The 60,948-nt window shown below is 35.5% G+C and overlaps 6 protein-coding genes across 13 annotated transcripts in view; 5 read left to right on the plus strand and 1 right to left on the minus strand.

Annotated features, from left to right (window-relative positions):
- Positions 1–1,397, plus strand: part of LOC132286841 (CASP-like protein 5C1) — a 5,267-nt gene extending 3,870 nt beyond the window's left edge. Inside the window, exons 2-3 of the mRNA XM_059789240.1 lie at positions 69–201; positions 289–1,397. Of these exons, the coding sequence (XP_059645223.1) occupies positions 69–201; positions 289–483 (328 nt within the window). The 3' untranslated portion in view covers positions 484–1,397. The remainder of the gene's footprint in view (positions 1–68; positions 202–288) is intronic.
- Positions 1,398–12,008: 10,611 nt separating this feature from the next.
- LOC132286185 (pentatricopeptide repeat-containing protein At2g22410, mitochondrial-like) lies at positions 12,009–14,853 on the plus strand. The gene has a single exon (XM_059788466.1). The coding sequence runs from the start codon at positions 12,167–12,169 to the stop codon at positions 14,192–14,194; it is 2,028 nt and encodes a 675-aa protein (XP_059644449.1). The 5' UTR covers positions 12,009–12,166; the 3' UTR covers positions 14,195–14,853.
- Positions 14,854–16,621: 1,768 nt separating this feature from the next.
- LOC132284059 (STS14 protein) lies at positions 16,622–18,759 on the plus strand. The gene is made up of 2 exons (XM_059786117.1): positions 16,622–17,226; positions 18,486–18,759. The coding sequence occupies exon 1, from the start codon at positions 16,662–16,664 to the stop codon at positions 17,190–17,192; it is 531 nt and encodes a 176-aa protein (XP_059642100.1). The 5' UTR covers positions 16,622–16,661; the 3' UTR covers positions 17,193–17,226; positions 18,486–18,759.
- On the minus strand, positions 17,539–23,924 carry LOC132284057 (uncharacterized). Of its 3 annotated transcripts, none has more exons than XM_059786116.1 (12): positions 23,366–23,924; positions 23,138–23,204; positions 22,404–22,482; positions 21,932–22,015; positions 21,371–21,487; positions 20,565–20,987; positions 19,821–20,224; positions 19,594–19,693; positions 19,416–19,475; positions 19,250–19,336; positions 18,785–18,913; positions 17,539–18,107 (listed from the first exon to the last, which is right to left on the minus strand). In XM_059786116.1, the coding sequence occupies exons 2-12, from the start codon at positions 23,200–23,202 to the stop codon at positions 17,805–17,807; spliced, it is 1,851 nt and encodes a 616-aa protein (XP_059642099.1). In that variant the 5' UTR covers positions 23,203–23,204; positions 23,366–23,924; the 3' UTR covers positions 17,539–17,804. The 3 variants fall into 3 exon arrangements, with proteins under 3 accessions (XP_059642099.1, XP_059642098.1, XP_059642097.1); XM_059786115.1 differs by having other exon boundaries at positions 23,308–23,924; XM_059786114.1 differs by having other exon boundaries at positions 23,138–23,924.
- Positions 23,925–30,987: 7,063 nt separating this feature from the next.
- LOC132286801 (histone-lysine N-methyltransferase SUVR5) lies at positions 30,988–51,873 on the plus strand. 6 transcript variants are annotated; one of them, XM_059789188.1, is made up of 14 exons: positions 30,988–31,375; positions 33,061–33,152; positions 34,433–34,985; positions 35,447–35,749; positions 35,851–35,961; positions 40,181–40,291; positions 42,851–45,658; positions 46,498–46,659; positions 47,545–47,661; positions 47,728–47,831; positions 47,916–48,053; positions 50,709–50,796; positions 51,195–51,328; positions 51,471–51,873. In XM_059789188.1, exons 3-13 carry the CDS (start codon positions 34,500–34,502, stop codon positions 51,300–51,302), a joined length of 4,536 nt encoding a protein of 1,511 aa, XP_059645171.1. In that variant the 5' UTR covers positions 30,988–31,375; positions 33,061–33,152; positions 34,433–34,499; the 3' UTR covers positions 51,303–51,328; positions 51,471–51,873. The 6 variants fall into 6 exon arrangements, with proteins under 6 accessions (XP_059645171.1, XP_059645172.1, XP_059645176.1 ...); XM_059789189.1 differs by having other exon boundaries at positions 51,474–51,873; XM_059789193.1 differs by having other exon boundaries at positions 46,507–46,659.
- A 2,488-nt stretch (positions 51,874–54,361) lies between these two features.
- Positions 54,362–60,703, plus strand: LOC132286855 (BTB/POZ domain-containing protein At3g50780). The gene is made up of 2 exons (XM_059789261.1): positions 54,362–56,062; positions 59,405–60,703. Exons 1-2 carry the CDS (start codon positions 55,427–55,429, stop codon positions 60,365–60,367), a joined length of 1,599 nt encoding a protein of 532 aa, XP_059645244.1. The 5' UTR covers positions 54,362–55,426; the 3' UTR covers positions 60,368–60,703.
- The last annotated feature ends 245 nt before the right edge of the window (positions 60,704–60,948 follow it).

Here is a 60,948-nt window from a genome sequence, read left to right on the forward strand (position 1 = left end):
ACTGAGTTACAGGGAGATGATTTTGTTTCTTATTTCTGAAGCTTTTTATTGTTCAATTATTTTTGCAGCTTTTTGGTAACAATCATGGGTTTAGTGATTCCATGGAGCTTGACCTTGGCACTGGTGGATGCCTACTCTATCTTTGTCAGACGTCCAGCTCGTCAACCAGGAATAATATCAATAATCGTTATAGGAGATTGGGTACCTACCTCATTTGATTCACTAACAACCTTCAAGTTTCGAATATCTTCTTTCGTACTAAATAAAAAACGTTGTTGTATATCACAGGTTCTGTCGTTTTTGTCACTTGCCGCAGGCTGCTCAACAGCTAGCGTGACTGAGGTCCTGATTGCTTCTGGCAGGTCCTTCTGTGGTGGAAAGTTATGCAACAGATATCAACTTTCAGCTGCTATGACCTTCTTGTCTTGGTTTCTATCACTTGCATCCTCTCTCTTCAATCTCTGGCTTCTCCCTTCTTTGTAGTTAGTATGAATCTGTCTAGCTAATGCCATCTATATAGAAAAGAAATCAAATCAAATGGGTTACACAGAAAAAATCTTGGTTGCTTGGGCTTCAATATTGTAGGGTGAGTGTTCAATATACAGCTAATTCTTCTGACAAGGATGGTGGATTTTGAGTATAAACGAGGGAAATAAAGTCAGGGTCAGTTGAAGAACTCAACTTATTCCTAAATAGAGATTAAAAATGATACCATGACCTGGGGGGTTGCTTCCTAATTCAAAACCCAAAAATTAGGGTTAGAAAGATAATGTACTAGTTAAACACTTCGATTATTTAGGTGAGGTCTTAAAACACTGATTTACCTTCATCTATAACAGAGACTATATTTCCCTATAACTGCCTCTATTGCTACCAATTTGCTACTAACTCTTCCTTTGTTGCTCAGTAGTACTTCACCACACCCCTATTTGATATGAGCACAGTACTGTGGATCTGCACTTTCTTCTTCTTCTTCTTCTTAGCTGTTGTTAGCAACTAGTGCGACGGTTTACTAGCACGATATGAGATTGTTGAACTTGTTTAACAAGTAAGCAAGATCTGAAGTTTCATTGGGAAGAAAGCAGCCTTTTTTTGTGGCAACCAGGTTGTGTTTAACCAGAAATTATTCCATTCAAGTCGAGTCACTTGGGCATCACAAGCAAGAAAAAGTTGTGACTCACCCTATTTTGGTTCAATTTTCAGACAAAGGATGAAAATCAGTAGGGTGGTTTTTGTCTTCCCATGTAAAATAGATCCTTTGGATAGTGAAGAATTCCTGAAGAACTATGCAGAATGCCAGATTCTAAACCTGAATCTTAGGGTTTGTCCAAGTAAATTTGAACCGGCTCATTCATAATTTCTATTTTTAATTTTATTTTCTGAAAATATTTGGCTCATTCATATTCTTTACAACTTTTTATGCAGAATATCGTGTCACCTTGAATGCAATCTTTTTGAAAATAAAGGCCACCATATCTTGAAGTTTGACAAACGTCAAGATTTTAGGCATCATTTTAATGGCTGCGTTTTCAGGTGATAGACAAAATGGCAAATCAGACCCTTTGATTCTTAAACCAAACGGAATAAATAAAATAAACTCCAAACAAACCATGATGTGATTGGTCACAATCCTTTTTTGATAATCAAACGAAGAAATGGAAAGTGAACAGGAATTTACAGTTCAATGCGACATAGAATTTGACCTCCATTGTTGTCACCTGTGAATGTTACGTTTTGGGCAGAGGCAGCCATGTAAAATTACTTTTTGAATAGAAATTGATGTAGTCTCGAGACAGAGGTCCCTCTCAACTCTTGGGATAAAGGCATTCACTGTTACACACGCAAAAATAAATAAATAAAATAATAATTAAATAAATAAAAAATTTAAGAGATGATAAATTTTCCATACTTTTCCATGATAATTTTCCAAGGCTCTTCCAAATATGATCAACATAAACTCAAATTAGTGTAATTGTTGTGACAATATTTTATAGGTCTAATAGGATATCTGGATGAGATTACATATTAACGCTCTGTAAAATAATTATTTTTAGATAATTTTTTCAAGTGAGGGATGATTCGATTCAAGTTGACCAATAGGCAGGGGCGGAACCAATATATTCCCGGGGGCACGTGCCCCTCCTAGCTTGACCCCGCTTACTATAACATGTATATTAAATTTATATATTTTTATACACACACATATATATATGAAAAAATTCATATAATGCTTCCCTTAAAATTTTTATTTTCTAAAAGTATCTCTTAAATTTTGTATTTCTTCTCTTTTTTACTCTTTAAATTCGTTTAATTTTCTTTAAAAAAACTCAAATTTTCCTTTTTGAATCAAATTCCAATTTTTTTTCCTTTTAAAATTCTCTAATTTTTCTTTCCTTTTTAAATTTTATGTTAATTATTTATGTTTCTTAAATTAATCATTGATTGACATATTATTTTGAGTAATTTTTCTTCTTTGTCATTTAAATTATGAACTGCTTTTCTATTTTTTTTTTTTTCTTTTTTTTTTTTTTACGTTGTGCCCCTGAATTAATTTCTGGTGTCCAAATCGACCCCGCAAATGTTGAATCGGAATCGAGAAGGGCTTCGAGGAGAGATCTCTTGCCATCAAACTGCCTGCCGAGAGTGACAATCACGGGGATCAGTAACTTCTCACCAAAGGCCACATCGACTACTTGTAGGCAATTGCTTGAATCGGTTCTTGAATTTTGAAGCTGATCAGATGGAAAGGTGATGGGTATGTTGATCAGTGATGTTCCCGAAATACTGAGGAAGTCGTGGATTTTTCAAGGTAAAATATTTTATTTTTATTTTTTGATATTTAACAAAAATTAGGTGGAGTTCGCCAAGCGAAGATATAAAATAAATTGTCGAAAATTGGTGAATAAATTATTTTAATTAAGTTTTAATATATTTTTTTCTTTGCCAAAATTTTATTTTTCAGTCCTCTCTGGTGCGGTACTTAATTTTTATTTTTCAGTCCTCTCTGGTGCGGTACTTAATTAGAGTTGAAACAAACGGTTTAAAAGACAGTCTCCTACTCCTGTTAAAACTAGAATTTAAGGAAGTTTCCAAATCCATTATCCCAAAGTTACCAATTTGATTCCTATTGGGATTTTATTACACTAACCCATACTATAAAAAGCTTACAGAAACAAGCCCATTATTGTAGTGCAAGAAAGAGCCTGAGTACTAAAATCGATCGTTCTCTACTCATCTTTTACTCTCAAATCAATTGGTTTTCTAATTTCGCAAGATGGTAAATAATTATCCACCTTGGTTTTTAACCTTCTTGGGAAGCCCTTTTTACCAACAATGTCAGAAACACAACGATTACTTCACCAACTTTTGCTTCAACTGTATGTGCCAAGTTTTTTGCGACAATTGTATGAAGACTGGACACAAAGGTCATCGTCATCTCCGAGTAAGTCTTATCTTTATATTGCAATTGTTTTTAAAATTTGTTTATTTATTATTAGTATTATTATTATTATTATTATTTTATTAAATAAATCACACACATGCACCTATTTTTGTTTTATTGAAAACTCAACCCTCAATTATTAATTTTTTTTTTTTCCCTTTCTTGGCAGGTTCGCAGAGCATCTTACCAAGCTTGTATTCAAGTTAATGAAATTTCTAAGTATTTCGATGTTTCTGACATACACAAGTTCAGTGTAAATGGAAAAGATATTGTATTTCTCAACCCAAGAAATCAAAGTGGGCAAAAAAGATATTATAACAAGTGTTTGACATGCGGTTACTATCTCGAATCATCATCCATATTCTGTTCAATCTCTTGTAAAGTAAGATTCATTATCACTCAGTAATTTTGAAAATATGATTGGCATGGTTGATTTCTAACATGTTAATTGACAATAAATTTTGGTGGCAGATTAAAGGTACCGAAGATAATCAAGATCCTAACTTCTTCAGGAAAAAATCCGAAAGAAGAATAAAGCATCAAGATGTCAAATCATTCAGAAAAAAACTCAGAAAAGGCGTACACCGCCGACCCGAAAGAGCTCCGATGTTTTGATCAATAAATATGTTCAAATTAATTTAGTTTTATGATATTATGTATGGCAAAGCCAATGTGCTTATCAATATGTTCATTGATTTACGATGTTTATATATATATATATATATATATATATTTACAAATGATGATGTTTATATTGATTTACTTTTTATGTGAATGTGTTTGACCAAACACCCGAACCCAATTCCTACTTTAAATAGTTCCATGTGACATTAAAATCTGACTTCCCTTCTTGTCACCTGTGAAAGTAACTTTTGGGCTGAGGCAGTAAAGTACAATTATTTTTTGAATAGAAATTGATGTAGTCTTGACACATTTTAGAGGCCCCTATTCAACTCTTTGGATGAAGACATTCAATGGGCCTCAAAAAATTACGGAGTAATAAATTTGTACATAATTTTTTTATATATATACATAAAAAAAAAAATAACATATTATGCTTTGAGAGAAGCTGCCTTGGTGAAAATTCAGTAGATACTCTTTCAAGCGCAAGCTTCAATTATGTGATTTTTATGTGTGACCATTATGGGATAATTCTTTCTAATGGGTAAGATGGACCAAGTAAATAATGACACCTGTTTAAATTTAATATATAATTAAGGGTAAAGTGCAAATAACCCTCCTGTACTATTGACAAATTGCAACTAACCCCCCTAAATTAAAAAAAAACCCCTAAACTATGAATTTGTTGCATTTCAGTCCATTCAGGTGACCGACTTAACCGGAAAAATAAAAAGTCTGAATTGCCCTTATGATTATTCACTACTGTATAAGGTATATAAAAATATATGCGTTTATATATATATATATATATATATATATATATATATATATTTCTGGTTTTAAACTGAATTTATATATATGTGTTTATATATATATATAACATTGGAGATTGAAGAGAGAGAGAAGCATCAGGCTGGAGATTGAATCATGAAGAAAATGAAGGAAAAAGATGGTGGCGGCGGCGGCGATTATGGTGACGGAAGAGGAGGTAAGTCGGCGATTATGGTGACGATGCGGAGTCGACGCGTCAAAACCCAAATCATCCTCGTCGCCGCTGGGATCTCGCTGCCGTCATCTCCTGCGCTTGCCCCGCCACCGTCTCTTGCGGTGACAGCTGGAACGAGCTCGGATGGTGGAGAGGACCGGCGAGCAAGGTGGGCTGAACGGCAATGGGCTGGTTCGGCCATGGTTAACTCGCGGCGATGGGCTGGTTACGGCTTAGCTGCACAGCGGCCGAGCTTCGCCTCATCCGCGAACCTCCCTGTTCCGATCGGGACGGTCACCCACTTCTCGTTTTCATCGACCCCAAATTACTCCGCAATCATTCTCCACAAGTGCTTCCACTTGAACAGATCGCCGTTGCTGCAATTGAAAGCTTCGTTGCTCGCATACGGATCCATCGCCGCCCATACTAGTGCTCCGCTATCAGACCGGAATCCGACGCCACCGAGTAGCAGTTCCATGCCGCCTTCGTTCCCGAGGGAGAACCAGAGATTGTGATTGAAGGGGGTGATGGCAGTGGGTTAGTGGGGGTTTGGTTTCACAGTGTGTGATGGGTTTGATGGAGAGAAGGTTGGGCTGTGGTTGGTGATGACGGGTGATGGTGGTGGCGGGATTGGGGTGGTGGCTGTGGGTTTGTGTACTAGTTCGATTGGGTTTGGTGGTGTGCTGTTGAGATGCCGATGGAGGTGGTAGTGATGGTGGTGGGTTTGATTTCGTTTAACGGTGTGTTTTGGCATGAGTTCAGGAGGGTTTCGTGGTGGTTATGTTGGTGGTTGCGGACGGTGGTGGTGGTGGTTATGTTGGTGGTTGCAGAAGGTGGTGGTGGTCGTAGACGACGGTGGTGGTGGTTATAGGATAATTTAGTATTTTCATATATAGAAGGGCATTATTGTCCAAAAAACTTAGTTTGTCTGTCGCGTGTGAATCACGCGCTCATTTTTGGACGGCCGGTCACCGGATGGGGTGATCTGTAACTTTTTTGTATAGTTTGAGGGGTTTTTTGCATTTTTAGTAGTTCAGGGGGTTAGTTGCAAATTTTCCCATAGTTCCGGGGGTTATTTGCACTTTACCCTATAATTAAAGATAGATTAGCGGTAAATTCAACAGGTTTAACCCATTTGAAAAATCCCCTCTTCTCTCTCTCCCTGGTTTGTTAAATCTATGTGTTTCTATATATATATATATATATATTTCTATACATATAGGTTAATTAAATCTCTGTGTTTATATGTATTTCTATACATTAATTAAATCTCTGTGTTTCAACATATACATATATATGTATATATTTTTTCTATACATGCAATTTTTATCACAGAGATTGATTTTCTAGGGATTTAGAGTTCCAATAATTTGTTGAAATATCACTGATAGTTGATGAGTTCACTTCACCCAAAACACCAATACACATATCTCTGAAACACTCAGAACACAAATACAACTGATTAGGGTGGGGGAGAAAGAATGATAGAGAAAGAGTGGGAAGCGGTGATGGAGAGAGGGAGAGAGACGGAGGAGTGGAGGAGTGGAGTGGCGGTGCTGGTGGCGGAGGGTGGGGAGGGGCATGGGGCAATGGAGAGAGAGAAAGGCGGAGTGGTGGTGTAGAGTGGTGTTGCTGGTGGCGGAAGGTGGGAAGGAGCAGGGGCATTAGGGTTTTTGGGAAGGGAGGTTGTGAGAGGATTTTTTTCAGATGGGTTTTAACCCGTTAAAAATGGATTTAATCTGTTTATTAATTTTTTTATTAGATAATTTTGTAAGACACATGTCAGTCTTTTATTGGGTCCATCACTTTTTACGGGATAGGATCATAGGAGGCAAGTATTGTCCAGCATTATGGGGGGTTAGCTTGGGGCAGTTTATTCTTTGTAGTTAATTATTACCTCGTATTATCGTGCATATACAACATAAAATTATTAGAAGTACAGAGAATGTGAAATTCTGAATGTGTTGATGTTAGAATGAAAAAATATATATATATATATATATATTCTTTGGAGTTAATTATTACCTCGTATTATCGTGCATATACAACATAAAATTATTAGAAGTACAGAGAATGTGAAAATCTGAATGTGTTGATGTTAGAATGAAAATATTATATATATATATATATATAATATTTTAAATCAATAAAATTGTTATAAAATTATTATTAATAAAAATATATATTAGATATTTGGTGATAAATTATGTAAAATATTTTACTTTTTGATTTGTTTGGTAATAATATTATTTAAAGTGCTTGTATTACTAATTTTACAATAATGTCCTTGAGTGTTGCTGACTTTATAAATGTAGCTCAGTTTCATTTAAAAGCTCAACTTAACTAAATTTGTTAAGTAGTACAAGTATATTTAATGGTCACTAAATACATCTAAATTTACTTTTAAAAAATAAGAACTCATTTAAGCGATTGATAAGCAATTCCAAAGTGCTACACACGCAAAAAAAAAAAAAAAAAGATAATAATAAAATAAAATTTTATTAGGTCATTTGGATGAGATTATGTAATTTGTGTCACATAAGTCATAAGCAGGGATGGACCACGAAATTTTAAGTTTGGGTCCAAATTTGAATTATATCTAAAGTTTAATTTTTTTAAAATAAATTATATTATAATTTTGTTTAAATATTAGTCATAATACATATGCCTTGAGAAATTCAAAAATGAGCAAAACATAACTTAATAAAAGCGGAAAACTAATATGAGAAAGAAATGATATACAATAAAATAAAATAAAATAAAACAATCAATTTTTTTTATCATTAATTGTTTCTTGAAAATCTAATTTTTAGAAGAAAAAAAAAAATTGGATACTTTTACTTAGGAAAGATATACCCTAAAAAAAAAAAAAAAAAAAAAAAAAAAGGATCTTTAACGAGCCCAAACCTCTCAAATTTAGATTAAACAAGATTATTATTTTAGTATGTTATACAAATAATTATAAATTTTATCATTTACCAAGTGACAATTAAAAGTAGAGTAATGATACTCACACTGAACACTTGTAGTGAATTGTCTAACTAAATACTTTTTTAATTGATTATTTATACCAAATACAATTAAGTGGAGTGCTCTATTTTCTTATTTGTTACATAATTGACCAATTAAAATAGTAGGTCTAGAAATTCATTATAATTAATCGGTGCAAGAATCATTTTCCTTAAAAGTATTAACATATATGATATTATTGTTGGTATTGACAATCTCATAATACTTTAGTTTATCTTCCTTCCCAATATTCCTAGAACTCACCAATAAAAATTGTTATATAATTGTAGATAATTTTATTATAAACACCATGTTATACATAAATATTTTGACAAAAAAAATACTTCATGCATTTTTATTAAACATGAAAGAATATTAGTGGTCTTTCTCCTTTTTTTTTTCTCTCTTGAATTAATATTATAGATATTATACATGTGTATATGTAAATAAAAATAATAATGTGTTGCGATAATGAATATAATAATACTGAACTTAATTTTTTGTTTCACAATATTTAAGCTTTTAAAAATATATTTTAAAGGGTTCAAGTTGAAATTTTCTTAAATATTAAAAAAATACAAACTAAATCTATTTTCAAACTCCTGATTTTAAAGCCAATTTTCAAACTCTGTATTTTAGATTAATATATAAGTATTTTTTTTTAAAAAAAAGAATTTATCTCAAAATAAAATTAGTGGGGGATGGGCCCACCCCCGCTCATAAATGGTCTTGTGTTTTTCTCTCTCTACTTTTAACCTAGATGTCCAAAGTCCAATGTCGGTCAATGTCAAGATTTCCTGTGTCAGCAGTCCCCTTGTGATTGATTCTCTTACAGCGATGCCCAATTAGAGTTGCAACAATGGTATACTCCTGTTAAAACTTGAAATTTTAAGGAGTTTCCAAATCCATTGTCCCTAAATTACCAATTTGATTCCTATTTTACTTTGGATTTTATTACCACTAACCATACTATAAAATACTATTGAAGCAAGCAATTTTGGCGCAAAACAAGAGGCAGAACATTGAAATCCTTCTATACCCCATCTTCACTCTCATTGATTATTCTACCTCTGCAAGATGGTAAACAATACACCTTGGTTGTTGCCCTTCTTAGGAAGCCCCTTCTACCAGAACTGTAAGGAACACAACAAATACTTGACCCACTTTTGCTTCGATTGTATGTACCAAACTATGTGCAAAGCTTGTTCGAATGGACACAAAGATCATCAACTTCTCGAAGTAAGTCATCTTCATATTGCATTTTTCTTTTTATTTATTATTATTTTTATTATTTTGTTAAGTAAATCACACACATATATATATAAACCCATTTTTTTTTTTTTTATAATTGAACATTCAACCCTAAGATTATGTTTTTTTTCTTTTTTTTTTTTTTGTAGGTTCGCAGAGCATCTCGCGAGGCTTGTATTGAAACTACTAAAATTGAAAAGCTGTTAGATATTTCTAATATCCACCGATTCACAGTAAACAATGGTCCAATTTTGTTTCTCAACCCAAGAAAAGAAAGAGGGCAACAAAAAAGGCCTGGTAACATGTGTATGACATGTGGTTATCACTTTAATTCAACATCAAGGTTTTGTTCAATCTTATGCAAAGTAAGATTCCTTCTTGCCTAGTCATTTTTAGAATATACTTGAAAGGGTTTCAATGTATTAATTGATACTATACTTTCGTTGCAGGTTAAAGGTGCCGTGAATAATCAAGATCCTAACTCATTCAGACAAAAACGTAGAAAAGTTATAAACCAAAATCCTAACTCATTCAGAAAATATCTCAGAAAAGGCGTAGACTGCATACCCCATAGAGCTGCTTTATTTTGATTTATAATAAGTTTATATGGATTTAGTTTATGTTTAGCATGTACAAGCAAACAAATTTTTTTTTTTGGGTTTTCCTTTGGTTTGACCAAACACTCCAAATCTTGATTTATGGATGTTTATTTGATAAGTAATGATAGTTTGTCCGATTATTTTGACCGAATAGACAAATTTCGTTTACCATGGCAAAAACCTTCACCCACTCTCTCTCTCTCCAAGATTGTATTCCTCTCCCATAAAAACAGCTCCTTAAAATCTAGGGGTTTTATTCGTATCAATGACCCACAATGGAAACAATCACAGAAGAGTATGGATCTCCAATCTCGAATTTGATTTACTCCCGAGAATGAAATTAACAAATTAAACCTCTTCCAATCTATTTTAATCTTTGCCACGCACCGTTGATTGATCTTTTACGGTGGCATTGATGCAGTTGACGGCGAAAAGCATCCGTGGATGGCGGCACTCTGCCGCCTTGGCTTCCGGCTTTAGTTGATTTTTATTTAGTTCTTCCCCAATTTCCTCTTTCTTCCTCTTCGTTTCTCTCGCTTTTTCAATGTTATCTCCTCCTCTTCACTGAAGTGTAGCAGAGTAGGTAATTATCTACAGCTTCACTATCTTTTCCAAATACAATGAAAGAAAAGCAATTTCCTTTCTTTTTCTCTTATCAAAACAAGATGAAAAGAAGTTAATACTATTTTCCTTCTACTTATTTATAATAGAAACCAATCGTGGGAATGATCATGAGAAACATTTTGACGGCGAATGGGGGATTGATCAATGGATGATAAACTCCATCATTTGGCCCCAAACAGATAAAACCTTTAGTTTCAACCAAACCTTATTAATTTAATTTATTAAACCTTATTATTAGTTTCAACCAAACCAAACGAAAATTGTTCAATTAATGGAAGGCTAATTTAATAAGGATTAAGTACTGCGATGAGAATCATATAGACGAAAATTCACATATGACAGCCCACAAATTGTAGACTTCTACTAATTTCCTCCATCTCTGTGGCAAGTGGCAACATGTGTGAAGAAAAGTCTCGAAAAAAAAAGAGAGCATATTTTTCATCTCAAATCTGGAAGTTCTCTTTCTGGTCACACAGAACAGAAAAATAAAAATCATCAATGTAGGGAATTTTGGAGTTTGATGATTTGCCTCCATGTTCTATGCACACTTTTCTATTCACTGTTCTACAAGAATTAATGGCCAATTCTGCAACAATCCTTTTAGAGAGGGTTGCTGTTTTGCAAGAGAGACGAGCTAGAATTGAATAGAGAGAAAAAGATGATGAAATTGATCAAAAGAGGAGGATATAAATGAACCCTCCAGAGAAGGAATTTTAATGTTTTTTTTTTTCCTTTGATTTTGTGAATGGAAGAGAGAGCCCGAATTTCAGAGAGAGGAGAAGAAAAAATCGATGAACAAAGGAGATATAAATGAGAGAGAAGAGAGGCAGAAACGAAGAGGGAGAGAGAAGAATTCGAAGATAGAAGTATTGAATAATGTGGGAATGACGTGGCTTTGCTGCGTAGGAGTCGGACTACTATTTCGCCAAAATGTTCGGAGAGAGTCTCGTTACCTCTTGGGGGGCGCAAATCCTCTGTCGTGAGAATTCTATGCGATCTCTTGTAGTGACTTTTAAGTGACCTATATTTTTTCAAATCATTTTTCATTTTATAGCTCTTGAGGCAGCATTTGAGTGTACCAATTACAAAAAATTAAAAACTTTCATCACCACCATTTATAAGTATTTTTATCTTCAAAATAAGGTATGCACATAATACAGATGAAGTAATTACATACAAACATAACTTAATTTAATATACTGTGTTTGACAACTACATTACTATTTATAAGTATATTTCACTACCATTTATAAATATTTTTACCCTCAAATTAAGATATGTACATAAATGATGATGTTACTTTTAAACTTCTGTGATGTTATTTTTAAGAATATGTGATGTTGCTTATAAATAGTAATAAAATATTACTTATAAATGTAATGTAATTGCCTAATAGAGTCTCAATTGTCAAATGATGATGAATAACGTGGCCAAACATAAACCACACGCGAGCTTACTGCATGGGACAGGGAATCCACGGCCGAGGATTTGCGCCCCTTTGTGTTATTTGATTTACTAGTTTATCGCAGTGTGTTTGACCAAAAACCCGAACCCAAAACATGTGTGACTTGTTACTAATTGACATCGGAACATGTTGGGTTTGGTGGTTGGTGTCCGGCCAAATGAAAAACGAACATGTTGGGTTCTCTTAGATGTTTGACAGTTGGTTCCCGCCATAAACAGACCCTCCTGTCCTTCATTTCTCTACACACCTCCACCTCCACCTCCACCTCCACTACCACCAGCTTTAGTCCCAAATTCAAGTCCCCTATTCACGAATCAATCCATCTCCTCCTAGAAAAATGCACACACATGAGAGAACTAAAGCAACTTCATGCCCAAATCATCCTCCAAGGACTCACCCAACAAACCCTCACGCTTGGCAAACTCGTTTCTTTCTGTGCTGTTGCCGAGTCCGGTGATCTTCAATACGCACAGGTTGTGTTTGACGAAATACCCGAACCCAATAGGTACATGTATAACAGTTTGATAAGGGGCTACTCAAATAGTGATGACCCATTAAAGGCTATTCGCCTTTACCATCAAATGATTAGTTCAGGCCTTTCACCGAATGAATTTACATTCCCATTTGTTCTCAAGGTATGTGCATTCAAATCGGCGTATTTGGATGCGGTGCTTGTTCATGGACATGCCATTAAACTGGGATTTGTGTCCCAAGTTTGTGTCCAAAATGCGCTCATTAATGTTTTTGTTGTTTGTGGGTTGATTCATTGTGCTCGGAAAGTGTTTGCTGATATTGGTGATAGGACTTTGGTTTCTTGGAATTCGATGATTGGTGGGTATTCTAAAATGGGCTGTTGCAAGGAAGCATTTTTACTCTTTCGGGAGATGAGAGAACTAGGTGTGGTGCCTGATGAGTTTACCTTTGTTAATCTCCTTTCTGTTTGTTCACAAACTTGTGATTTGGAATCAGGAAGATATGTGCATTCATATATAGAGGTCACAGGGTCTAAAACTGATATATATGTCCAGAATGCTCTTGTCGATATGTATGCAAAGTGTGGTCATCTGCATACAGCCCAAGCATTTTTTGACCGAATGCTTGATAAAAACGTGGTCTCATGGACATCCATGGTTAGTGCATATGCTAAACATGGGCTTATTGATTTTGCTCAGAAATTTTTTGAACAAATGCCTGTGAAAAATGTGGTTTCTTGGAATTCTATGATTTCGTGTTATGTCCAAGAAGGTCGCTGCAGGGAAGCTTTGGATCTTTTTGGCGAAATGTGTAATTCAAGAGTGGTTCCTGATGAAACTACTCTAGTTAGTGTTCTTTCATCCTGTTCTCAACTTGGCGATTTGGTTATGGGGAAGAGAACTCACAATTACATATGCAGTAACAATATAACACCTAGCATTACTTTAAGTAATGCCCTTGTAGACATGTATGCAAAATGTGGTCCTGTACAGATTGCGTTGGATATCTTTCTTGAGATGCCGGAGAAGAATGTGGTGTCATGGAATGTGATGATTAGGGCGCTTGCACTACATGGGTGTGGATTTAAAGCGATCCAACTCTTTGAAAAGATGCAAGGTAGTGGGATATGGCCTGATGAGATCACCTTCATGGGGATGCTTTGTGCTTGTAGTCACAGTGGTCTTGTGGACATTGGGCGATATTACTTCGATAGAATGGGTCTTATTTACGGAATACCTTATGAAATTGAGCACTATGCTTGCATGGTTGATCTTCTTGGGCGTGGTGGGCACTTGGAAGAAGCGATTAAGTTGATAGGAGGAATGCCAATGAAGCCCGATGTTGTAGTTTGGGGTGCTTTGTTGGGTGCCTGTAGGACTCATGGCAATTTCATGGTTGGGAAGCAAATTTTGAAACAGCTACTAGAGTTAGAGCCCCATAGTGGAGGACTTTATGTCCTCCTCTCAAACATATATTGTGAAGCTCGAAGATGGGATGATGTGAAGAAGATAAGAAAACTAATGAAGGACCACAGGATCAAAAAAGGCAATGCAATCAGCTCTATTGAAATTGATGGCTCATTTCATGAATTCATGGTTGACGACAAGAGACGTGATGCTACAAGTGGTATCTACAGTATGCTTGATCAGTTAACAGACCATTTAAAGTCTGAAGGGTATTTATGCAAACTTTCAAGTGCGTTTTTGGATGCAGAAGAAATGTAGTGCTGTGCTAGGAATGGCACTGCATTTGAAGCGGTGGGGTGTAGCAATGCATTCCTTGAAACGCATGTATGCAGAATGCAGTTTTACCACTGCAATACCTTGGATATCTTTCTGGAATGCCAGCTGAGAATGTGACATCGTAGAATGTGATGATTGGGTCCCTTGCATACCGTGAGTCGATTTTAGTTGATCTTTGACTTGCAAAGAAGCAAGCCAGAGGGATCTGATCTGACAAAATTACCTTCAAGTAATGGCAATGTAGAGACGGCGAAGCACATTATAAGACAGCTATTGCAGTTGCTAGAGATGGTGGAGGCCTTTGTGTGTTTATCCGAAATGTATATTGTGAAGCTGAAAGATGTGATGAAGATGACAAGATATGAAGAACTGGAGGAAGCTAATGAAGGACCATGCAATCATAAAGTTCGAACGGTTAGCTTGATTCAAATTGATGCTTCTAGCAGCATTAATCCCTTGCTTGATCAATTAATGGATTATATATACTCTGTAGGTTGTGGACTTCCCGAATGCTTAGGAATCTTTTGTTGTATCATCAAATTTTGGAAATCTGACTATATTCAATAATATTGTACGTTCTTAGCAAGTATAAAGCTGCAATTGTTAGACGCTGCAATTGTTAGGAACAGAATAACTGTGTGCGCGAGCTTATGATCTCTTTTGACATAATAGGTTTCTTTATAAGGATTGGTTGATGGAATTGGTAAAATCTCCTGTGGGGAATTAATCTCACTATGTGACCAAGAACCATTATTATACCTAGTGTGTGTGAGAGAGAGAGCAATACTCATCAACTGATGAACCAAATATGTTATAGAGTTATGTAGCTGAGCATTAAGAAGCCAAAAAGTTCGGAAAATTAAAATTCTCTTTGTTGTTTCCCAGCCCTGTTATCCAAGTCTTTACAAGTAATTAAATGCATTTTTGTGGGAAGTAGTGATGCTGTTTTAACTTTTATTAACAGTTCCATTTGTGAAATATGGTGGTTGACTTCCTTCTTCATTTTGACACAAAACAAAGTCATTATACATTGAAAATATGACAGCTCTTCTTACTCAATTTTATTATTGCAATTTTATGATGTCTGTATTCTATATTGTTCAATTTGTCTTTATTGTAGTTCTTTGGGCGAAAATTAATTGGAAAAATTTTCTTTTACCGGCTCTGTCCCTTATCAAAATAATAATAAAAATAAATAAATAATGTAATAGCTAGCTTGAATTGTTTAAAGGACAAAAGATATTAAATGATATTCATTAATGTACCTTAGTTTAAGAGAACTATCATGAATTAATTTTTGTAGTACGGTTGAAAAAAAAAAATTTTTTTTTATGTCCTAGATTCAGGATGAATTTTTTTTTTTATGTCCTAAATCCAGGATGATTATCACATATATTACTTGGAGAGGGTACTTAAATTAGAATTAGGATTCCAAGAATGATACTGGTATTCGAATAGATGATGTCAAGGGATTGTTGGATATTTCTGATATCCATCGTTACAGTATAAACTATGATTGGATTATATATATCAATCCAAGTGAGCAAAAAAAGCATGGAAAGTTTGAAAACATCAATGTTACCAAGTGTGAGATATGCGGTTGGCGTATGACCGATCCATCATCAAAGTTCTGTTCAATTGCCTGCAAAGTAAGAATTTACATCTCAACATAATAATACATCTTTCGATTAAGAGGATGCCGTCTGAATTATATATTTATACATTCACATCATCCACATTTAGCATCCTTAAAATTTGGAGGATGTATCATTCTTCATATTATATATTTATGGATTTTTTGTCCAATTAACTTTTATTGAAGTTTTGGTTATTATATATGCAGGTTGGTTATTCTCAACACGTAGAAGAAAGCAATAAAATGCCACAGACAAGACAGACCCTTTGCTCCTTAAGAAGAAGACCTAGAAAAGGCATATCCATAAGGTCTCCACTGTATTAAATGATGTAAAAACAATTATTTATTCTTAAAGATTTGATTTGGTTTCGAAGATCTTTTGTTTTGCTTATTTTTGACATGGGTTGCCACTGTAATTCTGTTTGGTGTCCTCAACTTGGTGGTCTCAATTCTCACAAAAAACTATTTTAATGACAATCTCACCAGCGTCCAACTTAGAATCACGTGCACGGTCATAAAAGCACATCACATGTATACATTCACTTACCCAACCAAACCAAGTCAACAGACGATGTCCTTTTTTTCTTATTTTTCATAGACAAAGTTGGCATGGTCACGTGGTGCTCTAATCCTAGGGACCTTCGCACTCTTCATCAGATCAGGATAAACGGTTGTAATTGTTCACACGTCTGAAAAGATTACACGTGTAAATGTCTGAGCGATAACAAGTGTAGGAACCAACCTAACAATGGCTATGATAAATAAGACTCTCGTATATGCAACCATTTGAACGCTATTAGCACCTACCACACAATGGCCAAAGTGTTACCGACATTATTGACTCTAGTCATATGCCACATCTCAGCTCAAAATGCAGCAGAGCCGGCAGACAACACGCCTCCGGCGGCGGTGCCGCCTAATGCCACCCAAGAGTTCCTAGAAGCACACAATCAAGCCAGAGCAGCAGTGGGTGTTGTTCCTCTAAAGTGGAGCCAAAAGCTAGCCAATGCCACCAGCCTTCTTGTTAGGTACCAACGAGACAAAAAGAGTTGCCAATTTGCAGACCTTAGCACTAGCAAGTATGGCGGCAACCAGTTAATAGCCAGCGGACAGCCGGTGGCACCGCGTGAGGTCGTTGACTTCTGGGTAGCTGAGAAAAAGTACTATGACTATGCTAACAACTCGTGCGCGCCAGAGCAACAGTGCGGCGTCTACACGCAGGTGGTGTGGAGTAAGTCCCTCGAATTGGGTTGTGCGCAAGCTAAGTGTGTCAAGGACAGTGCTAGTTTGACCGTTTGTTTCTACGAACCTCCTGGAAATATCATAGGAGAGAAACCCTATTAGAGTTATGTTCTGTGTATGCTGGGTGGATCTAATGGTGAGTGCACTTCATTATGGTTTTTGTGACTTTGGTTGCTAGCATTTAGTGTGTTTGTGCGTTTTTAGCATCGATTTGGTTTGTTTGGAATCCAATGAGAAGAAGTTCCACAATGCACATTATCTGTATATGCTGTGTATCTGTGTGTTTGTGTGTATATATATATATAGTCATACGCAAGTCAGTGATCATTGCATCTGGATTAATTGATTGAACACGAGCATATAGAGGCCATATGAGAGGTTAAAGGTCCAAGTCTCCTCCATCAGATGAGTGTCTTTAACTACCCAAAAAAAAAAACAGACATTTGAGTGCAACTTAATAACTCTATCAACACATTACATAATAATCACAATGCATGCCAGAGTACAGTGGAGATTGCATTACAAAAAAACACAAAGCGCTGGGCATGCGAAACTATTCTCCCATTTCTAACTCCATACTCTATTTCATTTGTACAAAAGAAAACCTAAATGGGGAAAAAAAAATTTCAAAAAATTAAACAAGATGTTGAGTACTAGGATTTGAACTGTGGTAGCAAAAGATGTTGAGTAGTAGGAATTAACATGTGGTAGCAATCACCTCACAAGCTCTTTTGATATGAGATACCGAAAAGCAAAATTATGAGGAACCCATTCAATGCTCTTGCGGGACTTTCCTAGCTGAGATTTCTTAATTTTCTTCCTCAAAGATTCGGGCAAAGCCTGTTGAATCATCTCCACTACACCAGCCGGACACAAACCAGAATCCTTGGAAAAGGAATCCACAATTTTCGGTAGAAGGATTTTGTGATCCTTTCGTATGCCAAAGGTGGCTCGAAGGTACTCTTCTTTTGCAGCTTCCAGCTCTTGAAATACTCTCTTTGGTGTGTAAACGCGAATCTGAAAATGCACAAGTCACAACTTCCGTTTGATCACGCAGAGAGTATCTAGGAAAATAGACCTATTTACATCATGCATTTACTTTGTTCATTTGCGTCATAATTCATTTCATTATTTTTATTTGTGTTTTTCATCTTTTACCTCTACCTTTCATACAATTGGTCCAGGAGGACAAAAAATTTAAACAAGATAAAAAAAAAAAAAAAACCGATTACCACAGCTCCTAGTTAATTCACCTACTCTAGAAAAATCCCAAGGCCAATCGAAGATGAGGCAAACCAAGAGTTATATTTGTTTTTTTCCAGCTACATTAGAGGAAAACATTTCTTCTCTATTAAAGACTTAAAAGTAACAAATTTACTTGTGTGTTTTGAACAGAACAGCAGCTACCTTCCAATTCTCGATGCCTAGACCCTATGCAAGATGGACTCGGATAAGTGTGTCAGGTGAGGCTATGTGTCTAAGCATTGGCGTAGATGCGGGCCTGCGGCCAAATGTGCGTACAATTTCTTAGTTCCCTGATTATAGAAGACATCTAGTTTGTTTGGTGAATCATCACTTTTGTTGAATTCAAGTACTATCAAAGCGAACAACACTCTGAATTTTTTGTCACATATTAATGAAATGCGAATTGTGGGAAAAAATATTAAAAAAATAGATAGTGAATAAAGATGTACCGCAGGATCAGAATGGCTTCCGGAACATAGTGCGAAGTGTAAAAGGGGTTCTGAGTGCTCAATTGCATATGCCTGCCGTTCATCTCCGGTCTTAAATTTTGTTTTTGACGAAAGTAACAAGCGAAGCCACTGCATGCGCAAGTAAATTCAATCAGGCATGCAACAAATATAATTAATTGAACCTACCAGAGTAGATTTTAAAAAACTGTTAGAGAACTACGTGATTGGTTATATGACAGTTATCATTATTTTTAATTTTATACAACCAATCACTTAGTATGGCAATAATAATTACAAATGATTCAGATAATATCATTTTTTCTTTTTGTAGGGTGTGTGGTGGGAACTATAAAAATAAAAAATAAAAATGCATACAAATCATGTAGTCCTGGATATATATCTCTATCAAATACAATCAAGTTAATCTGGCAGATATTTAAAAGAAAACCATTGTAAGAGATCTACCTGTCCAGGACGAGACATGCGGCATCCAAGGATAGAACTCTGTATTGTGTCTGCACTTATTATGTGACCCCCGACATTATAGGCAGCCTGCATGTGTTGAATAAGTGTAAGAAAATAAAAATCAAACTCAAAACTTCCCTTACAGATAAACCAACAAGACTCTTACTTTCAGCAGTAGGAAGACTCTCTTTATATTGTTGTGTGGAATCCCATAAGCCAAAAATGCCTGTTTAGAAACAAGAAGTTAAGAACTGATTATTATCTGCTCATAGCAAAAAAATACAGTAACATAAAAAGGAGCTAGCGCTGTAAAGTCAGTATTTGCATTGATGAGAATTCATTACATGCATCACCAGAGCATTGTGTATGTTGATCCAGAATGCTAGCTTCTCCTCGTGTTTCATCATTCTGGGATCTACTTCTTCTAATCGACTGATGAGTGCCCTATAATATATTAATTAATGAGTATAATAAAACTGCAGGAACCCATTTATACTAAAATAAGTTTACCATGCCACAGGATACCTAAATCATGAAATTCTTGCAACAATGACATGTTATATAGACTCACCTAAAATTTTGTAACTTGTGTTCAACATCACCCAATTTCTGACTATCTCTGTATAAACATTGGACTTCAACCATTGTGCTGTAAGGTCCACTGAAGTCCTTTAGTCCTTCCACATGAAAAGGGTTATCTAACCGTACATCAAAAGACGAATCTTTCCTAAACCCTGGACTCCACACATCACAATGCTCTTTCGGAGAAAATGCACTCATCGATGACAAAGATGAACTGGGAGATGACAGGTCATGATTTGTCAAAGGTGGGTCTGCAAGCTTGCAATATATAGCTGACATGCACTTGATCATATCCTCAGAAATCTTGTTAGGTGTCTCTGGAACATGGTCAGAAATCCGGGTGCCAAGATGCTCTGCTAGACTGATTACATTTGAAGCGGCATTCTGAGCATACTGTAAAGAAGCCATTAAAAGTCATAACCAGCTGAGGTTTATCCAAATTTTATTTATTTATTTTTAATATGCATCATTTAAAGGGATTAATCTCCTCTGCAACTAATGTTCCTATGATCATTTGAAATTACAGTGGAACACCAATAACAAAACTCCACATAAAATGGCGTCATCACTTTATCAGAGAAATATAAACAACTAAACAGACAAAACAACTGAATTACAAGCAATATCCCATTATTCATGATGTGGCAACCATTGATTTAGCAATGGAAATTGTAGGGGAGTCAAATCCCAGTAAATGACAGTTATGAGTTTAAATGATGAAACTTAAAGATACCTCCATCATGGACAAAGGTTGGGAATAACAGGCACGAACAGCTTTTCCCACGGGCTCTGTAGGAGAACTTCGAGTTGATAGAGCTGAACGTTGTGACAGCGATGAGTGACAGCGGTGAACACCAGAATCTAACAGCTTCTCTTCTCCTATATTAGTTGACCCATTCCATGGATTGGCAATAATTTGATAGCTGGCTTGAACAGTTGAATTTTCCCTCTTTGATGTAATATCAGATGTGGAAACTTTTAGATACCTTCCTCTTGGTGTTGTCAAAGGTGATTTTGGTCTTCCATCCTTTGTAGATGGAGGCGAGGAAGAAAGTTGTTGATCAAATGCTTTCCGGTATAGCGAGAGAAGATATTGCTCCAAATGATTAACTTCCAATTCTAGTACCGCAATTTCTTTAATCAGTTCTGTGGCTGGCTAGAATCAAGAAAAGATTTGTTTTAATGCAACCATGAAGAAATAGTGGCAATAAGGCAGACAAGAACAAAATAACTCAAACACCAGAGTCTAAGATTTATTAAGCCTCTTGTGTAAACATTGATGGCGTGAAACAAAAATAAGTAGTGAAACATGTTAATCATGGGAAAAACACAAATACTCCAACAGTTCATTAAATTTTGTGATAGTTTTGCAACTCTTAAGAATTTTTTTCTTAAAGTACAATATATAGGAAAGGAATTGATATAAATAATAATGTAGGGGCTATTAAAGTACTTCATAAACATATAAAAGCAAAAAGATAATCACGACAAAGAGATAAACTCTCATATGTTCCCATAAATGAAACAAGAAGAAACTACCTTAGGCACTGAGACTTCATTTGTGATATCATGTGAGGAAGTTCTATAACCCAGTGCTTTTTCTAAAGCACAACGGACAACAACTTGGTCCTGTAATCTTTTTTCAAGCTGTAGAATCTGCATGCAAGGAACAGAACAGTTTTAATTATATAACCAAAAAGCCGGTACCCAATTACAAGACCCAACATACTCCAATCATGAGCAAGAGAATGGATGGGTCTGAAGCCTTCTGAATCTTCTAGAACCATGAGTTTGGAGAACTAGATGTTTAATTTTCTACTTTTCCAAATGACCTACTTCAGTCATGGTTGAGAAAATGGACAGGTATGAGCCTTCTGAATCTTCTTAAGCTATGAGTCTGGGGATCTAGATGTTTAGTGTCTACTTATGCCGATGACCTACCCTAATCATGGGTTAGAAAATGGATAGGTTTGGGCCTTCTGAATCTTCTAAGATCATGGTTCTGGAGATCTAGATGTTTAGTTATGTACTTTTGCTTCAAAGATTTAGAATTTTAGTGAACCTCCAAGGACATCACAATCTGCACAATTTATACCCTACCTCTTGCCTCAAAGAATTTCGTACTTCAGCATTGGGCGATTGTCCCTTTGTGGTCTTGGCACAGTCCTTCAAGTGCCCCATATCCTGATAAAAAATCACTCCAATTATTAAAAACTATAGGAAAATCATAAAAATGATCCACTGGAAGGTTAGTCATTAGTTTGTCTTTTAGAGTTCAGTATGAAATCCTTTACAATGATAGCTAGTCTGATCGCAACACATGGGATAGTCAAGAAGGGGAACCCAAAAAAAAACACATTATATCAAATTATCAATATTCCAGAAAAAATTGTGCTCAATGGTTCAAAAAGAATAAACATAGAAGTAGTCAAACAAGTAATAAGATAATCAGGTCATGATGTCGCAAGGTCTCAGCTTCTTCTTTTTCGTGTTTCTTTTCTTTGCAAAAATTGTAAGTTCCATTCTGGTATATGTTACTAAGAGCAAAGGGGCAGCAAAGAGAAACCCTTACCAATTTCATACTGTGACAAGCTTCGACGGAATGATCCAAGTTATCTTCCCTGAGTCCTCTTTTATTAGGCAAGATGTCACTGAAACAACATCATGAAAGAGTCAACATAAATTGACTGAAGAACAAAGCAATTGAAGGTTGCCATTGTACCTTTGGCCACTTCAAAGCACAACATCAAGTAACAAAATTATTTCTGCACATCAGTTTATTAGAAAGAAGAACAATTCCCAACTCAAGTGAGGTCCTTATGGTGGGTGATCATTTCTACATAATCTATTTCAAAACGATTTCCCGTGATAATCAGTAGCAATAATTACCCAATTAGTTACTACTAAATAATAAGGTTAACACAAGATGTGGAACATGAAGAAAGACAAAGAAATCTATGATTTCTAAGCAGCGGTGAAACAAGACTTTATGTATGAAAGCCCAGATTTATGGGCTGATCAAACTATTCTTAAGAACTTCTAGTTTTTACCCTTTTTATTTCGGCCAAATTTTTTGAAGATTTTCTTCAATTTCAATGAATGATTCAATGAAACTAAATATAGCAGCACATCTACCCAAAAAAAAAAAAAAAAAAAAGAGGGAAAGAAAGAAAGAAAACAAACTAAATATAGCACCCAAAAAATAAATAAATACAGTTAACAAAAATTTATAGCTGTTAGAGCTCTAGTTTCCACTTTCCCTAATAACCCTTATCAGAAGCCCTTAAAATCCATAATGTAGTTTACCTCTTAGAACGTTTGTGTCTAGAAGCTACTCCAAGTCCAGGAATTTTGGTATTGCCAAATCCCATCTCTGAAAACCATTGCCCAAAGGAAACTGCTATTTCAGAAAATTTTGACATTCAAAAATGTCGAGAAAATGTAGAAAGGAAAACAGAGAAAACAGAGCACATAACACTATTCCACCAAACAGGAGAGAGTAGCGAGATGAAATGTTTGGAAGAAGAACCAGACCCAAAAGTCCAAATGGCCAAATGGCTTCTCAGGAACCTCGCCCAAGACTCAATAACCCCACTTGTCCTATCGCATCACAACACCCAAAACCAGTGATCGATTGATGGGTTTACTGGGAACAGAGTCTGAACTCAACAGGCACAAAATACTAGCAATGAACCCACAAATGCGGCTGGGGAAAAGATGACCCTTTTGACCAGTGTGTCTTCTATGTGAAGGCACTCTCTAATAAATGTGTTAGCTTTTTGGCAATGGAGGCGTTTTGGCATGAAAAGAAGTAAAAACCAGTTCGTGGGCTTTAGACTTTAGTTTTGAGAAAAGTCTCCTAGTAAGACCCTAAAACGTCCACAAGTAGTAGATACCATAACTTTAATACACAGAGAGAGAACGGAGGTCTTAAATGGAAAAATGAGAGGAAGATAAATAGTGGGGTGTGACTGATGGCTGATGACTGATGGACTAATAATATATTAGTATATAGTTTTTTTTTTTTTTTTTGAATAAATAAGTATATAATATCAGACATTTACAATAATACAAATAACAACCCAATCCCCACATTCTCTTCCCTTGTTGGGAAGCAAGTGGGGGTTGGTGACCGCCCCTCCGCCCTTGTCCTATAGTAACAAAGCCACCCATCCAGAGTCTATGGTCATCTCTATTGTTTAACATTACAAAAGATACAAATAAAGTGTATTAATCTATTTTTTCTTTTTTCTGATAAAGAAGAGGACTTAAATCCTGCATTTGTTTTATAATTTTTTACAACACAAAGGCTGCAAATCTGCAACTATCATTTGTATGGATTAAGAGTTTGTCATATTTTTAAGAGAACTCAAAATTTAACATTTTCAGTCTATCTAAACTTTAAAAATTGACATTTTCAAATTATCTTTTCTAAAAATTTTATTTACAATGATTTCTACTGCATCACACTGTGAATGGTTTTAGAGTAGTGAGACTCTAATAAATAATGTTCAACAAGATTTTTATTTGTGTTGAATAAGAATAGAGTCTTTCTCCTTTTAAGTGTTTATTTCAATGATTGTCACATCAATCAATAACAAAAATCTTTTTGAATATTGTTAATCACCAATTTAAAATGTATAAAAGCTTAGACGAATGCTAATTTACTTAAAACAATTGATCATAATGAGTTAGTTGCACTTCTTTATCACCAATATTGACTCCCTTATACAAAAATAAACTTTCAGTTTGTTCAATAATTAACCTTTAGTTAGCACTGGATATAATTATTGTCTTTTATATATCTGTACTATTACTGAGCTGCCAATGAACTTAACCAAATATAACAAGTGATAGAGCACCATTTATTTATTTTTATTTTTATTTTTGAGTCATAAGCTATGTGAAAGGTAAAACAGGGACATTAGGGTGGAACAAAAGCAACAGGGTGACCTAAAAAGGGACGAAAGGTGAGGGATAAAGGAAACATTGGATGCTTGAAAGCAAACCAAGTTCTCTCTTGTGAGTCTTGTCTATAACCCCCCTTTTCTTCTTGCCTTTGGCTTTGAGAGATTTGGAGATACCCACATTGTCCTTCACCATCAAAGAGACTAATCTTTGTCAAAGAATCATCAAATTAAAATATGGGTTTTATTATATATATTGGCCTTGACCTTTTCCAACACCAATACAAAAGTAAAAAGGATGTAGTATGTGGTAATGTCGTCAGGTTCTCTTTTTGTCGTGGTGTAGACCTACTCACAAAAAAAAAAAAAAAAAGCCTACAAATAAGAGAAGAGTATAATTCTTTAATGAAAACCTTTTTCAAAAGACCAAACTCCAAAGTATTATATACATATATATATATATATATATATATGCTGTAAAAACATGTATGTATACAAAGCATTATTGACCACAGGCCTTGTATCAGTATCAGTGGTACCTATATAGTGTCAGTTTTCCAGCCAATTAAAGCCGAGGCTCAAATCCTACAATTGATATCTGAAAAACAAAAGAGCTTTATATGTAATGTTTTCATATACACCAAAAATAGATCATAGGAATACTAGGCACTTTCTTTTGAAAAACAATAAAAACAAAAGGAGGACTAGGCCCTGTAAATTAGGGTAACTTACTAACCTTAGCTTTTAGAAGAAATGCCTTCACTGCCAGTTCAATAATTACCCCCTTTTTTTTTCCTTTTTTCTTTTTCTTTTTTAACTTTCCCTGGGATGAACAGTCTCAATTCAATTAACTTGGTTTTCTTAGTATATATGAACTAAATATATATATATATATAATATTTTTTGGAATCTATCTGGTTTAAGTCCCCTCATCAGTAGGTAAAACCAGTGGTCCAAACAAATAAACAAAATGAAACTTCTATTTTATCTTATTAACAATTTTATATGATCATGTCAGAGATGGGTGATGAATTTTTTTATGTCAAAGTTAAATAAGTATAACCTAGCAAAGGATTATGTAAACAATGACATTTAGGAGTAAGTGAAGCATCATTTTTTTAAGCGAAGACTAACAGACATGCTTTGTGGTTTCATGAAAAATTGAGTTGCATTAATGATATTCTACGACTGTGGATTACAAAAAATAACATAAATACCCTTATTTTGTTTGTTTAAAAATTAAAATACACAGAGCTCCATGCCAGTTAGATTTCCATAGTTCCAAAACACAGGATGAGGTTAGATTAAGATACCCATGTGTCCATGTGATTCCTAATGATAAAAAAAAGATGGTTTTTGAACACTAATGGCTTCATTTTATAAATTCATATATATACACACATATATATATATAGCAGCCTAATTTGTTTATAACCTCTAATCAGACTAATTTGAATCGTATTACAGCTTCGATGGACTAAAGGAGACAGTTGCTGCAATAATTGTTTCCAAGAAATGGTGCACAAAATCCAATTGGTAGAAGAAGACAAATTAGAAACAAATAAGAAAAAGTGAATGAAATCATTTTCACTGCAAGAGCTACTATTTCAAAATGAATTGCTAGTCACCCTCTTCTTGTTGCTGTTTTCAACCAATTGGTCTGTAATTGGTTGATAGATATGTTTATTGTAAGTGGGGAAGACGTAGAATCCCACGTTTAGACAGAAAAGGCGAACTTTCCAAAGGCATCTGGACAAGTGAGTCAATGCCAATGATATATGGATGCCAAAAGGCATCTCTCCTTCCCATGGCTGTCTGTCCCCACTCTCGATCTCTCTCCCACACACATACACACACCATTCAGATGGTCCTTGGTACCGTTAGGAGAGTAGATGCATCTGTTATTTTAGACTCTCAAGCATTATCAAACTTTCATTTGGTTAATTCCCATTACTTAACAACTTAAAACCAATAGATTACTAGATTTTGCAAAGATGTTGGTGTCACATCACTTTGGTCTTTGATTAATCCTCTCCAACATTAATTCAAATGCAACACATATATTCCACGTCCTTTCAATGCCTACAACATTACCCACTAAATCAAGTGCTTAGTTGGAATTGGTAACAAGAATTAAATAAAACCGCAAAGAGAGCTGCCAAACATGGTTTTTGTTTTATATATTTATATATATTATATTCAATTTGAAAAGTGAAAATAAAAAATGGAACCTTTTTATTCAGTTATGGATTCTGGTATAAATTAAATACCAAAGGGGTGTTAGCTAGCTGGTGTTAATGGAGTATAATAAAAAATTCACCTATATATACTTTGGCCTGATTTGTTTTTGGCAATCCTTTTCAAGTTTTGGGAATTAAAAGACTACCAACAAACTACAACTAACCTAGAATCTCTGTCAAGGAAGTTAATTCCTTTTCAACAATCTATGTAGCAGTATGAAACAACCTGAGTACTACCCTGAATCACAGGACACCTTATTAGGTTTACTCCTTAAAGTAGACACAGCCTCTTTCAGTGAGTTACAACACTGGACTTTATACATTTATTTAAACACCATAAATGCATGTCCCCAGCATCTTTATTAGATTAAAATGTGTGGTCCGATGCCAAAAAAGACTGTATCTTGTGAAAGTTTATGATCCTACACATTCTTCAAAAAATTCAACTTGAGATCCCATTCCCATCTCGTCCCATTCCATTAGGGAAAAATTAGGAACACACTTGTGTTGAGTTTGTGGCTTGAATTCATGCGCAGAAAATGAATCTATTTAATTTATTATGGACCTGTTTATTTGGAATGTGTTGGGTTTTTGGATTCAAGCGCATAAAATGAACATATTCAAGTTATTATGGACCTGTTTACTTGGATTGTGTTGGATTTGTCGCTTGAATTCATGCGCAGAAAATGAACATATTCAAGTAATTATGGACCTGTTTACTTGGAGTGGCATGAATTCATGCGCAGAAAGTGAACCTATTCAAATTATTATGGATTTGTGCACTTGGGGTATGTTGGGTTTGTGTCTTGAATTCATTCGCAGAAAAATTAACCTATTCATATTCAAATTATTATGGACATGTTTACTTGCGTGTGTTGCAAAGATGAGTGACCCAAATGGGCCTATTTATCTTTGGCAATGGCAAGAGAGCTCTTGCCATTTTAGTATATGTAAGATATTGTAACTTCTTAATAAGCAAGCTGTGAAATTCTTGTACGAGAAATAAAGAATTCATGGATGTGGATAATTTGCTGAACCACGTAAATCTCGTTTGTATGCTTATATTATTCTATTTGTCAACTGTGTGCGAAATCCTAACAGTATGTAACCAAAAATGGCATCATATGATTTGGATTTAGTGATATCTCCCCACTCTCCTTCTGAAGTCTGAACCAAGATAAAATGAGGTCCCTACTAAATGATTTCAATTGAAATCAAAAAACTGTGAGCAAAAGGTTTGATAGATTATGAATGATTCTGAAGCCAAGTCAGCATAAATCTCCACTAATCTAGTTAGATACATTCACTTGGTTCATAAATAGGGAGCCACTAAATGATACTGTAGATATAAATTACATGGCAAAAAGATATGACTAGTCTCTCATTTGGATAAATAATGGAGTTTTACTGGTGCTAAAGATGAACAAAAGCCACCTTTGTTACTGTATACAAAGGCAAGGGAAGATTCATGGCTCATTAATAAATTATTGAACAAGAGGAATAATATCTTCAATTTTCAACCCTTTTGATATGTAGCATAATGCATTTTTTCTACCGTCGTAGCTATATTTTGCTTTCTCGGATAGAATAAAGGGTTTCAAAAAGGAAAAGGAGACTACAAATGAATTGGGAAAAAGCCCCCCAAAAAGAACTAGGAGTAGTGACATGAAGCTTCCCATAAAAGCAAGTAAACATTATCATAGTTAAAATAGTTGAATTATAAAAATTTATTTAAAGTTTGAGGTTCACTGAGTGCAAATAAATTTTTGAGCTCACCGTATGAGTGAATGTCCGAATTCTTATTCAATTTGTGTGGAGGGGCACATTTTTGTACAATGTTCCGAAGATTAGTCACAGCTAAATTCCAAAAACCCAAATTACCGGGAAAAAAAAAAAAAAAAAAAAAAAAAAAAAAAAAAAAAAAAACAAACTAATATTGCCTATCTAATTCGTTCTAGCATAGACATTTTTATTATGCAATTAAACAGGCAAACGTTGCCATTTCAACATCAATGGAAGCACATAGACATTTAGTATTTAACCGAAATGGAGTAATAAGGTCCATTGACCCATATTTTTATGGATTTAAAGAACGATTAAAATTATAAAATCTTCATTATTTTTAAATTTTGATCATAAAATTTTAATAGGTTGATTATGAAATAACAAGTTTAACTTTATTATTTAATGTTAAATTAAAAACTAAAAATTATTTTATAAAATTACAAAAATACCCTTAAAATTTCAAAAATTATGTTAGAGAGAGAGAGAGAGAAAAAGAGGAGGGGGGGAGGGGGGGTTTTTAAAGAGAGTGAAGAAGACTAAAGGGTATTTATGTAATTTTATGAAATAATTTTTTTATGTTTAATTTAACATTAAATAATAAGAGAGGGGGCGCGGGGGGATTTTTTAAAGAGAGTGAAGAAGACTAAAGGGTATTTATGTAATTTTATGAAATAATTTTTTATGTTTAATTGAACATTAAATAATAAAATTAAATTTGTCATTTTATAGCCCAGATGTTTACATTTTTAGGGAATTGAAAAAATTCAGTTACCAATATACTATTTATCAACCTCCGTTTAACATTGTAGTTTATGAAAAAAGATGTTTTGGCTCTTCTTTGCTCTTCTTTTAGGATATAAAAATATTAAGTTCATATAAATTTCATTTTCTTTTTGCCAATATATAAGAATAGAATTTGACCGGAAAAAAAAAAGAAAAAAAAAGGAAGAAATAAAGGAATGAACGAAAGAAAAACCTGCCCTTGCTTTCAACATTTGGTTACATATTGATCACTCCTGCAGAATTAAATATCTGTACCAACATAAACGCCAATGATTCTTAGTACAAACTACAAAAATATCTAGATTTGATATTTTTAGATATTTTTTAAACCTGTTGTAGACCTAATTTAAGAATTTGCATATAATTTTTCATTATATTGGTGTATATATGTCAAGAATTTTTTTACCATCAATGATTAATGAATATCTATATATATATATATATATATTTCAAAAATATTTTGGAAGAAAGCTAATCACATTTCAAGGAATGCATTGCTGCACCTTACCACTTCAAATGGGGTACAATTTACTTCGTGAATTTGATTCAATCAGATCCAATTCAATTCGTGCGAATTAAATTAATTTTTTAGTCTTATGATTGGATGACGGATTGATAAACAAGGAATTTGTAGTCCACATATCAATTAACAGATTGGATCTTTAACCAATTCGATCCATTCAAATTTATAAAATATATATACATATATTATATACACTATTTCAATTCAAAATTCATTACATAATGGGATGGGTGGAAACCCTATAATTTTCACAAATGGATTTGATCCAGAAAAGCAAAGCATTGAAGAGGACTACTTTAAAGAATAAAAAGGAATAAATATCAGACACATAAACTGTTTTTTTTGCCACACAACTATGTGCATGTGCCCAGGGATGAATTGACTTATCATCTGATATTTTGTTTAAAATATTATACGATATTAAGTTCTTTGAAAAAAAATCCTAAGTGAAAATTTTTAATTTAATTTAATCCAATTTAACCCCTAAAGTAAGGAATAAAATTTAATTTAATTTTCACTAAGAATTGAATTGACAGTCTAATCCGATTCAATTCGAATTCGCACCGAATATAACATATCCTTAAAAAAAAAAAAATGGTGTCAAATTAAAAAAGGTAAGGGTATAAAAGTGGGTTCAATTGGGCATGTGCCCATGGGTCTTTTCAAAGATATACCCAGGATAGTTTCTTGGGCTTGTACACATTATCAACATCAAATTGTCTGGGAACTGTTGCTCAATTTTTTATTTTTGTTTTTATGTCAAATATAATATTTAATCTTTTGATTAATAAAGAAAACAAGAAAAATATTTTTTAAAAATAAAAAGTGATAAGTCAAAATTAATTAGATGACAATAATATGTAAATATATACTATATATATATATGTTTATGTATATATATATATAATCTAAATTTAACACAGGCGATGTTACGAAACTAAAAGCCCTATAGAAGCGCGCTTCGTCCCCCTCACCGAGGCATTGAATAGAAGACCAGCATTAGGTTTTCTTTTTTAACCAAACCCACTTTCTTTGTACCCCACACCGGATGTATGCCTGTACCTCCCTATCTCTCTCATCCTCTTTCTCTCTCTAGACTTTGATTTTGGACCGGGGCACGCCCACTCCATTCCCCTAAAACCGAAAAAAAAAAAAAAAAAAAAATCTGGTCACTGACTACATTCCATCTATTACTAGCGATTTATAGTGTGAGAGTCACAGATTGAGAAAAAAAAGAACCACCAAAACTCTCAATTTCACCCCTCCATACCAACAACAGTTGAAAAAGGTGATCCTCACTGCAAAGGTACATTACATTACCACCATTTTCTTCATATCTTCTAGTCTCATCTGTATTTTTGCCTTACCCATGCCATTGTTATATATATATGTATACATATATGTGTAACATTGTATAGTCATGTTCTATGACCTGGCTTTACCCTCAAAATTTATAATACCCACTAAGGACAAACAAACAAGAAACCAAACAACCCTCATGGATTCAATGTTTTTAATTAATCAACCCTTCTCGATTAATTGATCTTTCGTTAGGGTATTGATGATTGTGATTTGTTACATGAGTCAATGGGTCAGGACTTTTGATCCGGACCCACCTTTTGTTCTTGGGTCACAACACTGAAACACACCCTGAATTAGGTTTGAGGCATGTTTTGTACATTGACGATCTGTTATGGGTCTTGGGTTTTCTTGATTGGTGGTGGGTTTTCATTGCATTACCTTAAATTAACATATGTAGGGTTTTAATGATTTTTATTCAATGGTTCTTGTAATTTCGTCTTGCCCATTAAGGTAGTCTTTGCAATTTCAAGGTTGTGCAGTGGTATCTGAGATTTTGATAATTTAGATGGTTGATGATCGATGCATTTATTTTGTTCTCTCTTAATATTATGTGGCATTGTTATCCAGTGTAAGCAGACTCCAAATGGCTACAGTTTTGCATGTAATGGAGGGTCAATTCTATTGAACAACTATTTTCCAAACCTTTCTTGTTACATATATATATTCTCGGTTTATTTTATTTTATTTTATTTTTGTGCATAGATGTCATGATTTATCTACTTTCTAGGACTATTGAATTGATCGTCCAGGGTTTAATAGAGATGTTGTAGGGCTGGAGGTTGCTCATCAATTATCATTTTACTGTATTTTGGTTGGTTACCTCAGTTTTTATACAATGAACTGGTGCAACTTAAATCAATTAGCATCTATAAATGATGAATTTGGCAGCTATTGCTAAATCCATATTTATATATTTATTTTTCACGGATAATTTTTTTTTTTTTGAATTTTTAAAATTTCCTCTAATTTTTTTTTCTTCTTCTTATTTTTACAGCAATATAACAATATTCTTCTTTCCTTGTTTTCTTTTTGGGGGTGTATATTAAGAAACAAGTACTCATAATTAAAAGAAATTGTTGATGTGGGAGATCCTTTTGACTTCTGAAGTGATGATTGTTTTGGAATTAAATAAATAGTATCTGACTTTACATTTCACATTTAATTTTCCATTGCACACATGCAATAATTAATTACTTTATTTCTTTGTAGTCTGATTGTCCAATGTACCATGTCACAAGGATCAATCACTTAACCAAAAAAGATAACTTCAATCTATTCATTCTGGTAAAGAAATTGGTAATCTGGTAGAGCTAAAGAATAAATAGAAGAAATAAATTTAGCTATCCTGTTAGCCATCTTTTAACTTACTGGAATTTTGTTAGTGGAACTTAGTGGGTGACTCATGCCACGAGTCACAATATAGCGTGATGCATTAGCAACTGCGCATGAGCAAAGTATGTATTAATTTCCGTTTTACCATATAATTATTGTCTTTTTAAACTTACAAGAGTTGGAACATCTCTATCAGTTGATCAAGTTTTCATTGGTTTCAGAAATTTTGGACTTTTGGTTGAACTAAACTGTTGTGCCACTTTTTTTTTTGTCTATTACTGTTGAATTATTGTGCAGTTATCCTGAGCAGGGTAAATTGTTTGATGCATTGACAAAAGCTCGGATAGACGAGTTAGAGTGCAATCGCTTCGTGCAGAATAATTTCAAAGGTCAGTAGTCTTTCCCTCCCAGCACCCTGTGTAAGTGGGGCATATATTGGGTAATGCACTTCTAATCGTCTTAACTTCGAAACTATTAAGCCCTTAAATGTATTTGGGATTAGGGATCACTTGATTCTAAGTTATTAGGATTTCCTTCATTATCTTTAAAATATTGTGAGTTGTGACAACAGTTGGGGATTATTAGAAAGGCGAGGAAGATTTTTTGGATAATTTGAGGGAAAGATAACTCTGTGTGTACCAGTTAGGTTGAGCATGCCCTAGAACCTTTTTTGACTTTGGATGCATAGGTTTGAAGCTGACAAAAAAATTGATATGGAGACTGGCACTTTTGGGGGTGGTTTGTTATTTAATGCTTTTGGTTGACGCTTGAGAGACTTTCCCATTTTGCTTCCACAAAGCTTCTTCAAAACTGGTGGCATTTAAAATTAATTTAAAGTGCAATTCAATGCATATTATTTGGTCTTGGTCTTCAACATTTGCATTGTTACTCATAATATTAGAATTTGGAAGTTTATGAATATACTGTTGTCACTGCCTTCTACTACTTTTCTGTTGAGAAATATTTTACAAGTAAAAAGCATAAAATTGGACAGCTTTGAATTAAGATTGGTCATTGGACATCCTAACTATTTATTCAAATGCTGGCTTCTACATGCTTGTGTCTCTACTTTTAAGCATAAATTTGTAGCACGACTATCAAAATACAGTGAACAAAGCATGTCATTAGTAGTGCAACTAACGTTATGGCAAAGGTATGTGGAAGATCTGTTAGAAGATCGTCTCTGTGATATTTACTGAAAGCCTGAGATATCACGTGCATCGAGTTAGTTTATGCCATTTGATTTTCTTTTTGGAGGAGTTCCTTGGCCATGTTTGGCTTGGTGATCATGTCCTTATTAGTGTTTAGTTTTGTTTGGTGATCACACCTGTATTATGTTTGGGGTTGGATTCCTGCTGAGTGTTCAGATATTCCCAAAGGCCAAATCCAAATGGCACCCTTTTCTGTGGATTTATAAAGCAGGTTGCAGTAGTTTGACAATTTTTAGGTACAAGAACTGTACATTTATTTTATAGTCTGAGCCATAGAAGTACACACCCACAAGCATGTGTACATGCATTCACCAGATGGTTATACATACTATATGATGATTTATTATCTAGTTGGACTTGGTACAAAAAAGTACACGTGGTTCTCTTTCCATTATTTATTGATGCATCATGGCTGATGTTTCTGCTCATGCTTCTAACTCTTAGCTTTGTTTGAACAGTGGATGTGTGGGATGTGGTTGTGATGATATAGACATTATGTAGCATTGCGTATTTCACTGTGAAATTATGGAAGTGCTTCCTTGTTCTAGCGTACATTATGTTGGAGAATCTGATTGCCAACAACAGGGTTCAGGAACAGTTTCTGTATATGATGGAGAATCAAACTGCCTTGAACAGGGAGAACAAGTTCAAGTAGCGGATGTTAAGGTGAATGGCTTAACGCTAAATGTTGAAGGACCTCAAAAAGAAAGACCAGGTGAAGCTCAATGGATGGTTGACGAAATGCCTGCTTCAGAAGGCCATTATAGTGGACCTTCATTTTTTGACTTTGAATTGGAAAGCCAAAAATTATCTTGTGATTCCCATGATTCTGAAGATGATAGCTTAAATGCACAGGACCAGTACACAGAACCTTTCCTGACCTCTGAGAATTCTCTTCTGATCGGTGATACTATTGAAAGTGGGCTGCCAAATAACACCAGGGAGGGAGAGTCTTCTCTTTCAGAACCCTTGTGGCTAGAACAAAATGAACCCATGGCAGTGTGGGTCAAGGTATATGTTAATATTTGTGCCTTTCACTTCCAAATTTTGTCTCTTATAGATCATAAACTATCCTTTACTTTTGTAGCTTGCACTAATGTAAGTTTGTTAGTTTGTATGATGTTTTTACACCTATATGTTCACCTTGTTTGATTTGAGGTTTATTTTATAAAAATCTTATGAGGACTGGAAAGGTAGAACCGTAGAACTGAAAGTCCCACCTTGCATTGGCAGATTTCATATTTTAATGGTCTTAAAGGTGTGTCTAATTGTCAGAAACTGTCAATGAACTCCCTCATCTGTTCAACTGTGCTCTTTTACACCAAATTACATGTTCTTATTTTTCTATTGGTAATCATACTGATATTGCCTGGAAAATTGTCTATTTAGGTTTTTATATCTAGTTTGTTCTGCAATAATAAATGTGTCGATTTTATATTCTTATTTGTATTTCTGTTTTTCTCCAAGTGTAGTGGAGAGGAAAGTGGCAAGCAGGAATCAGATGTGCGAGGGCTGACTGGCCATTACCAACTTTGAAAGCAAAGCCAACTCATGACAGGAAAAAATATGTTGTAATATTTTTTCCTCGCACAAGAAATTATTCTTGGGCAGATGTGCTACTTGTCCGTCCAATCAATGAATTTCCGCAGCCTATTGCATATAGGACACACAAAGTTGGATTGAAATTAGTTAAAGATTTAACTCTTGCCCGCCGGTTTATCATGCAAAAGTTAGCTGTTAGCTTGCTGAATATTATTGATCAATTACGTAACGAGGTTTGTGTTTGGTATACTTCTTATTCATTTATTTTTCTAGTCCTCTCGATTGATTTTCCCTTCGGTCTGTTCATAATTGAGATTTACCTAAACTGATTTAGGCTCTGATAGAAAGTGCTCGCAATGTGTTGGTTTGGAAAGAATTTGCAGTGGAGGCTTCCCGCTGTAAAGGTTATCCTGATCTTGGAAGGCTGCTTTCGAAACTTCAGAATGTAAACTTCCTTCCTATTGGTAGATATAGATGTAGAAATGCAAAGTGGTCTTCTTCTTCTTTTAAAAGAAATTTCTGAATCAATACCTTGATAAGTTATTTTGGTGCTATTTTCATTTGATTTATTGAGATATTGAAATATAACAAGGTATTGAATTTCTTAAACAAGGTCTGATATTTACCATGAATTTTTGAGATAAGTAATTTATGATGGGAATGATGTTGTCATGATATCATTAGGGATATCATTATTCGGTCCAATATAATAAGAAAAGACATGGTAGATGTAGAAATGTAAAGTTGTGTTATTTTCTGGCTCCTCTTCTTCTTCTTCTTCTTCTTTTTTCTTTCCCAGAATCAATATATTAGTAGGTGTTTTTGGTGCCATATTCATTTGATTTATTGAGACATTGAAATATAACAAGATATTTAATTTATTAAGCAAGGTCTGATATTTACAAAAGTAATTTATGAAAGATCTGTTGGTTGAAATGCTGTCAGGGATATCATTAGAGATGCCACTCATTTTGAAAAAAATTGTAAGTTGTAATATATATATTTACAATAGAAGGCTTAATTTCTAATGTAAAGAAGATCGAAAATAAAATTGTTTGTAAATTAAAATGCATTTCATAATCCATTAAGTACATACAAAAATATGTCCAGCTAATTTTGGCATGGGTATACACAAAAAATGGATAAAAAATTAATTGTCATAAATTTAGTCAAGCAAGACATAGATTTATATAAAAACTAACAAAAAAGATCAAATATCTACTATTAAAGTTGTGCCTGATGACCTTTTAGAGAAGGTTCACATGCACATAGCATCAATAAATGAATAAAAACACACAGTAAGGAATTAATTAAATAAAGTTGCAGAAAATTAGTCATTTTCCCAAAATCTAGCTTCACAAGCATATTTATTAGTTGAGAACATGCGTATAAAAGAATGTGATCTTGCCGTGTGGAACAATATAGTTTGATAAAAAAATAATTATAGACTTCAATGTAATAAATATGAAAAGATAATGCATTAGACATATGAAGAAAAATGACCGATTAAACTAACAATGTACTAACACATAAATAAAACAAGAATCCACATATTGACATACATATATATTAGGTTTTGATATTGTCATCATCATCATCTTTGCCTTTATCCCGTACCAATGGGGTCGGGGTCGGCCACATGGATTCTCTTTCTTCAATATTTTGTATCGCAAGCCATTTCTCCACTAGATCTAATTTTCAAAATCATTTCTTATCACTTCATCCCATGTTAGTTTTGTTCGACCTCTTTGTCTTTTACCTTCCATGCAAATCAATTTCCTTCTCTCGGCATTGAATATTATGTCTATACCACCTACGTTTACTGGCTCTTATTTTCTCGCTGATAGGTGCTACACCTAACTTCTCCCTAATCCTTTGATTATTAATCTTATCTTTCCTAGTTATTCCTAACATCCATCTTAACATTCTCATTTCTGCCACATGTATGCGCTATTCGTGTTTCTTTTTAATGCCCAACATTTTTTTCTATTTGAAATAGCCTGTCTAATGACTGTTCTATATGTTTCCTTTTAACTTAATTGGTATTCGTTTATTGCATAAAATCCCACTAGCATTCCTCCACTCTGGGCACACCCTATTCCAGTTCTATTACTTACATCATCATCAATCTCTCCATCTTTTTGTACAATTGATCATAAGGATCGAAAATAATTACTTTAAGTAGTCCATCTTTTTGTACAATTGATCATAAGGATCGAAAATTATCTCTCTAGCACTACTAAATTTACATTCCATGTATTCTGTTTTAGTTCTACTAATTTTTAAACTTTTTGACTTGAATGCATTTCTCCAAGTTTCTAATTTTATTGCTAAGGTTTCCTTAGAGCTATCCAATGCACTATGTCATCCGCAAATAACATGCACCATAGGTCTCCTTGCAAGTTTTTTGCTATTTCATCTAATATTACCATAAATAAATATGGGCTTAGCGCCGAACCTTGGTGTAATCTTACTTTTATTGGAAAATCAATCGACTCCCTTCATATGGTACAAACTCTAGTTGTCACGACCCGCCCCACCCTATGCAGACATTGTCCGCTTTTCATACTCTCCTCTTGGTGCTTATGGTTTTGCTCAAAACGCGTCCACATGGTTAAGGGGTGTCTATACATATAAATGTCCATAACTTCTCCCCCATAGGCAATGTGGGATGTCACAATCACCCCCTCTTGGGACCCAGCATCCTCGCTAGCCTGACCAGCATGGGCTTCTTCACGACCCCTCATTTCCGGCTAGGGATTGGCTTGATACCATTTGTCACAACCCGCCCCAACCCATGTAGATATTATCCGCTTTGCCACACTCAATGTGTCTGCATGGTTCAGGGTTGTTCACACATATAAATTGCCAGTAACTTCTCCCCACATGCAATGTGGGGCGTCACACTAGTCTTAGTACCCTTGTACATATCCTGAATAAGTTCTATAGATCTTTCCGGAATATGTTTTCTTTGTAGGCCCCACCAAATCATGTCTCTAGGAAATCACATGCCTTCTCCAAATCTATAAAAATAATATGTTGATCTTTGTTTATATGATGTATTAGAAATTAGTTGATATACGTTGAGTTTTGATATTGTGTATATGAAGTATAGGAGATATATTTTAATCGGTTTGAGGCCACATCAGTGATTGCAAGATGTCTTTAGTGACTATAAAGCTGAGAATTTTCCTGAGTTACTGCAGTAAACTTCTTTTTGCTTTCCTATAGCTAGCTGTTTATCTGGCTATGTGATTGCTGGATTGACCCCTCTCCTCAAGGTCACAGGTGGATGTACATTAGTAATTATCAAAATCGCTTCAGTTTTGTGATGTTTGTTTGCTTCAGTTTTGTGATATTTGTTGTGTTTTTTTCCAAGATAGTTGATAGTTATCTGCTCAGATGTTTGCATGGCATGTTATCTGTAACACGTGGTTGTGGTATGACTACATCAGTGTCATGGCTATGTTCTTTGTTCGTGTCCTAGATGGTCAAAATTTTGATCTTCAATCATAAATTTAACTCAACGGAGTAATAACTGTAGCATACAATCATGTGTTAATAACCAGACCAGACCCAGTGGTTGGAATGCCCAGATCATCTCATGTTCTTGTTCACAGTTTTCCAAACCTTCCTAACTGCTCCTGCTCAAATGTTGTTCATTTTTAAAAGATCCAAAGACAAGTTGGATAGTCTACCTTTTTGATCTGTAACAGATTTTACTGAACAAGGTTATCTATCTCTCACTCTCTTTCTTGCCGTGTGTCTGTACAATTACCAGTACAGCTCTAGGTCTCTTTCTTATAGTCTTTCTTTTTCCCACCTCTTATTGAAACCCCAATTCTCACTCTAGACTCACTCTCTCCAGATTGTTGATGAAAAAAATGATTTTTGCCTCCTCGATAAGGAAAAGAGCAGAACTTCGAAGACTGCAGGTCTTGGAATGCCTTTGGGTGTTTCACAGAAGTTCTGTAACACATTAGGCTTGCTATTACTTGATTTAGAACTCAAAATTAGTGATGCATGTATATTTTTCGTGATTTTTTTTTTTTTAAAAAAAATATTTTAAAAATAGATTATGAATTGGGGTTTATCATATCTTCTATTGCCCTTTCTATTTTTTCGAAATTTGATGATTATACATAAATATTAAATTCATTGTTTGTACTTTTTGAGTGTTGTTCTGCTTCACTTTTTTTTTATTTTAATGGACCATCTTTTACTTGAATATATTTGAAAATTTTAGATTTTTTGTGGTCTTCTTTCTATAATTCTTTTTAGTAATATTGCTATTGATTATTATTTTTTCTTTTGACATCATTATGTCGGAATGGTTTGATTACCGTTTACCCAATGGTTGAAGTCTGACTCTTAACCTGGCACCTTTCCTGTCCTATGTGAGGTTGATCCGGATTTCAAAATATTGGTTATGAAGTAACTTGGGGCTCTGTTGATTTCTGGCATCAGGGTCTCCAGTGTATAATAAGATGTTGAATTCTACCTTGCATGGGTTTTGTATAATTTTAATTGTGCCCCAGATAGACTGTACCAAATGAAATTATTAATATTATGGTGAAGACTTAATTCTGATTTTGTACTTGCAGAAGATTATTTTTAAGCTGTTTTTGTGTGATTTGACCTAATACCACTTCTTCTGTTCACAGATGATAATGCATTGTTGTATAAGTGCTGAGTGGTTACAACACTCTTTCCACTCTTGGTTACAGCGATGTCAGGATGCACATAGTGCTGAATCTGTTGAATTGTTGAAGGAGGTAATTCCCAATTTTTGCTGCTTATTTATGTGCTTATTCTATTAAATTGAGGCGGCGATGTGGTTTTTCCCTTTTGTCTTCCCTAAAAGGTAAAAGCGCCCCTCTTTGTATTCACTATCCCCATCCCCCTCAAGGAAAAAGCAGCTCACTAGTAGTTATCATGCACCTTTCCAATTTATGGTTATTTCACTCCATGTGTCCATATTTTGGTGGACCCGTATGAATGGTGTGTGCCACACTTGTTGAACGATAAGGTACACTCAAGATTTAACCTTTAAAGTACTGATAGAGGAATGAAAAAGTGTTTTTCTAGTTAAAGCAAAAAAATTATTGCCGGCATAGGCAAACATCTGTTCTCATCTCATATTACCACAAATACCATCACTGAAGCTCCTCTACTATCACCATTATATTTACTATTGTCCGCTGCTTAAGTCATAACAACAACCACCATGACCACAAATAACACTACATTATAATCATCACTGTGTAACTGTAAATTCCATCTTCATATTCAGGGAAAAATATAAACTCCGTCTTCATTACCATCAGTACTGCTATCACTTGTTGCTGCTAAAACTATCTCTTGCCTCAATCACCTGCATCACCCTTGGTGTCACCAGACCAGCACACTATATAGAAGCCACTTCACCATTGTTGCCACTAATACTACAAGTTGAGCGGGTTGTATCTGATGCAACTGTGCCTTACTTTTGGATGATTTTATAAATGATGGTCTTTTTTCTTCTTGGCATGGTTTTTGATATCTTAATTTAATCTAAAGTGTTGGGTTGGGTTGTTTTAATGCCTCAGGCTTCCAAATCCGACTTGAGGCCAACCTAGAGTATAATTGTTTTATTATTTCATTCACGTACAGAATGGTGGTGCCCCTAGCCTTATCGTGGATTAGTCTTGTCAGAGGTCTAGATACCTAGTCAGCCAATAAATAAATAATTAAAACAATTATTCTACTTACATGACATGTCATATGTGTACATGACTATATTTGAGTGTTTTACAGTTGCCATTAGATTCTTTTTAGATAGTAGTACTGTGTTATTATTTGACATGTAATCGGTTTTTTTATAATACTCCCTTTATCCCACTTTAGATGTCCACTTTTGAAATTCTAGCTTTTTAAGAGATTGGCTATTAATATTTTTTATTGCATTGGCAGTGAATGAATTTCCCCCCTGTTGGGGTCCACAGTGATGTCATTTTTTGCACTTTAATTTGTCTTATCATTTCAATGTATTAAGGGTATATTGGGAATGTTATAAAATATAGTACATTGATTTTTGAAATAGGACAACTATTGTGGGACAGCTAAAAATGGAAAGATGGACTACTAATATGGGACGGAGGGAGTATTAACTCTTTCTTTCCCACTTTGGGAGTGTTTCATTTTGGATACGTTTTTATTGGAGATGGTCATTTGATTGTTGCTTGACTGTAAGCCTTGCATTTGAGATTACAGAAAAAGACAAAATAAACAAGATCTGCAGAGAAGATAAATATTTATCTTCAAATGAATCGGCCTTTGAAACCCAACCCAACATAAGCTTGGGTTTAATGCCTTGTATGGAGTTGGGTTGGGTTATAGGTTGGTGGCTCTGCCTTTAAGGTTGGTATTGGGTTGACTTTAATAAGAACCCAACCAACCCAAGTTTTTGACCTAACCGCTAGAGCCTCCATTGTTACACAATGGCAACACCACTCCGTCCATGTGATTTCTTTGAACAATCTGTTTGAAGAACGGCAAACCTCTATCTTTCTGTTAATTGATTTGTTTAGGAGGGATAGATTGGATACCCTCCTTAGGTATTATTTGCACAAAGAGGCTTCCTTTGGAGTTGAACTTGCGTTCTCGTCGTTGTTAGCCCAAATTTTTACCATCGCATCAAGCTGTGGCCTGAAACACCAAACCTCAATTGCCTTCTAAAAGTCACACATTGGTGCTTGTCTTCAATTTATTCATCTGTAATATATATTTTTTTTTGTGGTGGAGACTAGTAGTAATATCACTAGGTCTGTTTTAGGAAATTGGAAAAAGAGATCTTTGCATGGTATTTGCATCATTCCTTGTCGTTTTACCATTTCTACATATGAATTAAGATCGAGGATTCTGATTACACACTGAATATGATTAAACATTTCATTCTGTTTTTAGTTATGGTGGCCCTCAAAATAATAGTCATTCGATCTGTATCTAACATTGAGGGAAGAATGAAATTGTAGCATGCTGAAGCAATCCTCTAATTCAATACATTAATATTTTTGAAAGCATCTGATTCTAGCGTCTTCCTTTTGGGTTGATGGAGCGGGTGAGCGGTTGTGTCGGGTAGCCAATTTTATGCAAATCTGTCTTTACATCATTGTAACTAGTTCACATAAATTATTGTATAGTGACTTATTTAATGGAACAGGTTTTGTTACTTTGCCAAAGTGAAAAATTGAATGAAGGTGCTCTTGTTTCTGTAATTGGAATTGAACCCTGGTGGATCGCATTTTGTACCTTGTCTTTACCACTGGCTCATGTTATTTTTCTCTCTCATTCAGGAATTAGTTGATTCTATCATGTGGAACGAAATCAACTTGCTCTCAGATGTAGCAGTGCAGTCTGAGTTGGGTTCTGAGTGGAAGTCCTGGAAGCATGAAGTTATGAAATGCTTTTCATTGTCGAATCCCATATCTAGTGATGGAGACATGGAGCAGCAGAGTAATGATAGTCCTTTACCCACGGGGCTTCAGGTTAGCACGAAGAGGCCCAAGCTTGAAGTTCGTCGTGCTGAGGCACATGCCTTCCAGGTAGACACCCAGGGTTCACATCAGGCTGGAACTGTTGAGATTGATACTGGATTTTTTGATGGTCGAGACACTGTAAATCCTGGTTCATTAGTGCCCAAGCCTTCTAGAGAGGAAATTATAATGGAGGAAGCAGCACCTACAGACTACTCTGGTAATGCAGCTGGTAGATGGGGTGAGATTGTAGTTGAAGCGGGAAATTCTGATGTCATTCAAACCAAAGATGTCGAATTGACACCTGTTAATGGAGTGGTTGCTTGGAAATCCTTGGATACTGGGAATAAACATCGCCAATGCATTGCTTTCATTGAAGCTAAGGGAAGGCAGTGTGTGAGGTTTGCAAATGATGGTGATGTTTACTGTTGTGTGCATTTGGCCTCACGTTTTGTTGGAAACTCTGCAAAAGCAGAAGCAACTCCACCTGTAAATGCACCAATGTGTGAAGGTACCACTGTTCTTGGTACTAAATGCAAGCATCGGTCTTTATCTGGTTCCTCTTTTTGTAAGAAACACAGACCCCGAAATGATACAAAGATGACTTCTTGCTCACCGGAGAATAAGCTTAAGAGAAAGCAAAATGAGATTGTAAATCGATCAGAGACTGCATATTGCAAAGAGATTGCGTTCGTGGGAGACTGTGAAACTCCCCTCGAAGTAGATCCAATCTCATTCGTGGGTGTAGAATCCCTCAATAATAGCTGCTTAATTGAGATGCCCGAGCATCCCAGAAAAGAGTATAACACCACTGAGATGCACTGCATAGGCTCATGCTTACAGGATGGCAGTGATCCTTGCCTGGAAACTCCAAAGCGGCACTCGTTATATTGTGAAAAACACCTTCCAAGCTGGCTTAAACGTGCACGGAACGGCAAGAGCAGGATAATTTCAAAGGAAGTGTTTATAGATATTTTGAAGGATTGTTACTCACGGGAGCAAAAATTGCAGTTACATCAAGCTTGTGAGCTATTCTACAGGCTCTTTAAAAGCATCCTATCCCTAAGAAATCCTGTTCCCAAAGAAATCCAACTTCAATGGGCCATATCTGAAGCTTCTAAAGATGTTGGTGTTGGGGAATTCTTAATGAAGTTGGTTTCCAATGAAAGGGAGAAACTTGAGAGGCTTTGGGGTTTTAATTCTAATAAAGATACACAGGTCTCCTCTCCTGTCGAAGAACCTGTTCTGATTCCAGTGGTTAGTGATAGTGAACATGACATTGAAAATTCAATCAAGTGCAAAATTTGCTCTGAGAAATTTGTGGATGACCAAGCGCTTGGCACACACTGGATGGACAGTCACAAAAAGGAAGCACAATGGCTGTTCAGAGGTTATGTTTGTGCCATCTGCTTGGATTCTTTTACTAACAAGAAAGTTTTGGAAACACATGTGCAGGAGAGACACCATGTGCAATTTGTTGAACAATGCATGCTTTTCCAGTGCATTCCTTGTGGTGGTCATTTTGGCAATCCCGATCAGTTGTGGTTGCATGTGCTCTCGGTTCATCCTGCTAATTTCAGGCTGTCAAAAGTTACTCAGTCTGTGGGTGAAGTTTCTCCACAGAAGTTTGAGCTGGGCAATTCAGCTTCTGTAGAGAATAACAATTATGAGAGTCAAGGGGGTTCCCGGAGGTTCATTTGCAGGTTTTGTGGGTTGAAGTTTGATTTGCTACCTGATCTAGGCCGACACCATCAAGCTGCTCATATGGGGCCAACTTCTGTCGGTCCTCGCCCCCCAAAGAGGGGTATCCGCTTTTATGCTTATAGATTAAAATCGGGGAGACTTACCCGTCCTAGGTTTAAAAAGGGTCTGGGTGCAGCATCGTATAGGATAAGGAATAGGGGCAATGCAAGTATGAAGAAACGAATCCAGGCATCTAATGCAGTTACTACAGGGGAAACAAAAGTGCTATCTCATGTAACTGAGGCAGCAAGTCTTGGTAGATTGGTGCAATCTCAGTGCTCAGCCATTGCTAAAATGTTGTTTTCTGAGATCCAGAAGACAAAACCGCGGCCCAATAACCATGACATCTTATCTATTGCTCGGTCTGCATGCTGCAAGGTTAGCCTCCAAGCCTCATTGGAGGAGAAATTTGGACTATTGCCAGAACGTTTGTACCTGAAGGCAGCCAGACTTTGCAGCGAGCATAATATACTAGTGGACTGGCACCAAGAGGGGTTTGTTTGTCCTAAAGAATGCAAACCAATCACAGATCCACATCTGATGTCTTCCTTGACGCCTCTCTTAAATGGTCTTGTGGTTTCCAGATCTGTTCTTCCATCTGAGTCTGTGAACAACGAGTGGGAAATGGATGAATGCCATTATATTATTGATTCCCAGCATTTTAGACAGAATATCATGCAGAAAACCATTATCTTATGTGATGACATAAGCTTTGGACAGGAATCGATTCCAATAGCATGTGTAGTGGATGAAAATCTTTTCGGGTCCCTTCACATCCTTGCAGATGACTCTAATGGCCAAACTACTGTGTGCTCTATGCCTTGGGAGAGCTTTAGTTATGTCATGAAGCCATTACTTGATCAATCCCTATGTCTTGAACCAGAGGTACTCTCATGTGGCTTACTCTTTGTTTTGATTCTATCTTAATTTGGATGCTGACCTTTATAATGATGTGGAGTGGAACTTTAATGTCCTTACTATCACTCGACTGCTAAAAAATGAGTTTGACACTTTCCATGTTGTCCTGTCCTTGATATATATATATATATATATATATATATATATATATATATATGTTTGTGTGTGTGTGTGTGTGTGTGTGTATTATATGTACAAGTGACCTCAACTTACCCGAAGAAACCCTCTCTCTCTCTCTCTCTCTCTCTCTCTCTCTCTCTCTCTCTCTCGCGCGTGCACGCACACAGGTGCCATAATATTGGACACCTCTACATTGCTTCTCTGTGCAAGGAGTGTAATACATTCACTGTAGGCATAGCCCAACAGTCCAATGCCATAATTTTTATTATAAGATTTCTGAACAATCACGTGGATGCGTTGCCCAAGTGTGCAGTTGTAACTGTTTTGTATGCTTGCGCTACCAAGTGTCCTTCTCTATGTGGTATGTTGTTTCTGAGCATTTGACATTTATATTGATGTTTGGTTGTTTTCATGGCTTGTTATAATCTAATTCTCAATTCAAGTACACCAATTCCTTTTAGCTTGATTGAAATCTCCTGCTACTCCCGAGTGGGAAGTTGGAGGTGCAAATCCCAGTTGGGATTTGGGTGTCTTACATGAGAGAGATGACATTAATCTGTTCTCTGATAGTTTCCTCATTTCCTTTTTCTCTGATCTGTTCTCTGACAGTTTCCTCATTTTGTTTTTACCTTATTGTTTCTTTGTTCTTTTTTCATTTCTTCTTCTATTTTATTTTTTGTGATCAGTGTTTGCAGTTGGGATGTGCTTGCACACGTTCAACGTGCTTTCCTGAAACCTGCGATCATGTATACCTTTTTGATAATGATTATGGAGATGCTAAGGATATATACGGCAAACCAATGCGTGGCAGGTTCCCGTATGATGAGAAAGGGCGGATCATTCTGGAAGTAATACTATTTTTACTACCATCTATCACAACCAATGTCATTTTATGTTTACTGCTTTTGTTGTAGCTTGAATTCTTAGGTTAATAATATCTATAAGGTTCTTCTAGTTATGCACATCCCGTCAGAGCAGATTCTTATCATGCTTATTATGGTACCTGTACCCGTTTAATGAAATATTTATTGGTTGTCAAGATGCTGTAGCTTGAATACTTATTACCTACTTTTTCCATTGAATAGAACCATATAATAGCAGTCTCAGTGGTTTGCTTGTATTACTTTAACCGAGAACCTTCTTTAAATTGTTTTCTGTTGAAAGCATGTGCTTGAATGATAAACCAACATACTATTGTTTACGCATTCTTTCAAAAGAGCATATAAACATCCCAACTATGTTACATGGATTTGGGTTAGTGTGCCCACGCATTGGATATGTCAAATTTCCAACCAGAAGAACACATGGACAATGCTAAATATTCATTTTTTTCTATATCTTTATTAATGTATGTTTTTTTTAGAGTAAAATTGTGTCTTAATGCAACATAGTGAATTTAGGCATTTCACTCATTTTGAATTAATAATATAATAAAATTGACATTGGATATACTTTTTAGGTACATTAAAATTGACATTGGATATACTTTTTAGGTACATGTCCAATCAAGGTATTAGGACACATTCCATTCCCATGTCCGAGCAGTGTGTCTGACATGGGTTCTTCACTATTTCTAAAGACTCCATGTAACATAGCTTCCCAAGATAGAAGTTCCATTTCTGTTATATTACATTGACCCATAGTGCTGTTAACGCTGATTGTTTATAACTTTTGACTTCTTTTATGGGCGATGATTATACCATAAAATTTATTTATTTTACTAAAATTTGCAGGAAGGTTACCTAGTCTATGAGTGCAATCACATGTGCAGCTGCAATAGATCCTGTCGGAATAGGGTTTTGCAGAATGGGGTACGAGTGAAATTGGAGGTCTTCAAAACTGAGAAAAAGGTAATTTCCTCCTTGTTTTGGTTCTGAAGATTCTTAGATTTAACTTCCCAATACATTAATTCACAGGGTTGGGCAGTCAGGGCAGGTGAAGCGATCCTGCGCGGTACGTTTGTATGCGAGTTAATTGGGGAGGTTATAGATGAGCAGGAAGCAAACAAGAGACGCAATAGGTTTGACATTCTATTGAACATACAGGGTTTCATATTGCATTTATATTATATTTCATTTATCTTATTGACAATTTTGGCATTTAGGCACGACAGAGAAGGTTGCAGATATTTCTATGATGTCGATGCTCACATTAATGATATGAGCAGATTGATTGAAGGGCAGGTCCCATATGTAATTGATGCCACTGATTATGGAAATATTTCCCGGTTTATTAACCACAGGTGAGGGAGGATTTTTTCACTGATTCTGTTTAATAAACTATGTTTCAAAAAAGTTCTGTATTGTAGCTTGGCCACCTAGGTGTCCACCCCAAAAGTCAGAAAGTGTAATACTTGAGACACTGTTAGGTTAACTTTTTATAAGCACTTTTGAGAAGCAAGAAAAACAATATATTTAAAAGCAATTTTCTTTAGAATACTATATCAGACATCAATCACCTTCACTTGCCTGGTCTCGGTAGGAAACTTGGAATACAATGAAACAAAGTGTGTTCCCACTGCTCCACAGCCCCCTCCCCCCTCCAAACTAAAAGCAAATAAATAGAACAGAATGTAAACTGAACAAACTGGGGTGTAGTTAGGTTAGACTATCGTGAGATTTTAAATTGGATGAATAGCAGAATAGGAGTAGGTACTCTTGCCTATGATCTAGAGGTTGTTGGCACTTGGTGCTTTTGTTTAGCAATTTTCCCCCTGCCAAACTAAAAACAAATAAATAACAGAATGTAAACTGAACAAACTGGGGTGTAGTTAGGTTAGACTATCTTGAGATTTTAAATTGGATGAATAGCAGAATAGGAGGAGGTACTCTTGCCTATGATCTAGAGGTTGGTTGGCACTTAGTGCTTTTGTTTATTCATACTTGCTCTATTGGTTATTTATTTATTTACTTTTAAATTTTTAAGAAAACAGCTGGAGGGAAGGGGCAAATTTCTGATCTATTGAAAGTGAAAATGCATATCTTCTTCATACTGAGATTGAATAAAAATTTGAGGAAGTTTTAAAGTGGAACAAAAATTTGTGTTTGTAAGTGCTGTGGGTGTGTGAAGAGTTTTCTGGAGCGGACTCATGGTTTCTTTTTAGGAACTGGTGATTGTAGTGGCAAGCTAAAATAATTTAATTTACGTAAATTTATTGTACTTGAAAAGCAAATACTTTTACTAAATTAAATCAACGTTGCCATTACTTTGCACTACTTTTTAGGTTAAGTATTTTTAAGCACTATTGAGAAGCTAGAAAAGCATTTTTCTTCAGAATGCGATATCAGACCTCAAACCTCCTTGACTGACCTGGCCTCAACCACACACACACATATTAGTGAACAACTGCTTGTTTCAAAGAATCCTTTGTATACCGTACTAGTCTGCTATCAGACGATTCTATCATATGATTTTCTTAATCACTACCACCAAACAAAAATAAATATATAAAACAAATGTAAACTGAAGTTACTGAACAAGCTGGGGTGTGGATCCTTATTTTATAGCGACTTTTTTTTAGTATTGATATTGATAGAATTTTCAAGGAAAATCAAAATTCGAAAGTCATTTTTTATTTTATTTTATTGTTTTCGTTGTAGTTTTGGTCCAAGAGTTGATTACAGTTCATGTTTGCCTCTGTTGCAATGTTTATTAATGTTATTTGTCACCTTGACTACCACTGCACCTCACTCCCCTCACTGCCGTCAACATAGCAAAGTAGTTCTCCGCTGCCACCATGCTGCTGCTCAATCAATGTTTGCCAACACACCCTTCTTTCACCGCTTTCACCACCATTATGTTGCCGCAAGGCCCTCTGTGTGTCTAGGTCACTTCTAGATAGGACTAAATAGTATATATGGTGGTACTATTCAACATTACTAATATAATCATAGTAACTTTTTATTATTTAAATCATATTCTACTTATAAAAAATAAAAAATAAAAACAGAAGAAAAATTATTTCTACTATTTTCATATTGGCAATCTTCAATAGACACTTTGATAACCATTTGACTTGTGAACATGGAAACTTGTTCAAAATTCTACTTTCTGAAGAACCACATATTCAGTTATAGCGTCTTTTTGTTTGAACTTTTATATGCCGACTTGTCCATGTTTTACAATTCAGCTTTAGCGTGCTCTTGTATGGGTATGTGATAATTTTCAGTTTTAATGTGCCCAGATTGTGTCTCCAAATCAAGTTTGTATTGCAAGTCATTGTGTGCTTGCTCATTCACAATCATTTTTGGCCCCTTTTGTGCTTGTGAGGTTGTGGCTCCAGATGAAGTCTATATGCCAAATTCGTTTTTTTTTTTTTTTTTTTTTTTGTCCAATGTATATTTCTGTGATGGTCATAGCCTTGCCAATGTTTCTGAAATATGAACATCTTGAATGTAGGATATGTTATAAATAAGAATTGCTTCACTAGGTTTGAGATGCTTTAAATCACGAGATTGTTGATGTGATTCTTTTTCAAGTTCGCATCTATTTCTTAGACTTTTCTTTCCCAGGCACTCTTTTTTGCCACTGCAAATCTTTTACTTCGTGTGCCTGGGCATAAGCTAATGTAGAAAACAAAACAAAATTTTAAGTACCTTGTGTCAGAACTATGTTCTTATCGAGGTTGAGCATGCACCTCATATTCTCTAAATTAGTAAATTATAGGCTGTTGATTTTGTAATTGTATCAAGGTGTTTTGCCTCATGTATGTGAGAAAGACTTGATAGCTGATTATTAGGCGGAAGTGTGATTTTAAAAGGAAAAATATATTGCAAAGGATTTTTGCTGTCTACTAGGGTTTGTTTAGTTGAGAGGCAATATTTATTCTTGTTTTCCTCAGCTTTAGGCGTAATGAATGCATATTGATTTGCCTTTGTTTATGTATTGATGGTTGTAGCTGCATGCCGAATCTTGTGAATCACCAAGTTCTTGTGGAAGGCATGGATTCTCAGCTCGTGCACATTGGTCTCTATGCAAGTCAAGATGTAAGCACTCTCTACTTTTCTATAAATGATTGGTTGTCATATGCTATAACACCTAGAATGATGAAGGTGCAATTATGTTTTCTAATATAAATTTCAAGATGAATGCTCCAGTTAGGTGTTGGACTTGCAAAAGTTTTACATGACAGACTTATCAAAAAAAAAAAAAAAAAAAAAAGGTTTTACGTGACAGACTGCTGGTAATAGTATTGGTAAGACTATATACTGGATGGCCTTAACTCATGCCGTTTATTAGGCTAACATGTAGTATATATCCTTGCCTGTTCTGATAATCATTTTACTGCCATTTTGATCTGAAAGTAATAGCATTGATGATAGTCTCAACCTATTAGTGTGGTCCTAATATGGACTGCCATTTATTTTTAAAATATTGTGTGCAGATAGCTGTGGGTGAAGAACTGACTTATGACTATAGATACAAACTACTGCCTGGAGAAGGATGCCTATGCCACTGTGGAACTTCCAATTGCAGGGGTCGGCTTTATTAAATCCTTGATAAACTTGTCCCTGTGAGGTTGGTGCATAATTCTTTACAATAGAGGATATGAGATTCTGAGATGAAACATATTTTCTCAAATAATGTCTAAAAGGTGGAAGTATATGTTGGTCTTGTTATTTTTATTTTTCCTAAATTATGCTCATCTTGTTATTCTCAGCAGCTGTTCACATCACATGCGATTCTCTAATAAGTATGATGTTGCACCAACCAGTGGTGTACCAGCAGAGTTTGTGTCCGGCTTTTCTCCACAGCATTTTGTACCTATGCGCTTAGTTCATACACGACTTCAAGGAAAGTAGGATTAAATCTTATGGTCAAAATAGTCTTATTTTGCATTGTCAATAGCTTTGCCCAGTAGCTTGAATGCTAATCATTTTTTGGGATACTGTTTTTAGGAAATGTGGGTTCAATTTTTTGTTTGAAAATGATGGATGAATTGTAAATACGGGTAAATTAGGGTTTCCTTTATCATTGTAATTAATGATGCTTATTACTTCCGATGTTAGGATTTTCAACTTAGGCATGTTTATAAATGTTAACAATCCAAGTCTTGTTCAAAATTTCATGTAGAACAGTAGCCAGAAGATGTTTGGCATAACTTTGTGGGTAGGTTACTTGCTTTGCAGCAATAATAAGCCAATAAATGCAAGGAAGTTTCTTAGAAATGTAAAAGGCATCATGGCCCCACAAAAGTGAAGGCATGGCAAACAACTTGGTGTCTCTGCCAGGGACATTATTCCAGAGTTGCTCCCACCTTAGTGCTAAAACATGGTAAGGTTTTGTCAATTTGTTTGGACGCTAGTCGGCAGAAATTATAGGACAAAATTAACCCTCGAGGGATAGTTTGTTGGTTTGGCCATGTTCCCTTTGGGTTCATCTCAAAGAACTTTTTCGGTAATTGTATAGTGCATATGGTTATTGTATGTGGCCGATAGTAGATTAAGGAGTTCTATGACACGTTCGATGAAAATTAATTCATTCTTTTTGGTTGGGAAAAGAAGAGACATGATGATTTAATAGTAACGGTTATCATATTTCATTAAGATTAATGTTAATCTTATTATAGACAAATGTTTGTGAATTAAAAAGTTTTAATCTCAATCAAATTGACTAGACTAAGCATTGGGTTCACCTATTCTTGACTGTTGAGCCTTGAGAGAGGAATGAGGAGATGAACAACTGGGGTTTGGTAAGATAATCCATGATTGAACCAGCATGCTTTAGGGTCATTGACTTTAACTCGGCACTTATGAGTAGGGTGGTTGACATTATTATTCATGGAACCGGATGCACAAGATTTTATGACCTCCCACATGATGAGGGAAGCTATGGTGGGCCAATATTACAGCAAGGCCATCATCTCTTGTATACCTTTCTTCTTTTAATTTTATTTTATGGAACCACTGATGATGATGAAAACGTGCACCTTTTATTCAATTCAATCATGATTTTGTAAACTCTATAATTGCAATTCTACAGCAACCCACGGTCCAAAACTTTATATTATAAAGAAAAAGCCAAGTCAAAAGAAATTCATTACTACTTTAATGTTTGCCTCTAGCATCTACTACTAGTACTCTGCATGTATATTGATTTGAGCAACTTCATCATCTTCCATGGAGGATTTAGTACAGGAGTGGGTTAACCCTTTTTATTATTCATCATCACTTTGTGTGTGTGTGTGTGTGTGTGAGAGAGAGAGAGAAAGAATATTGTCTTTGTCAATGGATTGCATAGCAACAACCAGTAACATCTGATGCTGAAGGAATAATAACTGGCCTATCTAAAAGACACTCTTCATGGCTCTTCTTTTTTTCGAATTGTGTCATTACCAATCGCTTTCCAGAACATTATTTACCAAACCATTTACCCTTTTCTACACTACATGAGCTATTGAAACAATTCTACTTCTTTTAATAAAAAATAAAAAAAAATAAAAAAAATAAAAAAGAAAGAAAGAAAAAAATAAATACTTTACACAAGATAGTTTTGCTCCAACCGAATTTTCTCTAGTAACGATTTTTTGTTGTTTCTACGCGTGTTTAAAATATTAAAATTCAATCGCGGAGAACAGTGGAGAATTGTTACCGGGAAAAAATTCACTTTGTTCTAAATTTTGAATATTGTACCCGAAAACTTGTGTCCTCTGTGTTAGGACAAAAGGTATCAAACCCACGTATGCCTGCTCCATAATGGTAACAAATCTTCTTTGTTTTTTTCCATTGGTATAATGGTAACAAATCTTATCATGGGTTAAGACAAATTTGTGTTTTATGCATAACCTTTTAACTTATCAGAACCAAAGACAAAACTGTTATATATAATAGGTTCAAGTTAGGCTTGAACAGTGCAACACCAACATAAGAAGTTACCTAAGTTCACTTTAATTTTTTTCCACGAATCCGGTTGCTTGATGCCTCTGGCTCTAGGTTACATGGTTTTCAAACAATTAGTCAAACTTGGTCAAACCTACTTAAACACCAATAGTCATGACCTACCACAACTACTCTTCTATCGCTGTGCCTTTACCTATCCCAAAGCCAAAGGATATGCGTATAATTAAAGACAAAATACTAAATATTGGAGGTTGGAAACAACTATCATTTTCAATTAAGAAATTATTTTAAAGTAGTTGAATGACATCGAAACTTAAATTTAAGGACTATTCAACCCTTAGATGCATTTTGTGGGACTCAATATTGGATCCCATCAAATATATTTACAGGCTGAAAAGCTCTTCCATTTAAGTTATCACACGTTAAGCTTGAATTAGGGTTGCACATCTCTTTTTAATTTGTCTCATCCTTAACGACTGTATTTAAAGCTAGTGCTGTTTTCCCTATTGTGCCCAACTTAACCCTAATTTGAACCCTCATTTACCCCTACTCAGACAGCACTATGAGGGCATTCTAGTCATTTTGGGACATACAACAACATGTTGCTTGAAAATGATTGGTTCCCTTTGTTCTCTTTAGCTTGCAGAGAAATGGAATCAGCCCAGAAATGGTCCCAAATGGGGTGAGAAAACCTTTTTTAAAAAATATCTAAAAAGCAAAGAACAAGAGTCAAGACAGGCCCAAAGCATGCCTGTCTCTTTGATCACTTCGTTGTAGAGAGAGAAAGATGAGAGAGAATGTTTTCAAAGGTAAAGATATGTAATATTCAGACCCACACTCAATAAAAATCAAAAAGCATCCTTAGACATACCTAGTGGTAAAGTAAGCAACACAACCCATAAACCATCTCTCTCTCTCTCGCTTTAGTTTATATCGGTATATTCACATTTCACATCTGTGTGTGTGTGTGTGTGTGTGTGTGTGTGTATAGACACTCATCATTCCACTCTGTAAAATCCCCCGATCGCTGGTTCCCTTGATGCTTGACATTTGGAGCTCCATTCAATCATTTTCAAGGCTCGTAGACCCATAAAGAGATAAAGAGATGGGATTGCATAGAATTCTCGGATTACCCAGTTGTTGGTGAGTCTTTGTTGTTTTTTGGGCTTTAACAAATTCTCAGAGATGGGTATTTAAAGACCACCGTTTAGTTCTTGTTTGTGATCTGTGGAGTTATATAATCGAAGGGTTTTGCCTAGCTCTGAATTTGTAGTTTGAATTATTTTTGAGTACTTTTTGTGCTTTTCTATAAGATATATTCCTTTCTGATAGAATGTAACAGAAATTTTTCTTTGAAGCTGTGCTCTCTTGTCTTTCTGTAAACTAAAGAAACCTTTTTTCAGCCATTTCAGAGTAATTTTGATTTAGGGTTTTCAATTGGGGAGAGATGACGCTAGAGTAAACTAATCCTTTTCTACATTTTGTGTTTCATGTGATCCGGTAGATATTTTCATTTTAGGTTTTGAATTTCAAATTTGAAAATTGTGCTTTTGTGCGTTTATCACTTCTGTGAAAAAACTAAGAGTACAGTGGAGAAGTGGAAGGCTTTTGGTATCACTATTACAACTTGATTTCTTGAACTTAATGCCATTTTCAAGAGTTGTACATGTTACAAGGAGAATCTAATTGCTTCTTGTCGTTCTTTTTTGGGTCCACAAGCTTGTTTTCATTGTAAATGCCATACCTTGACTAAATTGTGCTGTTTATACTTATTGAAATGGCTGAAATTAGACTTACTAGATTAGAGCAGGGTCAAACCAAGATTAGAAATGTTCCAATTGCTGTGACCCCAGAAGGATTTTGGTGCTGTCCCTCTCCTGTTGTGTTCCAAAAGACCCTCAAGACACAAAATCCTCTAAACAAACCCAAACCGTCCCCTCCAACAACCAAGAACTCTAGCCAGAAGAAACAAACTCCACTAACTGAGAAAAAGCCAACCCCTACTCCGTCAAGATCCGGAATTGTTTCCGAGGATCAAAGAAATTTCAGTTCGGATACACCTGTTCTTAGTGCATCAGTGATTACTGAGAGAACACCACGGCCTAAGATTGAAAATTTGCCAAGGAAGGTGTCAATTGAGTTTGGTGAACCTGGAACCAGTGATTTGAAGGTACTTTTACTTGGAAGACATGGGTTTGCTGTGAAGTTGAGCGTTCACAAGAGTGTTCTTGCGGAAAATAGCAGTTTTTTTTCTGACAAATTGTCTGAACAGCACCCTGGTTTGCCCTGTCTTGAAATTGATGATTGTGAGGATGTTGAAATATATGCTGAAACTGTGGGGCTGATGTACTGCAAAGAATTGAAGCAGCGCTTGATTAAGCAAAGTGTTTCTCGTGTACTGCGCATCCTCAAGGTAATTTGGAAAACCATCTTTATCTTTGCCGCAATGGATTGATTGCAATTCTATGTTCATCTTTTATTAATGGTGTGTTATGCTTGAGGAACATTTTTGTTTTAATGGGTTACAGATGTATTATTTATCTAAATATAGTTAGTATGCATACATTTATTTCTCATGTATAAAAGTAGCTCTGATTACCAATTCTGCATAAACGGGTATGTTTTAATATTCCAGTGGAGGGAGGGGATAACCTTTCCATGTTATACTCATAAACAGAAAATCTTCCTCCCAAGGTGAACTCATTATGAAGCTGTTATAATCGATACTCAAGTACTTAATTATGATATCCCAGAACTCTAGATTATATTAGTGATTCAATGTGGTATTTTTGTGCAACTAAATAAATTGTTCATGTGTCTTATAATTATATTGTAGAAGCAATGAAACATATTAATATCCTAGTTACAAACCTCATCCATTGTGGAAAATTCAGTATAAAGTTGGTCCCTCTAAATGCTTCTTTTAATATGCTTATTATAACTGGTACTAAAAAAAAGTTCTTTGAATTTATATGACCTATTGTTTATCAGCTCTTCACATTGTATTTGCCATTTGGATAAAGTTATCCTTATAAATCAAGGTACATTAATATAATTCCCAAATTACCCTCAACTGATATATCACAGAAATACACAGCAAAAAGAAGATAAATCACAGCGAACTCTGTGTTCACGAGCATAACACTAACTCATGTATTGCACAGTTCACAGCAGGACTTTAACTTGTGAGTGCTAATGAACCAAATGAATGATTCCAAACAACCATGTCTTTCGTGGCAATCCCACGTCCTCTTGGGCATCCTCTTCCGCTCCATTCATCATCTCTACTCAAGTATAACCCCACATTTCAGTCGCTTTGTTTTTCTCTTTGATGCAATACAGCTTCCTTACATGCATCTACCCAATATATATATATATATATATATATATGTGGGTAAAGTGCACTAAACCCCCCTGAGCTTTCTTCTCTCTCCCAAAAAACCACCCTGAACTTTAAAGAATACACTTAGCCCCTAAACTATCACCCTTGTTGCAAAAATTCAAATTCCGTTCCTTGGCTGTCTGATAGTTAACGTTGAGAAGAGGCAGTGACCCACGTGCCTTGGTCAAAATTTAGAATACCATATATTATGACAGTTATAGAATATTATATTGACCAATATATATATATATATTCATCGAACCAGAAAACTCCCAAATTAGAAACTAACTTGCAAGCACCAAATTCTAAGCTCCTATTGGGATGCTGAAGGATTTATTTAGAAAAGGAAAATTGAAAATTTGGGTGTGTTGTGGTTTTCTACTTTTGTTTTTTCTATGCAAGGTTGGATTAGCTTTTGAGAGTTTACAAAGAATTTACCTAACCAGAAGAAAAAAAAAAGAATTAGGTGCGTTTGTGATCATATACATATACATATTTATATATATATACAAACACATACCAAATTCTTTTAACTTCCCTTTTCTAAATCAAACCCTTTTTTCTTTCTCTACAAAAACCCAATTGTAATCACACACACATAGAGAATTAATACACAGATATACATACGCAATGAAGGGTTGCCGGTCATGTATTAATTCAGAATCTTCAACACCAGGAAAGATCTGGCCCAAATTTGAAGAAACGGAGAAGCAAGAAGAACAAGGAGAGGAGCAACCCCTCGTCGTCACCTCCGCCGTGGTCCACAAGCCACAAATCAATCTGAATTCCTACCCAAGTTCACTGCAACACTGCTCTAATGCCCGTGCCAAGGATGCCGGGCTTTAATCAAATCTTTTTTAAAAGGATTTCCAAGAGATTGTATTAGCAAACATGGACGGAAATAGCTCCGATGAAGGCAATGAGGTCATGGGCCAAGGCAGTGGTTGCTGATGGCAGGATCCATGTTCGGCAGTGATTGAGGATGAGGAAGGTCCAGTAGGTGAGGTTTTCGACCCAAGCACAAATGCTTAGGGTTTCGTTTACACTTGATTATGATTGGGATGGGAGCTGTTTGTTGCTAGACATTACTAGGACATGTTTGGCTCCGGAAATTGTTGTTGGGTCATTGTTTGGCGCCCTCTTGATAGATAGATAGGTGGCTAGGTGTCGCTTCTTTATTGGCTCGAGAGATTACATTGCCACATCAGCATCTCAACAAGAAAAAACAAGTAAGGGCAAAATGGTAATTTCATTTTTCTATTAAAAGTGGTTGACGGTTCCTCACTGCGTGCAACAAAAGGATAGTCCAAGGGGGTTTTGCTTACTTCAGGGGGGTTTCTTGCAATTGAGTCATACTTCAGGGGGGTTCGTGCACTTTACCCTATATATATTGGGGGTGGTTTCGAAATTCACACTTTGGACAGAGTAGTCTATATTGTCTTTCTCACCGAAATATTTCTAAACCTCAATCTCCCAATGCTTCTCTGAGAAAATTAAATTAAATAAATAAATAAATTTTAAAAATTGTGGAAAGCGAGTGGCTTGACACACTGCTTATGCCAAGCCTGTATACACCCACACACAAAAAGGGTGTAAAAAGACGAAAGAAAATAAATACAGAAGTGCTTACACTACTCTGAGGCTCCTAGTCAATGAATTGTACCGCACAGGTACATCATTGACATTTGAGGATCAACTGGAGTTCAAAAGCGGGTTTCAGTTGGAAGTGGCCATTGTGGAAGGATCTTTCTAGAAATTCCAGTTGAAAAAATCGTATAGTCTTAGCTGCCTTCCTATTGAAAAAGCTGTATACACCTACACATGCGCACAGAGAGAGAGGAGGGGGGAGATAGGCTCAAGACATATCTGACAGACCTGTTAAGCGATCAAAAAGTTTTGGGCAAAGATTTATGTGTGGCATGTGCTGGTCAGAAATGTTCACTTTGGAAATATGTTGCAACTTATCAAGGTTTTTATTTTTACCTCATAATTTCTTACCAATTGTGCCAGAGCTCGCCGGTTTGGTTTTTTCCTTTAGTAATTCATTGATAGGCTCAAGTACATAGCTGACAGACCTGTAATGCCATCAAAAAGTTTCAGGAGAAGATTAATGTGGTATGTGCTGATCACATATGTTTGCTTAGGAAATAAGTTGCAAGTTCTTTAGGTTTCTCGATCTTCCCCTTACAATTTCTAACCAACTATGCTAGGGCTCACTGGTTTGGTATTTCATTTGGTAATTCATTGCCTTTCTTTTCATAGATGTACAAATCATCTTCATTTGTTTCATTTAAGCACATAAAGATGTTTAAAAGCTTTGTGCACTCTGTATGTGTATGTGATATTCACCTCTCATTCTATCTGTTTTTGTAGGTTGCAGAACAATTTGGCTTCAGTTCATGCATACAGTCATGTTTAGAATACTTGGAAGCGGTCCCTTGGGTTGGGGAAGAAGAAGAAGAGAAAGTGGTTTCTTCTGTCCTCCGCCTCCAGGGCGAAGGTATTGGAGTTACCCCAGTACTGAAACGAGTGTCTTCCGACACTTCGAACCACCCCCCTAAAGACACACTTTCTCACATTATGGAATTGGTGCTCAAGAGCAATGAGGAGAGAGGCCGGCGCGAGATGAAATCCGTTGTACTGAAGCTCCTTAGGGAGAATAACTGTCTTCCAAGCTGTTCAAGCTCAGCTGACATCTGCAATGAAACAATTTATGGCTCCTGCAGAAGCTGCTTGAATTCACTGTTGTCTCTTTTCAGGCAAGCAGCTGAACCAGAGTTCACAGACAAACCCTTGAATAGCAAAGAACCTGTGGTAAAGCAGATGGCTCTAGAGGCCGAAAACCTCTTATGGTTGCTTGACATTTTAGCTGACAGGCAAGCAGCAGACGAGTTTGCATTAATGTGGGCTAGCCAGCAAGAGTTGGCGACCCTTCACACAAAGCTACCTATTGTGTCTCGCCACCATGTTAGCTGCATTACAGCAAGGCTGTTTGTTGGAATAGGAAGAGGGGAGCTGCTACCGTCGAAGGACACCCGTCATTTGTTGTTACAAACCTGGTTACAGCCATTGACCAATGATTACAGCTGGTTACAACATGGCTGCAGGTCCTTTGATCGGAAGGTTGTGGAGGAAGGAATTGGAAGAACAATCCTCACGCTGCCTCTTGAGGAACAGCAGAGTATTTTGCTTGGTTGGTTGGGCAATTTTTTGAAGGCCGGTGATAATTGCCCAAATCTACAGAGAGCCTTTGAGGTCTGGTGGCGGAGAACTTTCATTAGACCTTATGTGGAACAAGGAAATCTACTCCACTCTGACTCAATGACATCAAGGTAGTAGAGGCTAAAAGAATTACTAATATCACGATGATATTTGTAAATTGGATTGGACCATCCTCCAGTATTTGAAGTGCACCCTAGAACGCAGATGATAAATGCTGGTTGTAGTAACTGTCTTCTAGCAGGACTTATGCTGGCATATCTGTGACAAAATTCGGTCAATTTCTTCACATGAAATTATTTGTTATGAATGTAATATGGCATATATGAAACTTCTTTTGGTTTGATGATTGTGGTTGATTGCTTGATGTAGTAAAAGTTCTTGAAAGGAATGTAATATGGATTGTTGCTTTATGTGAAAATTAACTTCAGTTGGTCTTTTGTTCTCCAACAACTCAGATTTTTTCTTTTTCTCTAAATTAATGCCTGGTTATTGAAATTAGGTATTTGAATTGTTTGCTACCAAGTACCAACACATGTGGAACATGACGCTCATATGTTGTCTGCTGTTTTGTTTACCCATGAATTTAGTTGCTCTTGTCAGTTTCTCCATTCTTATACCACTTGCTGTATGTCATGGTTGAGACTATGTAAGTTACTACTAGACTTACGGCGCAATTGGAATGGGTGATTTTGAAG

The sequence above is a fragment of the Cornus florida genome, unplaced genomic scaffold (assembly GCF_030987335.1).
Source record: "Cornus florida cultivar Cherokee Brave unplaced genomic scaffold, ASM3098733v1 CherokeeBrave_3.0.0_Hap2_Chr11, whole genome shotgun sequence".
NCBI lineage: Eukaryota > Viridiplantae > Streptophyta > Magnoliopsida > Cornales > Cornaceae > Cornus > Cornus florida.

Bases quoted from the DNA above. Each gene is read 5' to 3' on its own strand.
- LOC132286185 (XM_059788466.1), top strand. From the start codon at position 12,167: ATGTTGGGTTCTCTTAGATGTTTGACAGTTGGTTCCCGCCATAAACAG.
- LOC132284059 (XM_059786117.1), top strand. From the start codon at position 16,662: ATGGCCAAAGTGTTACCGACATTATTGACTCTAGTCATATGCCACATC.
- LOC132284057 (XM_059786114.1), bottom strand. From the start codon at position 23,253: ATGTCAAAATTTTCTGAAATAGCAGTTTCCTTTGGGCAATGGTTTTCA. The intron at 19,694-19,820 runs GTGAGTCTATAT...AATATATTATAG, and splicing joins CACAAGTTACAAAATTTTAG to GGCACTCATCAGTCGATTAG. The intron at 19,337-19,415 runs GTAAGAGTCTTG...CAACACATGCAG, and splicing joins GAGTCTTCCTACTGCTGAAA to GCTGCCTATAATGTCGGGGG.
- LOC132286801 (XM_059789188.1), top strand. From the start codon at position 34,500: ATGGAAGTGCTTCCTTGTTCTAGCGTACATTATGTTGGAGAATCTGAT. The intron at 34,986-35,446 runs GTATATGTTAAT...CTCCAAGTGTAG, and splicing joins CCATGGCAGTGTGGGTCAAG to TGGAGAGGAAAGTGGCAAGC. The intron at 46,660-47,544 runs GTAATACTATTT...TAAAATTTGCAG, and splicing joins AAGGGCGGATCATTCTGGAA to GAAGGTTACCTAGTCTATGA.
- LOC132286855 (XM_059789261.1), top strand. From the start codon at position 55,427: ATGGCTGAAATTAGACTTACTAGATTAGAGCAGGGTCAAACCAAGATT. The intron at 56,063-59,404 runs GTAATTTGGAAA...CTGTTTTTGTAG, and splicing joins GTGTACTGCGCATCCTCAAG to GTTGCAGAACAATTTGGCTT.